This window comes from Mirounga leonina, unplaced genomic scaffold (assembly GCF_011800145.1).
Source record: "Mirounga leonina isolate KUSES-001 unplaced genomic scaffold, KU_Mleo_1.0 Mir_115, whole genome shotgun sequence".
NCBI classification, from domain to species: Eukaryota; Metazoa; Chordata; class Mammalia; order Carnivora; family Phocidae; genus Mirounga; species Mirounga leonina.
The window spans coordinates 44989772-45061860 of NW_023270268.1; the positions used below are offsets into that span (position 1 = coordinate 44989772).

The window sequence follows — 72089 nt, forward strand, 5'->3', positions numbered from 1 at the left end:
TTCTGAGGAACCTCCATACTGTTTTCCAGAGTGGCTGCTCCAGCTGTCAAAATGCTTATTGGCATTGACTGATTCCCGTGCTTGAAAAAAATTTTTTTTAAAAACATATCCAGGGGTGCCCTGGTGGCTCAGTCAGTTAAGTGTCTGCCTTTGGTCAGGTCATGATCCCAGGGTCCTGGGATCGAGTCCCACGTCGGGCTCCCGAATCAGTGGGGAGCCTGCTTCTTCCTCTCCTTCTGCCTCTCCCCCTGCTTGTGCTCTCTCTCTCTCTCAAATAAATAAAAAATCTTTGAAAAAAATATCCATACATAAATACAGATAAGGGACTAGAAAGAAATAGAGCACAATATTAAAGATGACTGTCTCCCTGTGGTGGGATTATGAGTACTTTTAAAATCTTTATACTTTTCTGTAATCTCCCAAATTTTCTACAATGAGTTGATATTACTTTTGTTAGCAGAAAAGGCCACCAGTGAAATGTACTTTAAAATATTTGGCTCATATATTGCAAAAAGTTTGTGTAGGCTGATATACCGGACATGATTTTTACATCTTGATCCAGGCAGGGCTTTGCTGAACACTTTGCTGCCAACTTTACCTGGAGCAAAGTGTTGTAATTTCTTTGCTTATCAGTTACATTGAAGTGCATATATGTCTTCTTAAAATATGATTATTTTATCTGTCAGAAATGTGTACATAAAATCTAAAATATGCATAAACAAAATAAAAATAAAAGTCATAATCCTGAGATCAGAAATAAAGAGGGACAAAGATTTGTAGTACTCCTTTAAGCTTTAAGTACATCAGTAATTTCTTTAACATTTACATCTGGAAAAACCTACACATTTGAAGTGTTTTCTTCTCCCTCAATTTATGTAGTATTAGTATATGACAACTTTATGGCCATAAGAGTTTAATTTTTTTGAAGAGGTTGTTATTGTGAAAAAAAGAAAAAAACACCCATGAATTAGCAGAGTGGATTATTCAATACTGAGATTGCCTAAAACAGCCATATGGAAAAGCAGACATTGATATAAAATCTATGGCATACCCCAATCCACTTTTTGTATATATACTCAAAATAAGATATATCATTATTGTTATTTTTAACAACCCAATCCTTTAAATAAATAAAACTGCTTTGAGATATGACCCTAATAGATTAATACATATAGATATGTTCTTCACTTGGAAACATTTTTATCTTTAATACATTTTTAAAGAAGGAACATCAATTTCTTTATTACATGTAATTATTTTTAAAGTTAAGATAATTTTAAAAGGTGAAAGCTTTATCTGATCTGAAGAGAAACCAGAGTATAAAAGTGAAGATAATTTTAAATAACATTCTGTCACTAAACATGAAGCCACACGATAAAGGATGTCATTTCTTTACCCCGCCAGTCTCCAATTAATCAAGGCCTCATTCAGTATCCACTCTGGGTTTAGCTTCCCAATATAATTCTTACTGATGTACAAAAAACAGATTCAGTTAAGGCTTTGTTGTGATTGTTATGTGTTGTACAAATGTGCTATTTTTTTAAGAGCTATACAGATACATATTAGTTCAATTAGTTTAATATTTGTCTCACTTGATAGAAACTAAAGCTTCATTCATCAGTGAAAAGGAAGAGGGGAGTAGGCAAAAATAAAATTGAAACACTTGGCATTGATCAAGACCTGAGTCTAGGAACCTCTGTCCATTCCCTAGGGAGAGGCCTGACGTTTGTGAGGTGGGCAGGAGGGGTGGACATGGCGTAGATGGCCCCTTCTTGTGATCCTGCGCTCCTGGGTGAGGCTGCAGCTCATCCGGAAGAGCTCCTGCTCACTGTGGTGCTGTTGGCTTCATGGCTTCCTGAGCCTCCTTCTCTTCCCGATTTCCCAAGAGCCAGCAGGGGATTTCCTTGACCTTCACTTCCAGAGCCTTTCGGATGGTTTTGGAAGCATCTCATCCTCCCTGCTTTCTGTTTTCCTGATAGAACTCTGATAATGGACACCTAGGAATGACCACGCTCATTCTCTGGTGTCCCGAAAGTGAGTTGTTTAGTTTTCCAACTTGGAATGTAAGCTACTGGTGACTCAGGATGTGTTCTAAACGTGTAACAAAGCGTATTTCTTGGTATTTCCTGGTCATTACACTTCTCTTGAAATCTCTCAGACCGCCTCCCAAAATAACAAAAAATGAAGGCACCATCATTTGTTAAGTGTTTTCATTTATTATAGCTGATATTGTTTTTATTGTATCTTTCTTTATACCGGAGTTGTGACAAAGGGCCATTAGTTTTACAGAAAGTGAGGAAAGGTAGGAAGGTTGCTTTAATTTTTCCCAAACCTGGCTGGAGGGAAAATGCGCACATCCTTCAAGTTTATGAAACAGCCGTCGAATCTTTATTAACTTGGCCAGCAGCAGCAGGTCATCCCCATTCAGGTACCGGAGAACCGGAATCTCCTCAGGGTTAGGGAGCTTTTCGGCAAAGAGAAAGAGAAGGGAAGCTCAGGGTCCACCTGGCAGCGGGGAGGCGGGAGGAGGTGCGCGGGCGGCGCTAATTTGGAGCTGGATCCCCTGAGTCTCGTTAGCTACAAACGGGGGGCGGCGGTGTTAACCTCATCGGAAGGAGGAATGAGCTAGAATGCTGCGCAGATTTGAGAGACCAGAGCAGGCCTGACCCCGTCGAATTTGGATACTCTCAAAGGCTTACAGGTTGTTCACGTAATGTCTCAGCATACACAGAGGGGAGCACCAAGATGCCGCGAGCACGGCCCCTTCGCGGGGCGATTCCCCGCGGGGAGAGCGTGGTCAGGGCTGCGCTGGAGGCTAGGAGGGCCCCGAGCGGGCAGCCTTCCTCAGAGAAGGCGTCGGCACCTCAGCTGAGCTTTCAAGTAGGAGCCGGACGGCTGAAGCTCCTTTCCTTCTGAGATGTGCCGCTACCTCCAGGAAGCCGGTCCGCATTAACCTCTCCCTGAGCCTCCCTTGGCCTCTGCTCTTCCCCTTCCCCACAGCCTTTGGTGCTGCAGGCTGACGTCTCCTTGCCGCCGCAGGAAGGGGACTGGCTCTGTCAGGACAGTCTCGCCTGTGTGTGTGTGTCTCCCGTGTGTGGATTCGGGACCAGCTGAGGAGGGGCGTTTAGCCTCAGTGGGGCGGGCTAAATGCAAGCTGAACCACTACCTGCTGCGAGCAGAGTGACCACCTACCTGCAAGAGACGCGCCACGCACGGCATTCCCTCAGGCGTCGGCGTCGGAAGGTAGGGGGAGAGGGAAGGGGAGGGAGGGAGGGGGAGGGGAGGGAGGGAGGGAGGGGGAGGGGAGGGAGTATGAGACGGAGGAGTAACAAAGAATGGACCAGCATTTGTAACTTCCCTTCAATCCCGAATTCCATAGAATCACAGAAAACTTTTTAAGAGAGTAAATCAATAATGGTTCTAGGAAATAGAAAAGATTTAGATCAACAGGAATAAGCTTACAGAATTCCTGAATATCAAAAAACAGATGGGACATATCCATAGAGAGATAAATGACCAAATGTAACCACGAACCCAAACACACACATGCTGAGATCAAAGTTAACAGAAGTGAGAAGGAGGAGGGGCCCTGAGGTAAATATTAGAAGGATCAGTTGATCAGCTGGGAGGCAGCCCTTACGTGGGTGGGGGTGTTCCCGTTTTCAACCCCGTGCCCCGAGGCTGCACAGGCTGGAGCTGGAAGTCTGGCACTGAGGCTAGCCTTCTAGCCCTCAACAGCGCATACCGCTTTCCCACAGTCCCCACAAACAAACTTCAGTAAGCAGAACATGCAGGAAAGCAGGGATTCTCAAATACAAAATGAACACGCAACCAGGAATCACCAAATATCTGAGGAAATTTGAGGCTGTGAGAGAGAGGCCAGATTTACCTATCAGAGATACCAATACTCAAGGAGACAGTAGCCAGAGGAAGACTCTGGGATATATATGGTAAATATCTTCTGAGGGATTGGAGAGAATTATTGTTGTCAAAGAGAAGCAATAACTAGAGGACTTGGAAATTCTATGCATATAGAAAAAAAGAGGTGTTAATTTTAGAGTGATCATTAAAATAAAACGTATTAAAAGATTAAGTCTATAAGGTTGGGGAAAGCAACAAAATCCAGTTATATACTGTTTGCAAGAGACACATCTAACTTAAAACTGTATAAAAACATAGAAAATCAAAGGATGCAAAAAATGTACCAAGCAAATGCTAACTAAAAAGAAAGCAGGTGTAGCAATTTAACATCATACAGAATAGCATTTGAGGCAAAGGTCACTAGTAGGGACATTGGGAATAATACATATTGATAATATTATAATCTATTTGTCAAAATAAAAACAAAGAACTTCACTGATTACACTGAGCCCTGTAATGGGCAGAGCTGAAGAGCTAATACGTGCGTGAGGTGGAAGATCAGCCCGGCCCAAGGCAGAAGGCACAAGGTGCCAAGAAGATAGTCAACATCTTGAATTTCCCAACGACAGAGCCTTAAGATGACTCTTAAGATGACCTGGGGAAGGCCAGAAGCAGGGAGACTCAGGAAGCTCTTATAATGATTTAAATAAGAGATGGACTTGGCCCAAGAGGCAGACAAGAAGGATGGTATGGGAGGACATGAGAAGGTTTGAGACCAAGGGTTTGAGACCGGAGCTGTATGGGAGGTAGGGTTTAGAGGACCTGCAGGGAACAGATGTGAGGCTGTGATGTGGAGAGGGGGAGTACTGCTCCAAAGTGGCCTGAGCACCGAAGGAACACAGTTGTCATTGTCCAAGGTGGAGAGGACTGAGGGAGGGGCAAGCTCTAAGACCTAATTGCAGGGGCTAAGTTTTTAATGCCCTCTTAGACATGCAAACAGAGATGCAGGGTTGGAATCTGGGATGTGCAAGCTAAAAGTTCATGGGAGAGAAAATGAAAGGGTTATCAAGATGGAGGTGGTATTTAAGGACAGGAGACTCCATGAGACTACCTAGGGAGTGAGACTCCATGAGACCATCTAGGGAGATGAAGAAGAGCCCCAGGGAGAGGCCTGGAGCCCCTCAATATGTAGAAAATGGGGAGGTGAAGAGAGTCAGCAAAGAAAAATGAGAAGGAACAGTCCCCGAGGTGGAAGGAAAATCAAGGGAGAGCAGTGTCCTGGAAGCAAGGCAAGAAATGCTTCCAGGAGGAGGAAGTGAATAATTGGCCCGTGTCACTGGGAGGCCGCTCTATGTGGCATAAATTAACTATAGTGCATATGAAACGTTATGGAGCAATTAAAAATAAAGTAGACAAATATGCTTGGAAATGTAGACATGGAAAAACCCCTAATACTCCTTAAGTGGAAAACAAAAACAAAGAGAATCCCCCCAACAATACAAGCAATAGGATTCAACTTTTATTTTAAAAGAGATGTGTAGGAATAATTTTTAAATACACTGAATAGAGGAATACTAAATTTGGGGTGGTGATTACTTTTGGGAAAGGGGTTAGAATAGATGAAAGGATGAAAGTGGAATCTCGATTTTTTACTCTTTCTATATTATTTGAATCTTTAAATATGAAAATGTATTTAACATATCACTTTTGTAATTTTTAAAAACCTAACATAAGGGTGAACATGAGGACAATGAGAAATGGAAAAACTTTTAACATCAATTTTTTTTTTTGCATCACAATGACTCTTTCTGATTAAAATTCTTTTCTAAGGAGTGAGGGGGGAGAGAGAGAGAACATTTTTTACGTTTTTGCTAAGAATGCATTCACCATGAATGTAATGTACCAAAAGAAGCCTATCTTATAGATTTCTAACAAAGAAGTTTGTCTGGAGCCTGAACCACTGACCGCAGTAGCCAGATTGACCAAAAGTGGCTGGAATAATACTGAGCACATTGTAGACCCTCACTCTCTGTTGGCAGACTCCGAAGTATCCCTTTTGTTTGGTCTTTATGAGATATTCCTGCCTGTGCTGAATATTGAGGTTATATTTCCACTTATTTAAAAGTGTAGAATTTTTCGAGGTTGACAATGCCTTTGAAATCTGGAGCAATCTCTTCCTTTAATAATTGATGAAACAAAGGGTTTCAGAGTTTAAGGGACTTGTTCAGAGCCACATACTAGATAAGCTACATAGACCTCTATTTATCTCTATCTCTCTCTCTATATATATATTTCAACATTATTGACATATAATTGACAAACTCTATATGGAGCTATCGTTTACTGAGTACTTGGTACCAAGCACCATGCTAAGTACTTTGCATTCGCATTGACTCTTCACAGCAATCTATTTGGTGGGAATCATTATCCTCATCTTATAGAAGAGGGAACTGAAGTTCAAGTTCACCCACTTAGCTAAGTGGCAAAGTTGAGGTATGAAACTATGTCCCTGTAACCTGAAGGCCATGTTCTTAACCACTGCCAGTTACTGAGAATGTATTCTAGGCCATGCCCTGGGTGGGGTAGAGGAATCAATAAGGCAGAGATTTTGTCCTTCTGGAGCTCACCATCTGGTAGGAAAGGCAACCCCAAGGGCAAGTAAGGCAGCATGGTCCAGCAAGCGCAGGGACAGAAGTGAGTACATGGATACCCTAGGGAAAGCCATGCCGGACCCTGATTGGGCAAAGGGCTAGGAGGTCTGGGAAGTGTCTCCAAGGAGATGGGACTTATACTTGGTCTTGAACATGGTTAGAACCTGGGTCTCCTGACTCAGCCCAGGGCTTTCTGCTATAGCATGAAGGAAAAACAAACACAATACAAAATCCTAAAACCAAACCCCCAAAGTAGCACTACTTGGGCACAGAGTAAACACAGTAAACGTTAGTTGGATCCACTCTGAACTAAAAGGAATTTCTGAAGAACAAACAAAAAGGTTACCTCAATTCCATATGAAATTTTCATTATGTGTTTTTTTCATTGAATTCCAAAACTCTTAGTGGACAGTAGATTACACGCAAGTATAATCTGTCAGTAATAACATTAACAAAAGTCATTTACTCTTATTATTCTAAATGCTTAGAACTGTTTTCAAAAATGTACCTACCTTCACTTTGGTCCCAACGCTGATTCTTGCCTGTTGGCCCATTGCTAGAAAAGTGATTGAAATCTTGTCTTGTTCTAGGATGCGAATTCCAATGTAATGGTTCAAAGCCAGAAAGACAGGTTTAAATGAAACAAAGGGTGAGGAAGCGACAGAACTGGACCAATTCCAAGCCCTTATTCTGTTGCCAGCTTGATCTGAGTATTGACCTCCCAAGATATTGATGTATACCCTGGGCAGAAAGGAAATTAAAAATTATAAACAGTAACATTATACTTCGACCTTAAAATTAGCCCTGTCGCTTGCTAGCCAAGGGGAGCAACAGTTAATGCTAGCCAACAGCATACGAATAGTGCAAAACCTCAGGTAATCTTGGGAATGATAATACTGTGACTGAATTTTATACTAATTTAAAGTGGTGGATCCAATCCAAGACCTACTGATAAACCAAACTGGGTCCCAAAGAGAGAACTGGGATCATAAAGGGATCTGGAAAACTGTGTGCTGGGGAGAATGAAGGGGGAGCAGGGAAGGTTTAGTCTGGACAAGAAGACATGCAGAAGAGGCGAGCAGGCTGTACCTGAAGAGGGGAGAATACCAGTGCTTAGATTTTCCCCAGGACAAAATGAAGACCAGTGGCTGTAAGTCTTGGGGAAGGCCCCATTGGCCTCAGTACAGGACAGCTGTGTTCTAACAGTACCCAGCAATTGGGAGCCAGGAGTCCTTCTAGGAGGGCTCTCATCAGGGCCAGGTGTGGGCAGGAGAGGCTCAGGGAACATCTCTGAGATGGCTCAGAGTGCCAGGGAAGAGCCTTGTGATGGAACACAAAGTGGAGCTTAGACTAATGGGGTCTCCCCAGTCTCTTGGTGTAGCTGATGCCACATTTTACTACATTACATACATATTAGGCCCAGCACAGTCTGAGCTCCAGTGGCACTAAGGACTGCCATTCTACTTAGTTATCTCCTCTTCTCTCACCTTCTTCCAACTTGGATCGCCATTGCTTTCTTGAGGAGAGGGAATAGGGTAAATACCCAGTTCCAGGTATTTAGAAAGGTGGTTGAATTTGATAATAAATTATTTTTTCAAAAACTAGATGAATTGGCCATGAGGGGCCCTAGAGTAAGATCATATCTTATTTCCCCACTGTTGATTAATGGCAGTAATCTAATACCAAAAGTGCACATGAGAAATTGAGGTGATGATCTTATTGTATGTGGGAGGAGGAAGTTTCCTTTTGTCTTGGAATGTGGATGAAAATAATACTTGGCTAAAATTATGTAGATAAATTGTTCACTTAATAAACACTATTTGAGTCCATATCACGTACAGATACATGCTGGTAGTGGCAAAGATTCAGAGCGTGCCATCAAGGAACATGGGGCCAGCAGCGGAGATGGGCTTGCTATCCAAAAGGCAGAGGCAGCTAGAAGGGGCAGTGAGGGTACGCAGAAGTCACATCAGAGGACCAGGGATCCAGCTAGTGGGTCAGGGGACTTCATAGAGAGGGCAAATGTTCTAGAAACCAATGGATATCTGGTGACAATTAATACAGTACTCGACCAGATGTAATCTAGAATTGCTATTGAACCCCGAAGGATAAATAGAAATTCTCCACTACACATAGGGTTAATGGACTGACTACTGCATTAGACCTGACAAACACAAATGTCTTAACTTTCTCAATACTGGCAGAATGTCCAGACTTTGTCAATTATGAATGGAATTTCTCAAGATGAGATTGTTATTCCTGTAAATAATTTAAAGGGGAATAGTGTCTCTTTCTGAAAAGCTCAGGAAGTTGGAAGTGCCTTTGAAGTTAGAACCCAAATTTCACTTCCTCAGGCTAAATGAAATAATGCAAAGTCACAGAATAGGTAAGTTCGTAGATCAAAATAAGATCAGGATCTGCTGAGATTTTGTTTGTATGTTATTGTTGGTTGTGGCTATAGGAATCTTGGAATAGTTATAGATATATCTCAAAACATAACACACACACACACAAAACTATAACAACACAGTGTGGCAGCTATCCATTGTAAATTATTTCCATAGATGAGGTAGTATAACATTAACAGGCATAGGCTCTAGAGAGACCACCTGGATTCCTATCACAAATCCCTTGGGTGACCATATAATTTGTTTAGAGATTTTTTTCTAATATTGAAATCACAAAGTTCATATTTTCTTACAGTTTATAGAAAGAATATCATGAGCTTTGTTTTACATAGTTACCTGGGATTTTTCCACTGAGAAGAAATGGGATGACATAAATAAAAATTTTCTCTGAGTTGAACATTACTATCTAAAGATCACTAACTTAAATAATTCTTAAATTATTTTTGTTTTTATCATTTGAAAGGAAAAAAAAAACTTCCAGCTATAAGATGAATAAATTCTAGGGATTTATGTACTGCATAGAGATTATAGTTAATAATACTGTGTGTGTGTGTGTGTGTCTGTGTATTTGAATGTTGCTAAGAGAGTATATCTTAAATGTTCTCAACACAAAAAAGAAGTGATAATTATGTGACATGATGGAGGTGTTAGCTAATGCAATGTGATAATCATTTTGTAATATGTAAGTGTATCAAATCAACACATTTTATGCCTTTAACTTACACAATGTTATATGTCAATTATATCTCAATAAAGTTGGAAAAAATAAAAGAAAAAAGTAAAATTTCACAACCCCCCCCCCCCAATGGCAGCAGGAGAAACCTAGAAGCCTACCAGACATTTCCATTGGGATGATAGCAGGAACTTCTGCCGGAAGAATCTAGCAATGCCAGGATCGCAGGGTCAGTTGGCATGTCTTCTTGGACTATACAAGTGAAACCACTTACTTTGTTGGGCACTCGGATGATGGCTAGGTTTCCAGATGGGTAGCTGAGATCAGATAAGGTCATTTGAGTTGTTCTAATGGTCCTTCTGGGAATAAATTCAATTTATGAGAGAGACTTTGAAACCATTCTGGAATGAGAGCTACTGTTATTACAAAAATAATTTTATGCTTTTTATGGGATCAAAATATTTTTACAAGATGCAAAAAGTCTCAGCAAAATACTAGCAAATGGAATCTAGCAACATATAAAAAAACATATATACTATGACAAAGTGGAGTTATCCCAGGAATGCAAGGTTGGCTTGACATCTAAAAATCAATCAATGAAATATATTGATAGAATAAAAAACAAAAAAATGATAATATACACAGAAAAAGCATTTGACAAAATCCAATACCTTTTCATGATAAACAACTCAATGAACTAGGAATAAAAGGGAAACCCCTCAAGCTGATAGTGTCTAACAAAAACCCATGGCTGACATCATACTTAATGGTGAAAGACTGAGTGATTTCCCCCTAAGATTAGGAACCAAATGAAAATGTCTACTCTCCCCACTTCTATTCAACATTGCACTGAAGGGTCTAACTAGGGAAATTTTATGAAAGAAGAAGAAACGAAAGCCATCCAGATTGGAAATGAATGCTGTGAAACCATCCTACTCTTATATATAGAAAATCCTAAGGAATCCACAAAACAATATATTAGAACTAACAAACGAGTTCCACAGGATTGTAGGTTACAGGACCGATGTACAAAAATTAAATTGTACGTCTGCATTACTAGCAGTGAACATTCTGAAAATGTAATTAAGAAAATAATTCCATTTACAATAGCATCAAAATGAGTAAAGTCTACTGAGGATAATTTACTGTTAATACTCAGTCCCTTCTAAGCTGATCAGCAAAGCCCAGAGGAAAAGTAAACACAAGATTGAGTCATTTTGAAAAGCAGCCAAAGCTTTCAGGAGAATTAAGAATTAAAGCCAGGACATGAAATGATAACTAATAATAAAATTTGGGGGGAGTTATGGAAAATTTATTGATATAATTAAGACAAAACCTACACTTTTTCTCATGGGGCCTGAACAAAAACTTCGTATACTTCCTATGCCATGAAAGTCATTTTTCTGGTTGATTATTGGGGTTTGACTAAACTTTTAGGAAACTAAAACTAAACATGAGTTTCTCCTATAAAAGTGGGACCTTCATTCACCAAAAAGCTCTCCTTATTTCATAGTTTTTTTGTTTTTTGTTTTTTTTACTTTCCTTGATGTATTAAATGGCCTTTATGTCAAAATAGCAAATGGCTTGGCCACCAGGCAGAAGTTCAAGTGATGAATAACTTAGTGTTCCATAAAATGGATATCGAATTTTTGTATTAAAAAATAATGTGCTGCTCATGGATGTGTAAACTGGTACACATTTTCTGGGGGACAAAATCTATCAAAGGTTTAAAATGTCTGTAATTTCTTAGCCAGAGTTACTACCCCTAGACATTCAATTCAAGGAAATAAGTGATAAGTATGCAACAAAGTCTGCAAAAAGTTGTTCATTTAGCTGTTGTATATAAGGCAAAAAATTGTGAAACCGCCTTTGTGGTTAGATTAAATGAATTATGGTACATCCCTATAATGAAATACCTTGTGGTTATAAAAATGGTGGCGTATTTCTATCTTTATTGTTTATGATATACTCGACGTTGCTATTTAATATTATACGAAGAGGGCAAGTTGAAAGATATGAATAACGAGTTGAATTAATTTTTAAAGAATTATATATATGCTCATAGAAAAAAGGAAAGATATATTAAAAAGATGTTAATAGCTTTTCTCTGGGTGGTAGGATTTGGGTAATATCTGTTTTTTCTTTATAGTTTTCTATATATTTTTTTCTCTTTTTCTGTGAAGAAATAAAGCTAATAAAAACAACTTGTTGAAAGGATACAATATTTGTGTTGTTCCATCTGGAAATGAAGTCAGAAACTTGCTTCCATGTTTGTAGTGCTTCTCTAAGAGCTCGTTTCTCATGATCTATGTATATAGCACAGAAAATGAAAGGACCCTTAACTGTTAATTGTTCCAGATACAACACATTAATTATGATAATAAAAGGCATTCCTTGCTTGCTAGACAGTGATACAAACCATTTCTTTTTTTTTTTTAAGATTTTATTTATTTATTTGACAGAGAGGGACACGGCGAGAGAGGGAACACAAGCAGGGGGAGTGGGAGAGGGAGAAGCAGGCTTCCCGCAGAGCAGGGAGCCCCACGCGGGGCTCGATCCCAGGACCTTGGGATCATGACCCGAGCCGAAGGCAGACGCCCAACGACTGAGCCACCCAGGTGCCCCTACAAACCATTTCTTAATTTAAATTTTTGGCCCTGCAACAGTGACAGGGAACAATCCTTAGGAATCATTAAAGATTGTTCCTAACCCCTGCAGATAACTTAATAAAAGCTTTCAGGCAGGAATCTGACATTACATATCTGTTTGAAGGGTTTTGTGTTTTTTTTTTAATTTTTACCTTATTCACATATTACTATAGAAACAAAATAGAAGGTTAAATAGCAGCCTTAGCACGATGGAAATATTCTATATGCTGATTGTAGTAGTGGTTACATAACTGCCAAAATTCATAGAGCTGTACATCTAAAAAAGATGAATTTTACTGTATATAAATTATACTTCAACAGACTGACTTTAAACTCAAGTATAAGCTGTAGCATCTGGTGTCTCTTCAAGTTTGCTCTTGAAGTTATTTGAGCAAAACACTAATGGTGTATGAGAAGATGAAGAAAGAAATACAGGGAGATAATCCTTAATATATCTCCAAGTTAAACTATTTTATATGTAATACTCAATAGGGAAATGAATTTGTGCCCAGTAACATTTTCTTCTTCTTTTTTTTAAGATTCTATTTATTTATTTGACAAAGAGAGAGAGAGAGCACAGGCAGGGGGAAGGGCACAGGGAGAGGGAGAAGCAGACTTCCCGCCGAGCAGGGTGCCCGATGCGGGGCTCGATCCCAGGACCCTGGGATCATGACCTGAGCCAAAGGCAGCCGCTTAACTGACTGAGCCACCCAGGCACCCCCAGTAACATTTCTAGTTAAATATTCTTTTTATTCCTAATCCTGTATTGTAGTAAAATAGATTTAAGAATTTCTAGGGCTAAACAATGAAACTACTGAAATACTCACATAAATGTTGCCATTTATTTTGGAAGATAACACATTTTTTTTCATTTTAAAAATTTTGAAATATGAAATACATTCAGAAAAGTGCTAAAACATGCTGTTTTGTAATGAGTAATTATAAAGTGAACACCCATTATTATCCCATCCGGGTCAAGAAATAGAACAATGCCAATACTCGAGGAGCCCCTCTGTGTGTCTATCTCAAAGTCAATACCTTTCTTTCCTAGACATAACCACTATTCTGATTTCATAGTCATTTCTTTGCACTTTTATAGTTTCTAAACAATATAGCTTCAATTTTTTCTCATTTTGAATTTTACATAAGTAGAAACATAAATAAAATATCTTTAATATTTTGTTTCTTTCTGTTAATATTATGTATGTGAGTTTCATGCATGTTCCAGTTTGTGGCTGTGGTCCACTAACTTCCATTTGTGTATAGTATTTCATGGTATAAATTTATCACTATTTATTTAATAGATATTTGGGTCATTCCCAGTTTTTGACTATTGTAAACAATGATACCACAAACATCCTTATGCATGTATGCTGGTACCCAGTTCCTCTTGGATATTATGACCATTTGAAAAAAAATGGGTTCAGGGCGCCTGGGTGGCTCAGTTGGTTAAGCGACTGCCTTCGGCTCAGGTCATGATCCTGGAGTCCCTGGATCGAGTCCCGCATCGGGCTCCCTGCTCAGCGGGGAGTCTGCTTCTCCCTCTGACCCTCCCCCCTTTCATGTGCTCTCTCTCATTCTCTCTGTCTCAAATAAATAAATAAAATCTTTAAAAAAAAAAAGGGGTTCAAAATACCCTTGAGCACTTCTCAAAGGAGAAATCTCAGTCAATAAACGAAAAGGTGCTCAACATCATTAGTAACCTGGGAAAGGAAAATGAAAACCGCAATTAGAGATCAGTACATACCTATCATACTGGCAAAGAAAATGGGACGTCTGATAGTACTAACTATTGGAAAGGATGCAGAACAACAGTCACCATTGTCTAGTGGGTCAATGTAATTTGGTCCAAAAACTTGGAAATCATTTTGGCTTCATCTAGTAAAGTGAAAGACAAGCATATCTTGGGATTCAGCCATTCTATCTCTGGGTATAATATATGAGAGAAGGGCAAATAATAAAGCTTAACTTCAGACTTGGATAAATTAAGTTTACTTGCTGAAATTTCTAGGGTAGCCAGAAAAATGATAGAAGCAGAGAGTGTAACTTCCAAGCTTGTAGAGGTAGAAGAAGAAATAGAACGACATATTTTAAATATTCCCCCAAAAGACAAGAAAGGATAAAGGAAAAGAAAAACATATAACAGGGAACAAATAGAAAATATCAACGAATGTCAGTTATTATATGTAAATAGACTAAATACTCCAGTTAATAGACAAAGAATGTCAGATTAGTTCTTTTTTTAAGGAAAAATTCCAACCATATATTGTTTACAAGAGACAAATCTAAAATATAAGGATACAAAAAGATTATAAATAAAAATGATACATGAAAATACTAAGGAATATTACCAGAGATAAAGAAGATTACTTCATAATGATAAAAGTTTAAATCCACTAGGAGGATATAACCTTACAAAATATTTTTCCCATATTAAGATAGTTTCAATATATATAAAGCAAAATTTCACAAAAGGAAAAGGAAAAATTAAAAATTCCGTGATCATAATGGGATATTTTAGCCTACCTCTCTCAAAAATTGCAAGGATTGTTTAGACCAAAAAAGTAATAAAACAATAGAATATTTGAACAACCCCTTTAATAAATTTGACCCAATGTTCATGGATTGGAAGATTAAGTATTTTAAAGATGACATTCTTCCCAAATTGATTTTAGATCCACTGCAACGGCAATTCACATTTTAACAAGACTGTATTATTTGTGTGTTGTTGGGGTAATGGAGGTCTTCACAAGTCAATTCTAAAATTTACAGGAAATGTCAAGAACTTAGAAGAGCCAAGACATTCTTTTTTTTTTTTCTTTAATATTTATTTATTTGACAGAGAGAGACACAGCGAGAGAGGGAACACAAGCAGGGGGAGTGGCAGAGGGAGAAGCAGGCTTCCCGCAGAGCAGGGAGCCCGATGCGGGGCTTGATCCCAGGACCCTGGGATCATGACCTGCGCCAAAGGCAGACAGTTAACCGACTGAGCCACCCAGGTGCCCTGAGCCGACATTCTTAAAGAAGGTGGTTGAGAGAGAGGAATATGCTCTACCAGATATTAAGATCTATCACAAAATATAGTAATTAAGACTGTGTAGTGTTGGGGCAGGATAAAGAAATCCATGATACAGAGTAAGGAGTCCAGAATCAGACTCCTGCAGCCATAAACATCTGATGTGGGACAGCAGCGCCAGTGCATGGTAATGGAAAAAAGGAGATCTTTTTCAATACATAGTGCTGGATACAATCTGGTATCCATATATGTATATTTTAAGATTTTATTTATTTATTTGAGAGAGAGAGAGAGAGAGTGCCAGCACAAAGAGGGGGAGGGGCACAGGGAGAGGGAGAAGCAGACCCCTCGCTGAGCAGGGAGCCCAATGTGGGGTTGGATCCCAGGACCCTGAGATCATGACCTGAGCCGAAGGCAGATGCTTAACCAACTGAGCTACCCAGGCGCCCCTCTATATTTTTTAAATGAAATTAGGGCCACTACCTCACATTATATGTAAAAATCAATTCCAAGTAGATTAAAGATCTAAATGTGAAATGCAGAACTACAGAGATTTCTTTAACATAGGAGAATAGCTGTATTATCTCAGGTCTGGGAAAGATTTACCAGCCAATGAAAAAAAGCAGTATCCATGAAGGATTTGATAAATTACAATTAAAATGGTGAAGGACAAACCAAGAAGTGAAAAGTGGTTGCAGCAATATGACATACAAAGGGCTCGTATCCTAAATGTATAAGAATTTTTATAAATCAACATGAAAAAAGGTCTAATGTACCACTTTTTCTCCATATTTCTTGAATCTCAGACCATCCAATTACACAAAGCACATTCTTTAGAATTTCCTTTAATGAGGGGCTATTAGTGACAAATTATCTTTGACTTTACTAGACAATGTCTTTTTGGACACATTTTCTTGAAAAATATTTTAACTGGTTATAGACTTCTAGATTGACCACTATTTTCTTTAAGCACCCTAAAGATAATTCCCATTGCCTTCTGGCTTCCATTGTTGCTGTTGGGAGGTTATCTGATGGTATAAGTCTCTTTAAATATAAACAGAATTTTTTGTTCTCTGGGCTTTTAAGATTTTTTTTCCCTCTGTGTTCCTTGGTTTTGCTCTGACATGTCTAGGATTTTTTTTTCATTTCATCTTGATTGGGATTCACTGGGCAAAATCTGTGGGCTCTTCTCATTTATCAGTTCTAGAAAATTCAGATACTGCCTCTGTCTGATTATCTTTTTCTTCTCCTTTTGGGATTTTGAATAAATGTGTTTTAGACACCTCCTTTTCATATCATATCATATACTTTATATTCTGTATTCTTATTTTTGTTCCCATGGAGAATTTCATTATTTATTTATTTATTTATTTATTTACCTTTTTTCCAGGTCATTGGTTCTCTCTTTAGTTGGGTCTAACCCGTGTTACTGTCATCTTTTAAGTTTTTAACCTCAGTTGTTATATTTTTCATTTCTGTAAGTTCCATTTTTTTCTTTACAAACTGATTATGTCACAATAGATTTCTGTTCCCTCCATATATCTTCAAGCTGATATTTTATTTTTATAAGCATAGTTTAATTTCCAGAGTCTTTGCAGGTCTTTTTTTAATTAGATATTATTCCTCTGGGTTTTCAATTGTGGTGTTGAATTTCCTTGCATTCTTGATTCTTTTTCACTATGTGCTAGTAACTGGAATCTGAAGCATAATTTGCAGGAGAAATCTGAGGGCCGGACAGGTGACTTTCCCCCAGACAGGATTTGGATTTGATTCTGTCAGTTACCTCAGTTCACTGCCACACCTTAAATTCTATATCACCCAAAAGAAAGAAATCTGGTCTCCATAATTTAATTTCTAGAAATCTATTCTGAAAAAATATACTTATATAAACATACATTTATACACAAAGATATTCAAAGCAATGTTATTTAGTATAGCAAAAAACTGTTAACCTGTATTGTCCAATAATAGGGGAATGGTGAGATAAACTACATAAAGGAGCACATAGATATTAAAATGCTGTTAATGTAAGGTATATAATATCATGGAAATATTTTTTATAATAAATTTTAAAAAGAGATAAAAATTACACATGTCATATAATTACAAGAATGTCAACCAAAGCCAAAGGGTAAAAAGTCTAGAACAGTGCCGTCTAACAGAAATTTTGGTGACCATAAGAATGTTCTGTATCAGCACTGCAATATGGTAGCCCTTAGTCACACACAGCTGTTCAGCACTAGAAATGAGACTAGTGTGACTGAAGAATTCCATTTTAAATTTTATTTTAGTTATTTTAAATTTAGATAACCATATGTAGTTGTTGCTACCCTATTGGGCAGTGTGGATCTAGAGATTATTGAAATATTAGTAATGATTTTGGGGAAGTGCTTGAGGCTTTTGGTGATTTTCTCCCCCTTCTTCCTAGTTTTTTAAGGCTTCCAAATGTTCCAATGATCACATTTTAAAATAAAAAGGCTTTAACCAAAATAGCTCACCATAAAATGTATGTAAAAGCATTTTTTTTCAAGTTTTGACAAGCTCTATTAAGAACAGCAACAATGTAAGCATGATGAGCGGTGGTGACAGGGCTAACAGCTGAAAGGGTCAGAGAGTCCAAAATGCTCTGCTGGCTCATGCCGACAACTCAGCAGTGCAGGAGGCCTCCAAGGAAGATGACACAGTCTCCAGCTACATCCCAAGGGCCACGGCCTCCAAAATAAGGGCAGTACGCAGTCCTGGTCTGATTTCTACTGGTTATGACCCTCAAAAATGACTTTTTAATTCTGACAGACGTGGTTTAGAGAGTTGTGAACTAGAATTTATCCAATGGAGACTTCTAGTAGAAGTTAAAGAGCCAAGTGTGAACCATTTCTTCCTGACAAAGAGTTACATGTGTTATGTAGCCAACCTGTTATATTCATTATGACAGCTTTTACAATTTTAGGAAGAACTGATTTTAAAGAGTCACGGGTAAAAAAATTACAAGAGAGTCACCTTTCCACATGCTATTCTAGCATCACAGCAAACAATGGAAATGTTTCTGTTTTCTAGTTGGAAATCAAGTAGTCTGTCAGCAATTAGCTCTTTTTCTGGAATATCCATGGAAAGTTGATAAGAAATTGTTTTTAAGTGCTTTGAATCTAAGGAAAAAAAACACATGAAAGTAGATATTTGTTTAAAATGTTCCAAAACCTCTCTTCTAAAATGAAATTTCAAACCCTATTACAAATGCATTGATTCATCAGACTTTTTTTTAATGGAAGAAAAATGAGGTTCTTCATTAAATTAAAGTGAGCGCCTTCTTTTGTTAAAAAATGAAAACATTCCTTTGTTACAAGAAGAAAGATGATTTTCATTAAGTGGAATTTTCTGACCTTATGTTTAGTAGGAAATAGTTGAATATCAAGGAACTTTATACTAGGGATTTAGTTTAAACCACAACAAACATTTATCTTTTCTAAGTATCTTTTCAATAGCTCCTGAGTGGTAGAGTTGCTGCCTGATGCTCAGAAAGATTAAATAATTACCCCAAATCAGCCAGCCTATAGGGAGAAAAGCAAGGAGATAAATCAAGAACTTCTGATTCTAAAAATCAGTGCTCCTTCAATTTTATCCATACTATAGCAACTCATAAGCTCTTTGCAGCTACCTGTAAAGTGCTCTATAGATGTTGCTAATTTATTTCGATCAATAACAACTGTAAGCGGAAGCCACTTAAATGAAATACCAGATTTTCTGAACCATCTTAACTGATGCATTGACTGGAATGAACATTTTATTTTTAATTATTACCATTTTTTAAGATTTTATTTATTTACTTGAGAGAGAGCAAATGTGCATGTGCGCGTGCGCGCGCGTGCGCGCACGAGAGAGAGAGAGAGAGAGAGAGAGAGAGAGAGAGAGAGAAGGAGCAGGGGGAGGGGCAGAGAGAGAGAAGCAGACACCCTGAAGAGCGGGGAGCCTGATGGGGGGCTCAATCCCAGAACTCCTGGATCATGATCTGAGCCAAAGGCAGACTCTTAATGACTGAGCCAACCAGGCACCCTTGGAATGAACATTTTAATATTATTTTTTAAATATACCAATTTCAGCTCTTGGTCAAACATCTGAGCTTTCTGATGTAGAACTGATCGATATCATCAGTGTTGAGGAACTCACCTTCTTCAGAAAAATTAGGCTGTCCATTTGTCATTATTGTAAATTGTCTGGCCATTTGTCGCTCCTGTTTTCTACAAAATTGAAAAATATGATGCAAAAGTCTGAAATGTGTTTTGAAGCTTAAAACAGAATTTTAGTACAAATTTTAACTGTTTAAATGCTGTCCCTTATTATTTTTACCTATCATTACTTGTGAATCCAGGCATTTAATCAGTACATATGGGTCTCTACTCTCTTTCGTCGACAAATTTCTCCAACATGGGAATTCTAAATTGAGCTGAGAATTTGCAGTTGGTAGATTTCTACTTTAAATTGTTAAAAAATTCACAGAGTTTCTAGGAGCTTCTGAATCTCAATAACATCTACCAGGAATTTTAATGGGTTTGCTTTGGCCAATTATTTATTTATTTATTTTTAAAGATTTTATTTATTTATTTGAGATAGGGAGAGAGAGGGCACACAGGTGGGGTGAAGGGCAGAGGGAGAAGCAGACCCCCCACTGAGCAGGGAGCCCAACGTGGGACTAGATCCCAGGACCCTGGGATCATGACTTGAGCCGAAGGCAGACGCTTAACCGACTGAGCCACCCAGGGGCCCCCAATTTTTATTTCTTTTCTGGGAACACCTCTTCAAAATTATAAATTTTGAAAAAAACAAGGTTCATCGACCAAAAACTCTCTACTTCAGTGGGCCTGAGTTTCAATATCAAAGGCTCAGTGTTACCTCTGCAGGGCTTTTTCCTTTGCTTTGAGTCTATCAACTTCACTGCCGTGGGCTGCGTGAGGGTTAATACAGATTAATTCAGCTTTGGGGCCCTGGGTTTTTTTTTTTTCCTCATAGATGTAGTCAATCAGATTTTGAAAATACCTGCAACAGGAGGCCTGAAAAACAAAGAGGTCATTTTTCATCTCACCAGTCTTCGATGAAGATACTTAGGGGGGAAAAAACCCAAAATGGCTAATGAACTTTGGATAATGATCTATGGTAACTTTTTTTGGTAACAGCTTTCTTGAGATAGAATTCACATTCCGTAATTTGCATCCATTTCAAGTGTACAAGTCAATGGTTTTTAGTGAACTCACAGAGTTGTGCAAAACCATCACCTCAGCCAACTTTTAGAATGTGAACCCTTATCCCTTAACACATCCCCCCACCCCCCATCCTCTTCTCCTCTCAGCCCCTGGAAGCAACCGACCTGTGTTCTGTCTGCATAGATTTCCTGTTCTGTACAGTTCATATAAGTGGAATCATACACTTGTGGTACTTTGTGATTGGCTTTTGCTTAGCATAACGTTTTCTAGGTTCATCTATGTTGTAGCATGTAAGCATGTATTAGTACTTCAGTTCTTTTTATGGTTGAGTAAAATTCCATTGTATGGATACACCACATTTATTTACCTGTTTATCAGCTGATGGATATTTGGGTTGTTTTCACTTTTCAGCTGTTATGAACCATGTTATTATGAACATTTGTGTACAAGTTTTTGTGTCGACAGAGGTTGTCAATTCTCTTGGGCATAAACCTAGAAAAGTGTAATTGCTGGGCTATAGGTAACCATGTATTTAACTTTTCAAGGAATTGCCAGACTGCTTCTCGAAGTGGCTACACCATATTATCTTCCAGTTTCTCTACATCCTTGCCAACATTTTTTAGTATTATCCATCCTTTTGATTATAGCTATCAGAGTGGGTATGAAACGGTATCCCATCGTGACTATGATTTATATTTCCCCACCAGCTAACATGTAACTCTTTTAAGCATTGCAGTGCAGGGGAAGATGCAGAAATACTTCATACATTGAAAAATAACATGATTTCCTCCATAAACCTGCTTTAGAACTTACTTCTTCTATTGATTCCGAGTTATCATCATCAGAGAAAATATCCATATTGGAAAGAAATGTTCTTAGATCGCACCCACAAAATTCACACTGGGGTGATATTTCCTCCTCTTCTTCCTTCAGAGAAGGGAAAACAGAAATGAATCGGTACCCACAAGGAGGCCCAGAGCCTCTGGGAGCAGTAGGATCCAGGGCTCTGGACAGGGCCAGCAAACGTCCAGTAGGGGAGCAAGGGGTGGTGGGGGATGTGCCAACCTGTCAGAATCCCTGGGGGCTGAAATAGTTGGTGGGGAACTTGCAGGGAGCTGAGATCCTATACCAGAAGGCACCAAGCCAGCAAGATCTGTATATTCCAGTAATGAGACATTATTTCTATTCAAGGGCTGGGGAGGCCTGAAGAGGCAGGGGTGGTGTTTTCAGGGCCTCTGTCTGGTTCACCAGAGCGCAGCTGAGCCCATCAGGAGCTTGTGGGTCCTTAGGATGCTTCCTCAGTGAAGAAAGAAAGTTGCACAAATGACTTTACTGTTGACATCAGAGTCCCTTGTGGGGGAGGGGGATTACAGTGTGTGACTAGATGCAGGAGACAAAGGATAACACACATGAGCCCCAGGTTGGGGCTCTGAATTCTCCTGTCTGTGCGGTGACGGTAATTCAGAAGGGGTGTGGGAGGCCAGGGGAAGCAACAGGAGACTTGGAGTTAGGGGCTCAAGGGTTGAGACACTATGGCCATGTGAGTGGCCTGAGGTCACCACTGTGACTGCAGGGGCTCCTGGGCAGGCAAGCAGCCAAGTCTCAGCATAGGCCTCCAGGAGAAACCCACCTCATGCGTAACTCGTGTGTGACTCGCAGGTCATGAACACTACCAGGCCAGCTGTATCTGCCATTCTCTGGGACCGGCAAAATGGCCACCGTGGGGCCAAAGGGTGGCTGAAGTGGCCAGTGCAGCCAGGCCTTCACCACTCTGGAGTGATGGCCACTATCTTGAGGCTACTGAAACTACCTGATAGGGGCGCCTGGGTGGCTCAGTTGTTAAGCATCTGCCTTCGGCTCAGGTCATGATCCCAGGGTCCTGGGATTGAGCCCCACATTGGGGTCCCTGCTCCGCAGGAAGCCTGCTTCTCCCTCTCCCACTCCCCCTGCTTGTGTTCCCTCTCTCGCTGTGTCTCTCTCTGTCAAATAAATAAAATCTTAAAAAAAAAAAGAAACAAACAAACTACCTGATAATCAGTACTGCACATGGCTGAAAGCGGAACCATGGGTCGAGGGGGGCGGGTAAAGACCTGCCCTGGAGAGATGGTGGTGAAACATCTAGTTTGCCTCCCAGGTGACAGGACAAAAAGAGAGTGTGGTGAGGCCAGGCCATTTCCCTACCAGGGTCTTGGTAATTAGCTCCTCAGCCCACAGTCCCTTCACCCCTTCACCTGCAGGGGAAGCAAGGCGGGGATGCTTTCGAAGACCATGAGTGGGGCCGGAATCTGCACCCAAAGAGGGCGCAGCTGGAGAGGAGAGCGGGCAGGCCAGCTACAGCTGCCCTTGTCAAAGCCCCGTGTAAGCGGGCCTGAAAGAGCTGCCCAAGATCTGGGGGCCAGCGCAGGGACAACTCCCGTGAAAGAAAGGCCACCAGGCTTTCCTCATGTTCAGGACCATCTCTGGGTGTCAGCAGAAGAAAACTCCAGACACTTCCTTGGGTACAAGCTTTTGTGGTTCAGAAAGAGGAAGGAGCTATGTTTGAATAAAGAATTTCAGCCTGAAGAGTCTAAAGGGTGACTCTAAAGTTTAGAAAAACCAGGACAAATACAAGCAGCAAATACTGACTGATGTTACATTACGTGGCATATTTAGACTTGTATAGTTTAATGCACTGCCCGAGGCGGCCCTGAGCAGCACGGGGGTGCGCCCACCCAACATCCCCAGCAACCCCGCACACACACCTGCCACAGGCCGCCTCCCACGATTGCTGGCTCTTATTTCCAGGGAGTAAGCCTGTACCTTTAGCGTACCCCGAAGGAAATAATGAAGGGGGTTCTGATCTGGGGAGTGTGCAGCTCTCTCGACATGGCCAGGCCATCTGAGTTTGGAAATAATCCTACCACCAATCAGTCCCTCACAGCTCTGGTACAGCGGGACGGTGTGCGGTCCTGTTGGAATTAGGAGGGCGGCTCTTCCCTTGCCCATCAGGCAGAGGCATTAATCGGTCACTTAAGATGATCAAGTATGGCAAACATTCACCTTTGTTTCCAGCCCTTGTGGCCACTGTCATGGGATGAATCATGTCCCCTGAAAAGATATATTGAAGTCCCAACCCCTGGTACCTGGGAATGGGGCCTTATGTAGAAGTGGGGTCTTTGCAGATGTCATCAAGTGAGGATGAGGTGATCAGATCATAATCCAACATGACTGGTGTCCTTGGAGAAGAGGGACACTGGGATACAGACCCACAGAGAATGCCGGGACAGCTGAGGCGGACATAGGAGTGGAGCAGGCACAAGCCAAGGAAGGCCAGGGTTCGATGGCCCCGCCAGAAGCGAGGAAGAGGCAAGGAAAGATGCTCCCCTAGAGGCTGGACTGGCTGACACATTGACTTTGAACTTCCAGCCTTCGGAACCGTGAGACAACAAGTTGCTGTGGTTTTAGGCCGCCCACTGGGCGGTACTTTGTTCTAGCAGCCCCAGCAGAGGGACAGAGCCACCCTAAGCGCTGTTCCAGGGAAAAGAGCTCTTTGCCTGTTTTTGTTTTTTAAAGTATGTTCATGTCTTCTGTGCAAATCATCGTGTGGCTTATTACATCATTCATTAATAAACAAAATTTCAAAATTTTAAAATAATATGAATTAAAATCACCTTGAAGTTAATGCCTAAATTGGAACTCTCTTGTTTGAATGTCAGAATGGACGGTGGCCCGATGCTAGGCAATGTTCTCAGAGATGGCTCAAACAGGGTTATGAAGTCTTCTTTAAACTACGTTTTTAGAAAGAGAGAGAATTGAAGTTTGAATAAATGATATTTACCATGAACACTGTGTACTATTGGACTGATAAACATTTCTTACCTCCAGCTCACATAAAATACTCAGTCTTTGCTCTTTTGGATTAATTACCCATTTTTCTGAAGAGAAAAGCATCAATAAAGTTTAAAACCTTCTTAACAGGGTCTTCTACTTTCTCGCCACCTACCACCCATCTCAAACGCACACACACACACACACACACACAGTTACAATGCCCTGAAACCTTTTCACCACCTCCTCACATAGATTCTTAGGGGAGGGCTTTTTGAGAGGGGGCGGGCACTGTCCCCGTTAAAGCTGGTTTCCCAATGGCAGTTTGCCTTCGTGGGCAAAGGGAAGGTCTCCAAACATCCATTTACCTCTTAACTTAGAAGCCAGATTTTCATGGTCAGGTTCTTTAATTACAGAGGATGCTTTCTTCCCTGTAAAATGAGTGTACATTCGTCATCAATCCTGACAAAGTAGGAAGGAAGTTTAATGTAAAAGAAAATATGCCCTTTGGAAAAACAAATATGCTTATTTGTGTTTGTTTTACCTCTTACTTTTTTTTGCCTTTTCCAAATAACTTTTTATCGACAGTGGGGAACAGAGGAAAGCCACCACTGATGGATCACATTTAAAAATGTTTCCCTGTTCCTTTCTGGTCCTAGACTACTACAGAGACACACACTGTACTTGATTATAAACATGGTTTGCAGACTCTTTTGTTTTCTGCTTTTTTAAAGTACTACTTTGTCTATCTTATGTCTGTTATTCTGTAAAAGACTTTTCAGGTCAAAGGGTGCTGGGGGTTCTCCTTTAAGACACTGAACTCAACCATGAGGATTATTCCCTGCCCAGATTCCACGGCAGTACTGGAAATGGGGAAGGTGACCATCAGCAACTTCGAATAAATGTCTAGAAGATTTAAACGGATAGAACTGGAACGATGAAAACCAACCAGATCAACCTACAATGGGACAGAGGTAAGGGGAGGGAGCTGGCCCATTTGCTCACAGAGCCGGGGCCAGCAAGGACTGCTGTTGGAGAAAGAAGTGGGCTTCAGAAAATGATGCACTTCCTATGTGAAGTATCTGAAAAAAATTTTAAATATGTTTTAGGCATTTTGTCCAACAGAAATACCAGCACAGGTATAAAAAAATGAATGCACCAAGGTTTTTATTAAGGCATTTAGTTGTTAAGGGGAAGAGCTCAAAACATCCAACCCAACTCTGAAATATCTAGCAATCAGTTTTATTACATAACCCACAATAACTGTATAAAAGGGAATACTATGCTGTTGTTTCAATGAATTAGATCAATCTTTCATGACATAGAAAGATGTCCATGATGCACTGCTAAGTAAAAAAGCTCAAGAAGAGAGAAAGTTGCCATTACTCAGAGGAAATGTTAATTGTTTTGTAGACTTTCAATGTACAAACTATTAGAATTAATAAGGAATTTCACCAAGGGGCAGGTCAGATACAAGATTAATATATAGAAATCAGTAATTTTCCTATGCATTGACAAAAATTAGAAAACATAACAGGAGGGGTGCCTGGGTGGCTCAGTCATTAAGCGTCTGCCTTTGGCTCAGGTCATGATCCCAGAGTCCTGGGATCGAGCCCCGCATCGGGCTCCCTGCTCCGCGGGAAGCCTGCTTCTCCCTCTCCCACTCCCCCTGCTTGTGTTCCCTCTCTCGCTGTCTCTCTGTCAGATAAATAAATAAAATCTTAAAAAAAAAAAAAAGAAAGAAAACATAACAGGAAAAAGGTGTCCAATTGTTACATCAGTACAAGACTATAAAATACCTAGGAATAAACTAGGAAGAGCTGCATGAATCCTTTATGGGGAAAAAAACCCCCACAAAACTATGGAAGAAGATCTGAAAGAAATGGAGAGGCACACGTAGGCTCACTAGGTTCCTGCTTGGTTCAGACTGAGAGGCCATCAGATGAGGTGGCCCTAACACCTTCCTTGGTAGCCTAGGTAAGCAAACCAAGATCTGTTCCAGTCAATTCCTGTAAATGCCTCAAGGTTAAGAACAGCCAACCGGGAACAGCCAACTAGGCTTCCCAAATAACTCAAGCCCATAAGCTAGCCAATCAAAAAATTTCCTTGTTCTGCTCCGGTGTCTTCTCTGTAAGAACCTCTCCCCTCGTGGGTGCCTGGGTAGCTCAGTTGGTTAAGCAACTGCCTTTGGCTCAGGTCATGATCCTGGAGTCCCGGGATCGAGTCCCACATCAGGCTCCCTGCTTGGCAGGGAGTCTGCTTCTCCCTCTGACCCTCCTCCCTCTCATGCTCTCTGTCTCTCATTGTCTCTCTCGCAAATAAATAAAATCTTAAGAAAAAAAAAACAAAAAAAGAACCTCTCCCCTCTCTCTTGTCTGGGGAGCGCTCCTAACTATCTCCTGTTGGGCACTGCTCTGTTTCAATCCATGTTTGCTCAAACTCAGAAATCTGAAAATGCCTCAGTTTGTTTTTTAACACTGCTAAGCCAGGGCAACAAATCAACTTGTCACATTCCATTGAAAAATCCCATCAGAGTTACATTGTGCAGATTAATTTGGGAATTATTAACATCTTTTTAGTATTTGGTCCATTTTTATGTTTAGATTGTGTCACTCTTCTGTGCAAACTCTCTAGTGTCTTTCCACTTCATTCCCACTGAAAAAGATCTGGTCCTCAATTGTGCCTTTGACCCTCTCCCCTCAGATTCTCCTCCCACTTACTTCGCTGCAGCCACATGTTTTGGGAGGAGGCACGCGCTAGTCCGAGTGCCTGGAATCATCTTTCCCCAGGGATCATCCTGGCTCAGTCTCTCGCATCCTTGAGGTCTTTGCTCAAGAATTTTAGCTTCTCAGTGAAGATTTCCCTCAGCACCCCATGTAACCTTGCACCCTTCCCACCCAACATCTCCTGTCCTTTCCTCTGCTTTTTCTCCTTAGCACGTCTATAGCCTAATGTACTACATATTTGCTTATTTTGTGTATTATCTATCTCACCACTCCCCACACCTTCCACACTTTAATACCAGATCACTGAGACAGGGGTTTTGTTTTGTTTTGTTTTTTTTCATTGCCATTTCCCTAAAACAGGGCTTGGACTATGATGGGTGCTTGGCATGTGGTAGGTGCTCAATAAGCATCTGATGAATAAGTGACATAATATAAAATAGAAAAGTTCAAAGGAAGGGCTATTCATAATTCCTTATACTGAGATAAATTAAAATTTTTACTTTTATATTACATATTTCTTAATGGTCGACATTTAGAAACAGCATGCATGTTGCTTAATAAAAAAATGAAGCTTTGTATCAAAACGTAAAGGCAGATTATTTCTTGATGTGAACATAAACGTTGGCATTTATCACAGGTTAGGTGCCAAAGAGTTTAAAGATTTCATCTCATTTTGATCTTCCTAACAATTCTGTGATGGAAGTATTATTCTTATTACCAGCACATGAAGAGCCTGAGACTCTGTGGGGCAAAGGTCAGTTTGTGTTGGGCTGGGATTCAAACCTGGCTCTCCCGCCACCTCCAGCCACGCTCTTTCCAGTGTGCAAGCCTATCGCCCAGCAAAAGCTAAGAAATCAAACTACTCACTCCTATGCCTTTTGCCAGAAAATTCTTGAAGCCAGCTTTCTTCTGTTTGTACTGATGTTGGGATTCCTGGATACAGAGTGTGATACATAGTCCTGAAGTTTAGACAAAGAGTTAGTTTTGAGTATACCTATAGAGTTGTTAGCAGTTCTTCCAAATATAGCACATTTTAACAGTCAAATAATGCACGTACATAGAAGATTCTGGTTTCTATTTTCTTTGAAATATTTTCTTCCATTCTTATGTCTCAGTAAAGTCAGGCAGCGTGTTTTCATCGTAGGGAAAGTACTCCTAAGTCCCCGAGGCTCCCAATATCGCATTGCCCCGCCCCGGGGAATAAAGCACTACCACTATATCTGGGCATGTGTGTTGGCGGCGGTGGTGATGGTGTGTGTGTTTAAGCATTTACTTGAATTTAAATGAGACATTTTGTTCATTTTATTTATTTAAGTAATTTCTACATCCAACATGGGGCTCGAACTCACGACTCTGAGATCAAGAGTTCTATGCTCCTCCAACTGAGCCAGCCAGGTGCCCCAATTAAATAGCTTAAAAATAATCCAAAAAATTTTTTAAGAGGTTTGAAGTTAAATGCATTGTAATCAAACAATTTGTATTCTTTCTACAAGTAGTTCAGTTACTTGAGTTATCACTGACATGATAGGAAGGCAGAAATTTATTGATTTTTACTAGTTAAAATGACTGTTACCAGTAACAAGTAAATAATATCTATTGCTTCAAGTTCCTTTGCCTCTTTGAATTTCAGTTTTTTGTAATAATTTGCTGGATCTTCTAAAATTATCAAATCTTTTCAAATAATTGAGTCAATTTTAGGTTGTCACTTTTTTTCCCCCCCATCATTCTTAGTTCTCTTATGTCTCTACCTTCCTTTTTGGATGCTTGGTTCCTTGGCATGTTGCATCAGTGGGGTGTTATAATTCTGAAATGACTGTGTCTTGTAATAAGTGATGAATAACTCTGCCAAAGCCACCTGTGCAAGTCTCTGGGGGAGTCCTGTTTATGTCACCTCCCAGAGAAACAAGTTATAGGGACCAAGGGTCTATTAAAGAGCAATCCCTACACAACATTTAATGTTTGGATTTTTTCCCCCAGTTCAATGGTTAGCAAAATCAATACATTATTCATCAAGGTCTCTTTGCCTTTCTTAAACCAACCCCAAAGATTGTTTCTGAAATTCTGTGTAAAGATGGCAGGTGACTGAGGATAACAAAATTAACATTTACTGAGAACTTACTATGTAGTAGTACCTTCACAGTAGTTGCCTTACTCACATTATTTCATTCATATTAACAAAAACTAATTAAGGCTTGTATTAATAGTCCCTTTCTCTAGGCAAGGAAACTGAGGCTCTAGGGAACTTCTGAAACATTGCATGGGGCAGATGGAGATGGGGTCCGGATCTGTTTGGCTTCAAAACCTGTGTTTCTCCACATTCATCTGCCATCTACAGCTGGCCCCATTTTCAACCAGAATAGTAATGGGGCAATTCAAAATAGAAGGTGAGCCAGGATTGGTTGCATTTTTATGACTTTTTAAGAACAGATTTCCTTAAAAACACAGTCTCACCAAATTCACCAGAGAATGCTTAGAAATATAAAGGAAGCATCTTCTTAGGGAGATTTATGAGGAGAAATTAAGAGTTTGATCAAGTAAAGAGATGTTCCCATATATTAGGAAGTTCAGGTCAAGATGGCAGTTGAGCACCCAATTCCCTTCCTTTCCAAGATCTTACTGCAGTAACAAATACAAACAAACAAATACAAAAATAGCCCTTTAAAATAAGAAAGGTGTCATCAGTAGACAAGTAATATTGAAGTCCTTAAAGAATGAAAATAAATGGCTTTCATTTGATGGAAAACCAGAGTGGAGAACACCACAGCTCCAGACAAAAGAGGTAAGTCAAATTCTTCTGGGAAGTTCCTAGCTCAGACTCAACCAAGTGCAGCGAGGAGGGAGCTGGGGACTACCATCGGCGGAGTTAAAGAAGTCAACTCAAAGCAACTGGGCAGGCAGGCAGGCCCCCTTCTTCTCCCCTGACACAGGGCAGTTGTTTTTATTTCCAGATGAAGCCCACAGAACTGCTTCCTACAAAGAGTGGGCAGCCTCTCTGAGGAGGCTTTAGGTCTGAAAGAGAAGCAGAGCACAGTATGAGGTTCCAGAGGACCTGCCCAATAGACCTGGATGAGAAAGGAGGAAGGGACATTCCATCCAGAAATGAAATGCATGAAGAACTCCAACCACAGAGTGACGTGTCCTTATCTAGTAATAGTGGAGCATCCAGCTTGCCTGCTTCCTGCAGACACTCCACAAGAGGCTGGCTCTGATATCTCCCCATCCACCCACATAGAACTCGCAGCCAACCTTCCAGGCAAGCCCTGTGAGGAACTACTCAGCTGCAGAACGACGCCATTTTGGCCACCTACTGGCCATTCATTTATAAATACAAATTGATAACCAAGGATTGCCAGTCACCTAAGGGCAATCAATAGTACGGAAGAGAAGCACCAAGATAAAGAGAACTAACCCTGAAAAAAAAGAACCTTGGTATAAGAGTACTCTCAAAAGAGAGTTAAAAGCAACCACTATTTGAAAAGCAAAAGAGAATAAGATCTGGCTCCTCGAAATGACAAAAATGAATACCAAAATAAAATTTTTGCTCAAGGGCTGCATATTATATAAACACCCCAAATCTTGAAGATATCCAAGAGGCCCAACAGCTATCTAGTAGGAGTCCTAAAGGAAAGGACAGAGACAAATGAAGGAAGTACTCACGTATCATCACTAGTGTCTGAGAATCAGAACGATTAGCAATACTGGGTACTAGAAGGCAAAGAAGCAATGTCTTCAGAGCTCTGAGGAAAAGGGTTTTAAATGTATTCTTCTATGCCAGGTTATATTATTAATTAAGTATGAGGGTAAAATGAAGAAATCTTCAGACAGGCAAAAATTCAGAAGTCTGACTACTCATGAGATCTGCATGAGAGAATTACCTGAGGAGTTTCTCCAGCCAAGAGAAAAGGAACAGAAGAAAGCAAGTAATATAGGAATCAAGAAAGTGTGACCACTGCACCCAACTCAGGAAAACTGAAGACAATTAAAAACAACTGAGAGTTGAAAAGTTCTCCTTTTAGGAGCCAAGTTTTACTGACAAAGGATTTGGGTTTTGTTTTGTTTTTTTTTGTGTGTGCACGAATCCAATCACATTATTGGGTTCTTAGCATGAAATTATATTGTTGATTGGTTTTCAATTTTTAGACTTAACCTGTACTGAGTTAATTATGATTATAAAACATAATATGAACATAACAAACCTTGGCAGAGTAAAATGACTTTATATGAATATATATTACACATTAATATAGTTTGTTATAAAATGTATATAATTTGTTGTTAATTAGAGGAGGAAGGGGTGAAAGGATAGTGTGTTAACTTTCATAATAAGAGTTAATAGGTAGTCACTAAAGTTGATAAATTTGATAGTAGAGGCTTAAATACCTTAAAGTCCTAAAGGCTAGAAAAATTAAAAATAACATAATTACCAAAAATGAAGAGGAGGGAAATAGTATGAGTTATATTCCTCATCTTTCATGGGTGGGAAGCCCATAATTATGTCAAAAATGGATAAATCAGGGAATGAAAATATGCTATTTAAAATTATATTGAAGGGGCACCTCATTGGCCAAAGTCAGTAGAGCCTGCAACTCTTGATCTCGAGGTTGTGAGTTCAAGCCCCACGTTGGGTGAAGAGATTACTTAAAAATAAAATCTTTAAAAAAATAAAAATAAAATTATATTAGAAACAAACCGTTAATAATATGTTAACTGATGAGTGGGAGTGTGGGGATGAAGGGCATGGAGATTGTGGGGATGAAGAAGGGCATGGAGATTTTTTATTTTATACCTTTGTATACTTCAATATTTTAACCATGTACACATTATTTTTTTCTTAAAAAGTTGAATTAAAAGGATAAATAAAAATATAAAAATGGGACAGAACAATCCTCCTGATGCTTAGGAATTTAAAAGTTGCTTGTAAAAGCAAAGCTTAGGTGAACAGTAATTCAAGATTGTGGACTCAGGTTTGGTGTGAGATTTCAGGGAAGATTTATAAAGATGTTCCAAAAGGTATTTCTCTGGAGTCTTCCTGTGCTTGAAGGCTAATAGCAATAACAACAATAAGAGAGAGAGAAAAAAAAGACCACAATTTCCAGTCTCCTTCACAGAAGGTGTCTATAATCACGGTCTCATTTAGCCAATAGAGACCTATGTCCTAAACATTCAGAGCCCTTGCTATTGCCCACCTGGCAGGGTGTTATTATTTCACGTTATATTAAGAGGACATGCCATCTCTGCAGGTAGATGGACAGGTACCTGCTCTCTATCTCCAAAGTGTCTAACAGTATGATTTTTTTTAAAAACCTTTTTGAATAAATTAGTTGTAAGTGCTCTGGATTATTTTACTCTACTTCCAGACATGTTTATCCAAGAGGTAAACATCATAAGCTTCCAACAATAATATGAAAACAAAACATTTCTTACCTATCTAAATTCATTCCAGACAAGTCTTTTCTAAATGTCTGAAATATTTTAGGAAAACCTGTTGAATGAAACATTAAAAAATTCAGCCACTCCTTCTAAATCAGTGGTTCCCAAAAGAACAATTTCTGCTCGCCCCCCGCCCGCCACGAGACGTTTGGCAACGTCTAAAGACATTTTTGATTATCGTAGAGTGGGGGCTAATGGCATAGTCCCCGCTAGAGGCTAGGGATGCTACAAAACAGCTATCATGCAGAGGACAGCCCCCTCCCACCCTCTGCCCAACAAAGAAGGTTCCTGAGAGAAATGTCAATACTGGGAGGTTGAGAATCCTACTCTAAATAACTGTTCTGCGTCTCTTTTTAAAGGAAGTGACTAAAGTGGTTTTAGCACAGGAACTTAAACACAAAAATGAGTTTTTCGCAGGATTGTCTTAGTAGCACAACACTGAAGGCACTAGTCTTCCAGGAGCGTGCGTGTGCGTGTGTGCGCGCGTGAAAGAGAGAGGAGAATGGGGGTGGGGAGAGAGAACACAGTCACGGCGTGAATGCACACAGGACTACTACAAATGCGCTCCGTATGGCACTACCCAAGCTTCCAGTTTCGCCAAGCGTTTCAACGAGGTCCGCAATTGCGAGCCTTCACAAAGGCTCAGCCAAGATCTCAATGCCTTTGACAGAAGGGCCGGAGGTAGACCGCGTTGTGTGTGGAGTGGAGCAAGTATTTAGAAACCAGACGCGCCAAGAGACCAAGGCTCTGGAGTCGCGGGACCAGCGGCCCCTAGGGCCCGGGAAGCCCTAGAGGAAGGGGCGGGCAGGGGCTGTACTTTTCTGGGAGGACGTGCTCCACTGTGAGCTCCAGCTCCGGGTCTCGCTCCACGACGGGCTCGACGTCTGGCTGAGCGGCGGGGTCGGGCTCAGGCTGGGGCTGACGATGCTGGCTAAGCGGGGAAGGAAGGGCTCCGAATTTTCGCCATTGCTGTCACGGACGTCCACAACCTTCCAGAAGTACTCATCGCTGAACGTCCTGTGGACCTCCACCTTCTCCTCCGCGTCGCGGGCCTCCTCCTCCTCCTCTTCCTCCTCTTCCTCCTCCTCCATCACCTCTTCCTCCTCCACCCCCTCCTCCGTCTCTACCAACACCTCCTCTTCCTCCTCCTCCTCTTCCTCCTGCCTGTCCTCCTCCTTCTCGGGCTTTCTGAAGCTGCGACGCGAGTACAAGTTGGCCATGGCTGGCGGGGAGCTGGGGGTAGGCCGCTAGCGCAGGGGCCGGCGCGGCCGCCGTTCCGGGCCTGGGAGCATGCGCGCTATTGTGCGTCTGTCTCCCCGGGCAACGGCCCGCCGCGCGCCTCCAGGCCCCTGGGATTTAAAGCGGCAGGACCGCGGGGCGGGGAGAGGAGCGGCGGGGCAGAGAGCTGCTCGGGAGCTTTCTCACCTGCTTTCCCCTGGCAGCCTGTGGCGAACTGACCTCCCTTTCCTCTCAGCTCCTTTGAAGCGTGTTTGTTTGAGTGGGGTAGGGAGAGCCACTACTAGCGACACGGTGAGGCCGCTTGGTACTGTTGATGCTGGACTTTGGTTTTTGAGTAGACACATGCTGGAACTTACGATAAAACTTTATTACAAAAACAGGCGCCGGCCTTTGGGTCGCAGTTTGCTGATTTGATTTTTTAATCGATTTGATCTCGATTAATGAGATTTGGGGTGCCCCTTAAATTTTGTGCCCGAGATGGGTGCCTCGCTCTAGACCCAGTCATGCTTGTTGCAAGGCTTGAGGCATCTGGCTACTCTATAAGTACCACCTGTGTCTTTCCGGGGGGCTTTGTTTTCAGTTCATTGTATTTTTTGGTAAAATACCTGTATACACACAAGGAGGTAGACAATATAGGTAAGGGACATCCGTTTACTTACCACCTAGACTGGAATATTCATCTTCACTGTAGAGTTCAGCTTCCTTTTAAAGGCCTCTTAAGTCTGAGAAATGTTCCTGGTGGGAGTTGTGTTTTTGCTGTTTGACTTCACCTCTAAGGTAAAGGAAGCAAACTGAGATTCTCCGTGGCTGAGGACATCTGGGTGTTGTAAAAAGGGCCTGGACTGATCCTTATATTAAGTGAACAGGGTTAGGTCTAGCAGTCTCCTTGTATGATATCTGTTCAATCGCTTGACCTCATTCAGCTTCAGTTTCCCTGGGGGTAAATTGGGAATAATAATACTTTACCCCTAAGATGTTTGTGGATATCAGTGAATGTGAAATGACAGCCTATAACTGTCCATGCATTTCAGCCAAAGACCACCCTAGGAACACACATGTAGTTAAATACCTTATCACCAATGACAACAAGGTGTCTTAGTTAGAGCATGGTAGGGTGTAGCCTTCAGTTATATGATTTGGGAGAAGGTTGAAGCAAGCAGGCTTTTGCTCTGAATTGGATGCTGTCAGAAAGTGGGGCTATTCTATGATGGAGTATTTTGTGGTGGCTCAGTGACCTTATTTTTTTATTTTTATTTTTTTTAAAGATTTATTTATTTATTTGAGAGAGCGATAGAGTACATGAGAAGGGGGAGGGTTAGAGGGAGAAGCAGGCTCCTCGCCGAGCAGGGAGCCCGATGCGGGACTCGATCCAGGGACTCCAGGATCATGACCTGAGCCGAAGGCAGTCGCTTAACCAACTGAGCCACCCAGGTGCCCCGACCTTATTTTTATGATTAGACAAAATTATGAGGTGCTTTGTTTTATTTCATTTTATCATGGTGTCAGAGTCACCTTGGTTTTACTTAGTTTGGGCTGCTGTACCAAAACACCATAAACAGGATGGTTTATAAGGAGCAGAAATTTATTGTTATGGTTCTAGAGGCTGGGAAGAACAAGGTCAGGCGGACTTGATGTCTAGTGAGAATCCGCTTCCGGGTTCATACACCTCTGTCTTTTGGCTCTGTCCTCATGTGGCAGAAAACAAGGGAACTCCTTGGGGCCTCTTTTATAAGGAGCACTAATCCCATTCATGAGAACTCTCCCCTTAAGACCTAATCACCTCCCAAAGGCCCCACTGCCAAATACCATCACCATGGAAATCAGGTTTCAGCATAGAATTTTAAGAGCACACATTTAGTCTATAGCATCTTGTCTGAGGTTATTATTCTTCCAGAATGTTTCTGTCCAGCAGGAAAACAAAATGGCCTGGCTGTCAGACCAGCTTGTAATAATCATGAGAGCTAGCTGTGAATATTCGGTCAGATCCTGGCATCAGGGACTCCCATTTATGAGCTTTCCAGCCCCGAAGACTTGTACTAACAGGGCTCTCAAGGGAGCAGGAAGTGAGAAGTTAGGTATCTGGAATCACAAGCAATATGACTGTCAAATATTTAATGAGCACTAGGAGCTAGCCCTCTCCTGGGTGCTGGGCCATGGCAGCGAAGAGGAGAGGGATTGTCCCCGCCCTCCCTGACAGCGCCTGCGCCTTGGCAGGGGTGTGGCAAGCTATGGGGCAGTGGGGCAGGACAGGGCAGGTGAAGGTACAAAACCACCCAGGCACTCCGGAAAATCAGAGAGAAAGATACTCGGAATATTGTTGGAAGAAGGAGAGTTCTCGTAGGCTAGCAAAGCAGTCGGTAGAGATGAGAGAAGGTAGTTGAGCTGCTCTGGAAGGCAGGGTAAAATGTGGGTGTTTGGAGAGGAGGTGAAAAGCAGTCAAAAATGCCAACAGGCTCAGGGCAGGAAAGGGGGCTGGCACAGGGAAGTGCGGTAGAGAGGTCGAGGTACAAATAAGATAAGTGGTATTTGAAAAAAAACAGCCCAACCCTTTTTTGGGCAATAAAAGCATTTTGATGCTGGAAGGGCCCTTGGAGGTCATGCAATTCACCAGCTGCTTGTACGTGGGGAAGTGACTTGTTCCAGAGGAGGCAAGCTTGTTTGTTCCCAGGGTCCTCAGAAAGCAGAATAGAAATGAAGATGGGGTGGGGAGGGGGGCGGGAAGGAGAGAGCAAGGGTGAAAGTCCTTGTGCTTATTCTGAGTTGCCTGCCCCTACCTCGGTTCAGTGACTGTTACAGAATTTTCTCAATTGTGTAGTGAATTCATTTTTAAGTAAGCCTTATTTAGGACCTTTGTTAAGGCCTTTTTGAAAGTCTTAGGAATCCGTTCCCTTGGATCCATTTACAAAGAAATTTATTTCCCCTAATGGAACATCATTCTCTGTTTTGGCCAATCAGAGACAAGATGGCACTGGGCCATTATTGTTCCTCTCCCCTAGTCCAGGTGCTCTCTGAAATTGGGGGCCTGGGATTGGAGAACCAGGCACCACCCTTCACTAACTGACTCTGAGCTTGTTCAGCCTCGGTCCCTCGATCTGAGATTTCCGATCTAATTCACGGGGATATCTTGAGATACAATTTGATTATTATTTTTATTATATTATACATGTTATTAAAACTTTTTCTTATTGAGAACTAATCTTTTATTTTTTAAAAGATTTATTTATCAGAGAGAGTGTGCGCAAGGTGGGGGAGGAGGATGCTGAGGGAGAGGGAAAGAAGCAGACTCCCCACTGAGCATGCAGGCCAGATGTGGAGCTCAATCCCAGGACCCTGAGATCATGACCTGAGCCAAAATCAAGAGTCGGTCACTTAAATGACCAAGCCACCTAGGTGCCCCTTGTGTTTTACTTTTCGAACCACACAGTTTTGTTTAGAAAATGTTACTTTTATAATCCGTAAAATGTTTTAGGTGCTTCCAATGCTAAGTCAATTTCAAATTTTTTTTCCTATCAAAAGTATATAGTCCTATATAATTGTTCTCTGTTGTCATCATTTGGTATATCGTTGCTCTATTTACCATTGTCTCTCTGAAGACTGACATGAATACATCCACTTTGAGAAAGGCGAGAGAGAGAATTTTTGCCCAGTGCAAACAATATTTGCATGCAGAATATTTTGGTAGCTAGCTCTCAGTTCAGAAGGAAAGCACAGGGTCCCTTCAGAATGCTTTGGCTAAGCATTGCTCTCATTCATAGTGGAGGAACAATAGCAAAGGACCACAGCCTTGATGAGGGCTGATGAAGAATGAGCCTGGCTGTGTTCGTGTCTTAGTCCATTTGGGCTGCTATGACAAAATACCACAGGCTGGGTGGCTTATTTATAAACAATAGGCCTTTATTTCTCACAGTTCTGGAGATTTGGTGGTGGCAGATTGGGTGTCTGGTGAGAGCCTGCTTCCAGGTTCATAGACCTCTGTTTTTTCCACTCTGTCCTCAGGTGATGGCAGGGTCGGGGGCTCTGTGGGGTCTTTTATAAGAACATTCACAAGGGCTCTACCCTCAGAGCCCAAGCACCGCCCAAAGGCCCGACCTCCTAATACCATCATATTGGGCTTTATTTAGTATCTCAACATGAGACTTTGGGGAGCACACAAGGATTCAGACCATAACAATTAGCTATGAGAGGAATCTTTGTAAATGTCAGACCCCCCCTTCCCACAAGCTCGTTTCACAAGATGATTTCTGAAAGCATGTTTAATGCCTCTTAATTAGCAGTGACATGCACTTTATCTTTCCCTTTAATATTTTATATCAAACGCTATCTCCCCCTGATTGCTATGCGTGCAGCAGAGACTGCCTTGGGAAAGGTGCCGTAACAAACACTTGTCTCTACGGGAAGTCCCTAAATCCTCCTTCTCTCTCCTCCCTGGTTTCATATCTTCTCACTAGTTCTTTTGAGGTCAGGCCTGGCTTTATAGCCCTTCTGCTTCCATCCATTTCAATCTGTAAGCCTGACTCTATTTATTGTTTCTTGTCTCTGGACTGTCCCTACAGTTACAGAGAAGTAAATGTTCTTTCTCCCTGCTGAAGCTATCCCTCTCCTTCCTGCCTCCTACAGGACTTCCCTTCCTTCCATCCATCCTTCCGTCCATCCATCCATCTAGTACACTCAGTAATTTGTTCGTTCAAAAACTATTTATCGCGCCTGCTGTATAGCACACACCGTTCCGGGCTCTGGGGAAGCAGCGGCATGCACAGTTTCTGCTCTCACTCATGGTGCTTAGATTGGAGGGAGACCACACCATCAACAGTGTGTCTGAAGGTCCTAAGTGCTATGGAGAAACAGAAAGTGAATGTGTGTAGGAGGGGTGCAGAGTTGTGGGCAGGGAAGACCTCTCTAGTAGGGTAATATTTGGGCAGAGGCCTGAGGTAGGTGAGGGAGCTGGTCCAGGGGATCTCGGGGAAGAGTATTCTAGGCACAGGGAGGGAGTGCGGGGGTGGGGGGGGGGCAGTGTGGCTGGAGTGGAGAAAGCAAGTGATCAATTGTGGAGGGAAGATGGGGAGCCACTGGAGGCTTTGAGCAAGGTGTGGTTACATTTAGACTCTGCTAGACTCACTAGACTATGGGAGAGTAGGATCAGGGAGAATAGAGAGGATAGAGATAAAAGGTTATGGTAATGGGCAGCATGTTGAAGTGCAGCCCAAGGGCCAAAGAAATACTGTTGGGAATATAGAGATGAATAAGGAAGCCGAGAGGGAGGAGAGATGTGACAAGTTCTTTGATAACTATAACAGAAGAAGAAACGTGTGGCCGGCTGCCAGACGGGCACAGAGGATGTCTTGGAGCTCGATGAGATTGCTCCTGGGTAGGGAAGGGAATCAGGAGACACTCAGGAAGGAGGCAACCATTACCTGGTATGACCTGGTAGATTATTTCTAACCCAGAGCTCCAGACATTTAAAAAGTAATACACGCTCACTACAGAAAATCTGGAAATGCAGAAAATAAAGATAAAAGGGGGAAAAAAAAGCCTACCCATATTTCTAGCATCCTGAAACAAACACTATTAACATTTTGAGGTATTTTCTGTGAGTCATCTTTCTCTGCATATTTATTTGTTTTACATCTCGTGAGTATATATAATTTTGTACCATGCCGAGAGGGAGGAGAGATGCAGCAGAGACTGCCTTGACATGACATCATAAATATTCTAACATTTAATTTTTCTGTCACACCAAGCAGTTTATCCCATAATTTTTGCATTCAGTTAGAGAATTATCCAACAAATATTTGATCTCAGTGCTTTAGTCTCGGAGGATATGGCCGGGAGTGAGACCTACAAGGCCCTTGGCTTCATGAAGTTTATATTCTGGAAGGAAGTTACACAAAGACGTTAAAGAAGGAAACAAATAAATAAGCAGTTCTATCTGTAAGATAGTAAATTTGCGCTATTTTAAGCCACCAAGTTTGCGGTAACTTATTATAGCGGCAACAGGAAACCAATACACGAAGCTATTTCCACCTCCAGGCTCTCGCTCTTGCTCTCGCTCTCCCCTTAGCTCTCCACGTGTCTGCTTCCTCCTCAGGCGGCTCTTACCTCAAGTGGCACTTCCTCACAGGGAACCACCCCCGGGCCTCCAACACATCATCCTCTTTTATTTTTTTTCAAATTCTCCCCTAGAGCCTTTAGAAGGAACCAGCCCTGCCAACCTGCAGACTTTAGCCCCACGCTCATTGCAGACTTCTGACCACAGGAGAAAGGAAAACTGACAAAGCAGTGGAGGGCAGGCGGAGGACTAGGTCTTCCCACTCTATCAGTTGGTGAGGGCTTCCACAGTGCAATACCACAGGCTGGCCGGCCGAGGCAACAGAAATTAATTTTCTCGTAGCTGTAGAGGTTGGAAGTCATGACCAAGGAGCCAGCAAATATGGTTTCTGGTGGGAGCCCTCTTCCTGGCTTGCAGATGGCTGCTTGGCCATTTCTTCCTTGCTGCATGAGCCCAGTGGAGTGGGGGTGGGCTCTCTGGTGTCTCTGCTTGTAAGGACACTAATCCCATTGGACCAAGGCCCCACCCTCTTACCTCATTTAACTGTGATTGCTTTCTTGGAGGCCTCATCTCCAAATATAACCACCCTCAGAATTAGGGCTTCAACATAAGGAATTTGGAGAAGGCACAATCAGTCCACAAGATCTACCTTGAAGGAAACAAAGGAGCCAAGGTTTCAGGTGAACCATTGTGCCGGAGGTGATGACCGAGGCCTGAGAAAAGACTTCTGGATCTTGGTGACTGGATTGCTGATATTTGTCAGGGACAGGGCAGAAGTGTGCTCATCCTTCAAGAGCTTTGTGTTAGTTTGGAGCCTCCAAGAGTTACACGCCAAGGGGGGAAAAGTCTGAGAAGAAAAGGGGAGAGGGAGCCTGAAGAGGCTAAAAACCACAGTTAAGGGCATGGATTCAAGGAGCAAGCTACTTGGGTTTAAATCCTGGCCTTGAAACTGACCCTCAGCTTGACCTGAGACACTAACTGCTCCATGCCTCAGTCTCCACATCTGTAAAACAGGACTAATACTTAATTTTCCTGACAAGCCCATGAGGTGGGCACTAATATTCTTTGTACTGATTTTATAGACCAGTCATAAGGGTTCAATGAGTTAATATATGTAATACCTTAGAACAGCTCCTGGCACACTGTAAATATTGCTTTATCCATTTACATTTGTTTTTTGTTTTTTTTTAAATTTATTTATTTGAGACAGAGAGAATGAGAGACAGAGAGCACGAGAGGGAAGAGGGTCAGAGGGAGAAGCAAACTCCCCGCTGAGCAGGGAGCCCGATGCGGGACTCGATCCCGGGACTCCAGGATCATGACCTGAGCCGAAGGCAGTCGCTCAACCAACTGAGCCACCCAGGCGCCCTATCCATTTACATTTGTGATTGTCCACTGTCTTGCAATTGGCCAGAATGCAGTAACAGTTTGTGGATGGGTGCAGCCATGTAGATGCCTCTTTGAAAGCTTGTCAGTGATCTGAAAAATAAGTGAGGTCAGGAAAAAAGAGACTTCAAGGTATAGATAATAAATACTCAAGTGGATTTATGGCCCGAGAAGGAAGTGGCAGGCTGATTATAAACTGTTTACATGTTCACTCTTCCCTGTCAGAGACTTCTGTTGGTGAATGGCTCAGCCAGGGTTCAGGTGCAGGCAGATTTAATAAGCTGCGGGCCCCTACTTCTCCGCTGTGTCTTGAGACCTTTATCCTCTCCTGCGCTCCTTAAATGCACCTGCCATCCTTGCCCTCAGGACCTGAGGCATGCTGTTCCTGCTTCCCGTGTACTCTTCCCCTGTGCCTCACCTGGCTAATGCTCATCTTTCATGATTTCCACAAGGCTCCCCCAGCACCCCGACTGCCCCTGTGACTCCTCTCAGGGGATGGCACAGATCACAGGCAGGTTCTGCTTGTCTGTTTGTCTGTCTGTACTTACCAGGTTGTAAGCCCCACCAGGGCAGGAAATGCCTCTATGTTGTCCTCCAGTGTGTCCAGAAGGCCTAGTAGGTTCTTAATAAAAGGAGCTGGATCACGGAAAATTAAATGGGTTTTAGGTATAAGTTAGAATCCCTCACTTCACAGGTGAGCTACTTGGGCTCAGAGAAGCTCAGTGGTTTATCTTAGGCCAGGAGTAGTTAGTGAGGATGACAACTCAAGTCATCTGGCTCCCAGGCAATGTTGTCTTCCCAACACCACAAAAGCTATTGGCTTTTGCCTGCTGGAGGGTGTGAGACCACGTGGAGCCGGGACAAGCTGGGACGGCTGAGGGGCCTTACACCTTCGAGCTGTTATGATCAACCAATTTTTAAAAATACAAACTTTTAATTAAAATAGACACATAGAAAAGTGTACAAATTGTAAGTGTACAGCTTGGCAAATTTCTCAAAGTAAACACATTAGGACAAGCTTTAATGATTAGCAATTAGCTAAAATATGCGTAATTAGTATAAACTCTATAAACTTGGTGTGAAAATAGTCACATTTTCTCTTCCCAGTTAATCACTGAAGCCCCTAAAGGAACTCACCTGCAGAGGCAGCTGTGCTGGGCTTTCCAAAGAGGATCATCCACTCTCGTTGTTAAGTGCCCCTCTCTTAGGATCATGAAGATACGGCTCTTAGCCCCCCTCAGTTCCCATCATAGCTGCCCCAGTCCAGGTCCCAGGATCCACGACCTTTCAGACCTAGAGCTCCTGTCAGCCTTATCTCCTGAGGTCGTGCACTTGAGGGAAGACCTTTCCCTTAAACATCCGGAGCCCAAAGGGTCTAAGACAACGGAGCTACTTGCGCTTCTGACCAAATGATACGGCTTCCAGGAGAGACATCCCTAGGAATTCCCAGGTGCCCTACACACGCCCTCAAGGAGTCTGGTGGCTTAAATAGGCTGCAAATTCCCACCCCCGTCCATACACTCCTTTGCAATGTAGTCTTCTCCTGCAATCAAGAAGCGAGCCCATTTGTCGGCTCCAGACGCTGGGGTTGGTCACGTGATCTGCGTTGGCCAATGGGGCATTAGCAAACGTGACGTGGGCGGAAGCCCAGAGCGCTGGTTGGGAAGCTTGGCAGCCCTTGCTGCTGGGAGCCCTGAGATCGCCGTGGGGTGAGGCTGCGCTAGCCTGCTGGAGGGTGTGCGACCACGTGGAGCCGGGACAAGCTGGGACGGCTGAGGGGCCTTACACCGCCCAGCTGCCAACCAGCCCAACATGAAGGAGAGCTCCAGCTCACCCACCAACTGGCCACAGGGATGAACCAGCTGGTCCACATCGGAAGCCCCGCACAGCTGAACTACAGAATCGTGAACGAAATAAAAATGGTGAGTTTTTTGGTTTGTTTTTGGAGTCCCTAAGTTTTACGGTGGTTTTTTGTATGGCAATAGATGACAGAGTTAAAAGTGACTTTTCTGTTGTAGCCTAGATAGTGCAGTAGCTGGAACTTCTAAAGAAATGAATAAACACACATTTGATACCCCTCAGGTAGGGTAGCATCCTAGGTACGGATTGGAGATACATACACGTGTATACACATACATAGAGGAGAGGGCTTTTTTTTTTTTTTAATGTTAGAAACAAATACCGCTGGGAAATAGGAATGAGTTAGGGGTGGGGGGAGTGAAGAAGTCCTTTAATTTTAGCTCTGTATACACCTCTGTATAGATGTTTTTGCAGTAAATATATATTTACAATACCACCTGAGTCATTTTTTTTTGAAGGGGGGAGGGGGAAGAGGGAGGAGAGAGGGAGAATCTTAAGCAGCCTTCACGCCCAGCATGGAGCCTGACAAGGGGCTTGATCTCGTGACCCTGAGATCATGACCTGAGGTGAAATCAAGAGTCCGATGCTTAACTGACTGAGCTTCCCAGGCGTTCCAGAATACAAAATATTTGAATACATTTAAAATGTGTGCAGATTCACCATGATACTGCACAAATAACTGATTTCACTTGGTGGATTATACCTAATCACTGGTTAAATAAATATCAACATCATGCTGAGGAGCTTCCATTATGTCCCCAACTTGTGGCCTGGGGGACTCAGTCCCCTTCCCTCTCAACCACAGCCCTGTGGGGTTTTCCTTCCCTCAGGAGATGGGAGGAGATCCTCCTTTGTAAGCCTAAATGTTAGAGGCTCACAGCAGCCCTGGGAAGCTCTCTGCCCCCTTTCAGTTCCTGTGTCCATTGGTGGGTACAGGGCAGTAGAGAGAAGGTGGGGGAGGAAGGGAAAGAAGAGGAAGTGGAGACGTGTTCTGTTATTTCCAGAGGAGAGGAAATAACTTCAGGTCTTTGGAGGGGTTGGGGGGAAGTGCCCAGGGGCTTGTTCCATCAACCCATTTTCTGACTCAGAAGCTCCTTCCACTGGATGACTCAGTGGGAAAGTTGTGGGAGCTTAGGTTTTGAATGCAGAACAGTGGAGAGCAGATGGGGTCTGGGATTTCCAGAAACAAAAAAAACAAAAATCAGGGGCCATGCAGGAAAAAAACCCTGGCTGAGCATAGAGGATAATGTAGGTCCCTAAAGTTCTTTACTAAGGATGGGTTTAATTTGGAAACTTTCTGAAAGTTGACATTCCCCTTGTTTAATTTTATTAGCTATCCACTCTCTGTCCCTGTCATTATAAATCCCTCTGGTGGGTAGTGATTGTTCTTGGTGGCCCAGCATTCCTTCTCTCTACTCCCCTTTCTTGTGGAGAGCCCAGTTCATGGGATTTAAATGAGGATGATCTCAAAATCTCTCTCCATGAACAGGAGTCAGCCCACAGTTTCCTAATTCTAGGAAATTCCTAATTCTATTCGGAAATCCTAGAATTCTAGAAATTCTAGAAAAAAATAGACTCTGTTCTGTCCTTTTTAATATTTTCAGATCCCCTGTTGAAATTCAGTCTTGTCTTTGGTCTCTTTTAACCTTGTGAGCATAGTCATTTTTAAGCCTATGTCTGGTAGCTCCAATATCCAGAACCCTCCAGGTATGTTTCTGTTGTTTCTTTTTCTGATCATTTTGTAGTAGTTATTATTATTCATGTAGTCTTGTCTCTAAATACATGGTTTTTTTTTTTCTTTTGATTTTTTTTTTTATATAGTTCGCACATGTTACATTAGTTTCAGGTGTACAACATAGTGATTCAACATACTTTATGTTATGCTCTGTTCACCACAAGTGTATCTGTCACCATGACACCTGGTTATTTTTTTTTTAATCTTGTGCCAGACATTGTTATTTGAAAAAATTGTAGAAGTGATTTGAGGTTTATAAAATATTATCTTTCTCTGGAGAGGAATTACATTTGCTTTAAGAAGGGACCTAGAAAGGCTCGTAATCCAGGATTACCTTAATCCAATTTCGGGTGATTACCATGATTCAAAGATAGATTGCATCCTACGAGGATTATTCTACTTACACTTCATCCTGTGCTGGAATGCAGTCTTCAGTGTCCCCGTCTCAAGTGTGGGGGTTAGCAGCACCTCTCTCCCATAGTTGGTGGACTCTGATTCTCTTTCTTTAAAAATTTCCTTAGCCCATTCAAGGCTGTCAGAAATCTTGCTCAGCCTCTCAGTCACCTCTTCCAGAATTGTCAAATGCCTGGGTAAAAAGCAAGCCCAAATGTACCATTTTGGATTTCCCTCTTCTCCATTATCTCAGCTTAGTTATCTAAACTGCCTTGTTACCTCTTCAGTGACTTTAAGTAGATGTGTCTGGCTTTTGTAGAGGTCCTCAGTGGGAAAGTTGGTCCAAATTACCAAACCCAGGTATGACTAGAAGTCCTTTATGTAAAGTGCCAACTGTCTTGGATGGGAATATATATAAAAGGTGGATTTATGGGAATGAAGCATGAAATCTCAGCCTTAGGAAAGGAAATAGGATTGAAGCTCTAGGAAGGAAGCTCTGCCCACTAAAGAAATAGGCTAGGTTGTAACAGAGAGAGAGAGAGCAATAAAATCACAGTGTATTTATTTCTCTCTCACTTAACAGTCCAGAAGAATGTAGTTGAGGTTCTTGGGGCAGCTCTGATCTAGGAGCGTCCCAGGACCCAGGTGTCCTCTATCTTGCAGCTCTATTAGAGCAATGTGGTCCTCACCCTCAGGGCCAAATAACCATATTAGCATTCCGGTTGGGGAGAGGGGAGGGAGAGAAGGAGGGAGGCCAACCAGGTTGTTTGGGATTTTTAAAAAGATATAATCTGGAAGTTGAATGCATCACTTCCATTCATGTGTTCTTGATCTAATTATTTGCATAGTCATCTCTAGAGGTAAGAGAGGATTGGATATGTAATTTCTTGCTGGAAAGCCCTGTGACCTGTTAAAAGTTGTGGTGGAATGGGGTGGGTGATGATTGTAATAGTAAAAGGGATAAGGAATGAATGGATCCTGAGGATAGCAGTCTCTATCGTGGCCCTGTTAAGAGAGGTAGAGAATGAAGTCTCATACCCAGGTGGGCTAATGGGACACGGAGGAGAGACACCAGTATGACTTCACACAAAAGTAGGGGCACCTGGTGTTCCTGTGTGCTAGGGGAAGATGAATTCGAGTCAAACTTGAGTATGCGTCAGAATTACCTAGAAGGCTTGTCAAAATACAGATTGGTGGGCATCACTCCCTGGGGTTTTGATTCTGTGGGTCCGAGGTGGTTCTGAGAATTTTTTGTTTCTAACAATTTGCTGGATGATGCTGATATTACTGGTCTGGGATCAAACATTGAGAGCACTCTGTGCCAACATGCTTGGATTGGTTTTGTAAGAATTAACAAAGATGGGTGTGTATACCAATAATAATATAATTGAGCCCTACATTTTCAGTTGTGAAGTTCTGGAATCCTTCACCATTATATTATTGAGGAGATGATTGCAGTTTAGACTAGATCAACTGCTCATTATAAAGGAGCACAACCACTCTTTTTTTGATTTCCTAATACTCTGTTTCTCTCTCCAGGCTAATTCCGATAGAATATCTTGCAAAGCCATTTAAACCTCTTCACTTGAAGCATCTCTGATAAGCAGATTTCACTGTGTGTTTACTTCACAAAGATATGTGCAGTGGGTTATTTTTATAGCTGTTTATTCATATTTTAATGAGAACTTTATTAATATAGACCTTGGTTCTTCAGGACAAAATGGAACGTGATTTATTTAGTTGCTTCCTCCCTTCTTGAATTGGCTAAGTGAGATAGTTGAAGTTCCAAATACTAATTTATGGAATGAAGTCAAAAACAAAGGCAGATCAATTTGAAAATAATTATGTTGGGGCGCCTGGGTGACTCAGTCAGTTAGGCATCCAACTGTTCATTTCGGCTCAGTTCATGATCTCAGGGTCATGAGACTGAGCCCTGCATGGGGCTCTTCTCTCTCTCCTTCTTCTTCAGTCCCTGCCCACATGCTCTCTCCCCATTTCTCTAAAAAAAAAGAGAAAGAAAGAAAAAAGAATTATGTTTCCTGAGGAAATTACCAAAAACTGGAAGGAATCTATTTATAGGCTTCATTTTTGATGATTGATATCTACAACTTAGCTGAGTCTGGATGGTTTTATTTCCGATTCCAAATTGGCACTAAGCAGGCAGGTGGGAGAAAGAGAAAGGGGAAATTTTTAACCCTGTAGTATCACAGTTGGCCCCAAGCAGGACATTAGGGGACACACCTGGGAAAATGGGAAGGAGCCCAAATATGAAGAGAACAAGAAATAAGGGACAAGTAGGAACAGAAGCAAGGCCTAGGGAAGAGGCCATCACTCAGGTCAAGTTCCAAGCAGCATGTGACTTATCCAGTGCAGTTCTTATTTTCTCAAATCATAGGGAATCCAATATGGTGGAAACGAGCTGAAGGTATAGTTTCAGAGAAAATTTGGTAAAGGTTTGATACTAATTTCAGAGCTAGGTCACTCCAATCATTCTGTCAGAAGTCCGGGCAAAAGCTCTGAATGAAGAGAAAAATAAGGTCAAGAGACTCAGGCAGGAGAAGGTCAGGGTAGGGCCACGGCTGCAACTCAGCTTTGTCTCAGAAACATACAGGGATTTCGATGTCGGATGAGAAGTAACTGTCAGTCAAAACTCCTAGTTTCTGGGCAAGCATGTCCTAGAGAGAACGTCAGCAGTTAGATGCTGGTTCAAACACATGGGTGAGACTGCCTGGCTGGACATACTGACTCTCCCTGAGGCTCAGTCAGGAAGATGCTTCCTTTAAAGCTACCCATCTGGAATGTTCTGAGAAAAGAAAGACCTCAAATCCTAAGAAGACATGAGAGGTTTTTTGTTTTGTTTTGTTTTTGTTTTTCTCCCCTCTGTAAAGTGGTGCCTCTTTTTTTTTTTTTAAAGATTTTATTTATTTATTCACGAGAGACAGAGAGAGAGAGAGAGAGAGAAGCAGAGGGAGAAACAGGCTCCCAAGGAGCAGGGAGCCCGATGTGGAACTCGATCCCAGGACCCTGGGATCATGACCTGAGCCGAAGGCAGACGCTTAACCATCTGAGCCACCCAGGTGCCCTAAAGTGGTGCCTCTTAAACACCTTTTATAGAGTCTGGGATCATTGCCTTTGTGGGAACAATGCAAAAACTTGTGTCGCTTTGCATTTCGGAATGGATGTATTTTTTTCACCAACCCGATAAAGAAACTTGAATTTGAAAGATGGCTATAGAGCATTATCAAGCAGTAATTTTTCCAAATATGTCCTTTATTTAATGTTTTTTAAAAAGTATTATTATCATTAGCAACCCCCTAGGAAACTCTCTTTTGTCCAAACCTCCCCCACTTCTAGTCACTACCCACCCCCAAGGGAAATCCCTGTCCTGTTATCTAACAGTGACGATGAATTTTGTCTCTCTTTGTCCTTTATATAAATAGAACCATACAACATACACTCGTTTGCATCTGGCTTCTTTCATGTATTGCTGTGTGTGGTTGTAAATTGTGTGTTCTTGTGGCCATACGGTATTCATTGTCTGAATATACCAGTGTATTGATTGATTATTCTGTTGATGGGTATTTGAATAGCTTCCAACTTGAGGCTATTGTGATTCATGCTGCTCTGAACTTTCTAGTCTATGACTTCTGGTGAGCCTAGGTTCACATTTTGTTGGTGCTTTATTTTTAATTGTAGAAATAGTTTACCATCACCCCCTTTGAATCAGAAACTGATTTGTTGCTGTCAGAATTTAAAGGGGGAGCAATCTGAGATTGAGAGCAAAGCTCCAGAGACTGGTGAAGATGATCAGTGTGGTTCTGGAATTCTGCATTGGCAAAGTGACTCTATCCAAATCTCATCCCTTTCCATATGTTCTCTTATTTAACCCTTCCAACAGTAGTCCCATTTCCCCCCCTCCATTTTATTTTCTTTTTTAAAAAAGATTTATTTATTTATTTGAGAGAGAGAGCACACGCGTGAGCTGAGGGTGAGGGCAGAGGGAGAGAATCTCAATCAGACTCCCTACTGAGCGCGGAGTCCAATGCGGGGCTCGATCCCATGGGATCATGACCTGAGCCAAAACTGAGAGTCGGATGCTCAACCAACTGAGCCACGCAGGTGCCCCTTTTTCCTCCATTTTAGAGATGAGAAAACTGAGGCACAGAAAGGCCAAACATCCCACTCAAAGCCACACAGGCAGCAGATAGAGGAGCCAGAATTGAACCCAAGTGGTCTGGCTCCAGAAGCTGAGATCTTTGTCACTCAGCTTTGTCACCTCTGTACCTCATCCTCTTGTCTCTATCAATAGGGCGAGTCCTTCTCCTCCATATTTAAATATGCCTCAGCTTGCCATCTTAAATGCAACCCTCCCATGACTGCACATCTCCTTCTAGCTGTTCCTCCTCTTCTGCCCTTTACCACCTTAGTTCTTAAAGGAGTTGCCTACTCGCCTCCCCTCGATTTCCTCACCTCACTCCAGCCTGACTTCAGCCCCTCCCACTCAACACATGAGATCCTGCTGAGGTCACCAGTGATCTCTCTGTTGCTAAATCCAGTGGTTGTCGTGTTGTTTCTAATATTGTTGATTACTGTCTCCTTGAAACTCTTATCTCTTGACTCAAGTAACTTTCCCAATTTTCATCTTACCTCTTTCAACTCTCCTTAGCCTCTTCTGCTGGTGAATTCTTTTCTGTGTGACTTTAAATATTGCAGTGACTCATGCTTCATCAATAGGCTCCTTCTCTTCTAATTCCACACCTTTTTCCTAAATCAGCTTATCTCCACCCAAGGCTCCATATTTACCATCTGCACCCTGAGCATCCCCTGAGTTCTAAACTTGTATATCAGACTGTCCACTCCACCTCTCTGCTCGGTGTTCCTAGGCACCTAAATATAGCTTCTCTGGAATGAACTCATGAGCTCCCTTATCCCCAACCTGCTCCTTCCACATTATCAAGTCTGTGGCACCATTATCTATCCAACTGCAGAGTCATCCTTGACATCTTCCACTTCCTAGCCCCTGAATCCAATCATTCACGAAGTTTCTTCAAAATTTCTCCTAGTTCCTTCTCAAATCTCTCTAGTGTCCCTAATTCTAGACTTAAGTTACCTTTGTCTCTGGTCTGGATTAGTTAACATCCCTTTCTGAAAGATCTACTTACATTCCTTCTTATTTTTGCATTCTTCAGATTGCAGCCAGAGTGATCATTTAAAAGTGCAAAAATGAAATCTTGCCATTTGCAATGACATGGATGGAACTAGAGGGAATTATGCTAAGTGAAATAAGTCAATCAGAGAAAGACAATTATCACATGATCTCACTCATATGTGGAATTTAAGAAACAAGGCAGAAGATCATAGGGAAAGAGAGGAAAAAATAAAACAAGATGAAACCAGAGAGGGAGACAAACCGTAAGAGACTCTTAATCATAGGAAACAAACTGAGGGTCTCTGGAGGGGAGGTGGGTTGGAGGGTTGGGGTGGCTGGGTGATGGACATTGGGGAGGGTATGTGTTGTAATGAGCACTGGGTATTATATAAGACTGATGAATCACAGACCTGTACCCCTGAAATAAATAATATATTATATGTTAATTAATTGAATTTAAATTAAAAAAATGAAAATGAAATAATTCATGTTTCTAAAAATAAAATAAAATAAAAGTGCAAATCCAATCCTATCATCCAGCTCCCCAACTTAAAACCCTCAAACAGTGGCTTCTTACTGCTTTTGGGAGAAAGGTCAAACCCTGAACACAAGTTGTAATACCTCCTGTGATCTGGCTTGTGACTCCAGCCTCCTTTCCTTGATGTCTGTACTGCGGCCACAGGCCACAGCGACCACCTTTTTGTCCCTCCCACTTGCTCAGCTTCCCCCGCCCCCCCGCATGGCCCCCTCCACTTCAGCCTGTACCACCACCCCCTCTTCTGACCCTGAACTCATCCTGTAGATGTCCACTCAGATGTCACTTTCCTGAGCCCTTAGACGAGGTCAGGACCCTCTGCTATATCTCAGAGTCTCTGCTACTTCTCCTTCACAGAGCTGTTCATGAGTGTAATCACTTCCTTATGTAAATAGTTGCTTGGTCAGTGTCCCCTGATGGAATGTGAAGCTCTACAAGGGCAGAAACTATTTCTGTGTGGCTGTCTGCCCTGTTTCCAGCACCCCACACAGTCTCTTCTCTCTAACAGGGGCTCAAATCAATGAATGAATTCATAACTTGCCATCTTTAGAATTTTCAACTCCATCTCTTCTGATTGTTCCTTACTCCTATTTTACCAATATGTTGAGACCCTTCATAAAAATCAGACTAGACTATGTGAATTTGGCCTGTGCGGCTACCATATTACTGGTATCAAAAGGAAATGGTTTGAGGGCGCCTGGGTGGCTCAGTTGGTTGAGCGACTGCCTTCGGCTCAGGTCATGATCCTGGAGTCCCTGGATCGAGTCCCGCATCAGGCTCCCTGCTCAGCAGGGAGCCTGCTTCTGCCTCTGACCCTCCCCCCTCTCATGTGCTCTCTCTCTCTCATTCTCTCTGTCTCAAATAAATAAATAAATAAAAAATCTTAAAAAAAAAAAAAAAGAAATGGTTTGATACATTCAACATCATTAGCCATCATACAAAACAAAACCATACAAAACCTACCTCACACGCATTAAGATGGCTGTAGTCAAAAAGACACGTGTTGGGAGGAACGTGGAGAAATTGGAACTCGTATATACTGCTGGTGGGAATGCAAAATGGTGCTGTCACCTTGGAAAACAGTCTGGCGGGTCCTTGATGTGATGGACATGGAGTCACCATATGGCCCAACAATTCCACTCCCAGAAATATGCCTAAGAGAACTGAAAACATGTCCACACAAAAGCTTGTACATGAATGTTCATATGAGCCTTATTCATGGAAGTAATCCAAATGTTTATAAACCGGTAAATTGATCATTAAAATGTGGTATATCCGGGGCGCCTGGGTGGCTCGGTTAAGCGTCTGCCTTTGGCTCAGGTCATGATCCCAGGGTCCTGGGATGAAGTTCCACAACAGGTTTCCTGCTCAGCAGGGAGCCTGCTTCTCCCCCTCTCTCTGCCTGCCGCTCCCCCTGCTTGTGTGCTCACTCTCTTTGTCTCTCCCTCTGTCAGATAAATAAAATCTTAAAAAAAATAAAATGTGGTATATCTATACAACGGAATATTATTTGGCAGTAAAAAGAAATGAAGTACTTACCCATCTGTGACATGGCTAAACCTTGAAAATATGCTGAGTGAAAGAAGCCAGTCACAAAGGACCCTGTATTATGTGATTCTGTTGTTATAGAATATAGAATAGGCAAAATAGGCAAATTCATAGAGACAAAAAGTAGATTAGTGGTTGTCTAGGATCAGTGGGGTTTAGGGAAATGAGTGACTGCTAATGGATATGTGGGTTTTTTTTAGGGGTGATAAAAATGATCTACAATTGCATATCTCTATGAACATACTAGAAGCTATTGAGTTGTCCCCTTTAAGTGGGTGAATTGTATGATAAGTGAATTATATCTCAGTAAAGCTGTTAAGAAAAGATGGCTTACTTTATTTAAATAAAGATTTTATTTATTTGAGAGAGAGCGAGTGAGCATGGTGGGGTGGGAATCAGAGGGAGAAGCAGAGAGGGGAGCCTGATACTGGGCTCGATCCCGGGACTCCGGGATCATGACCTGAGCCGAAGGCAGACGCTTAACTGACTGAGCCACCCAGGTGCCTCAAGATGGTTTACTTTTGAGGGTAGACTGAAAGCACATCATCCAGGCATCATCCATGACAGTGAATGTAACAAGATTATGGAACACAGGCCCTGCCATCTGCTTCTGGCTCTTCATTCCAGTACTCTCTCTGCAGATCATAGGCCCTTTGGCTTTGTTTGCTTTGTTTTGATGTGACATTTTATGTCTATCTCCTCCCTTGAATTGTGAGCTCCGAGCAACTAATAGGTCTCCCCTCTCAGGATTGTTGTGAGCATTAAGTGAGGTAACAAATGCAATGCACTTAATTTCGTGCCTGGCACCCGGTAAGTGTACACTAAATATTACCTCTTATTATTCCGACCAAAAACTAGAGCATTTTATATTGTTACAGAAAAAATAGAGCCATGGCTTATATTTTACAGTTTAAGTGGCTATTATCTGTGTACTTTTGCAAGCCCTATCACATACCACTACATTTATTTTTCCCCTTCTGGGAAGTCAAGGGCCCAGACCTCCCTCCACTTCTTCCTCACACCTTACAACAGGGTGCAATAATACAGATGAGCACGAGGGGGCAACATGCAACTGCAATTTAAAAAAAAAGGCACACTTGAAACTCAGATCAGATCTAAAACATCTAGTATAAAGGAAAGTGGAATATCTTTCTTTAATATAGTGTCCCACCTATAGGAGGGAATCTTAGGAGGGAAATATTACTATATCAGAAGGGTATTGCTGCTAGAAGGCTGACCACAGCATTACTCAAATTCTACCTACATATGGCTGCCAAAAAGAGGCTTATAACCATTTCCTCACATGGGGTACACTCTATATACTATATCTCATGAGAACACTTAGCTTTTCCTGCGAGCTGGTCCCTCTGATGGGAGGCTCTGATGGGAGGAGGAGTCTGGGAGCCTACGTTAGTACAGTGCTGCCTTTCAAAGCACTTTACTGTAGTATCTGATCTTGGGGGTTGGGGGGCGCAGTTGCGCTTCAAATCCTAGGCTCCCCTTAGGTTGCTGATGAGTTTCTGTTGAGGTATATGTTGCTCCTACTTGACCGGAGTCCTTCAAGGCCAGGAACCATACCTCACCTTCACCATTGTGTCCCCCAAAATTTGCAGGGCTTGGCATGGCCTAGTGAAGCTGGTTAAATATCTATTAGACTAAACTAGTCCATGAGCTGAGCCTGGAAAAAGAGGGAGATTCTGACCACCTTGTCCACGAGCAATGGGACTCCCCTGGGTAGGACTTTTCTTTAATTATTCTTTCTATAGTACAAAAGCAGTTCATGCTCAGAATGGAAAAAATCAAGCAAAGAGAACGTTTAATATGCTCCTAATCCCATCTACCCAAATCTGGGGAATACCACAGATTCTTTTCACTCTATGTCAGAGCATAATTTATAAACATGTCTCTTGGTGTGTATGTACACACACACACAGTGTTTACATTGATGGCAGCAGGGAACACAATTCCACTGAATGATGGTACTATCTTTAGCTAATCCCCCTCTTTGGGGGACTTACGTTGTTTCTAAATTTTCTTCTCAAGAGCAGTCTAGTGAATATCCTTGTGGCTAAATCTTTCCCCACATTCTTTATTAGTTCCTTAGGATAAATTCCCAGAAGCAGAATTTCTGGGTGATGGGTAATTTACATTGTCACCACCAGTGACGGTGCCCTTGATCAGATGAAAAGTTTTAATTAAACATCACACCAGAACTCTGTAATCTTGTCTGCATAGTGTCATCACCACTCAAAACATTTGGTGAACTCTGTGTTTGGTGATCCAGGCGATGTCTCACACAAGAAAATACATCTTAATCTATCCTCTTGCCTTTGATCTTGGACTGTTCAGGAAAATCCAGTTTATCTAGAAAGGACAAAGAAAGCTACTGTGGAGGAGATTCAGATGAATGTGCCACCAGAGTCTGGAGCTAAGATAGGGAATGCATAGTGTTAGGTGCACCAAAGGCCAGCTCTCATTGTATAGGTCCTAATAGAGTTGTTTAAGAAGTTGAAAAATTAATGTCATGGCGTTTTCCAGGTGCATTCCTCTTGATTCTTCACCAATTTGAAGGGTTTTTTTTTTTTTTTTTTTTCCTTCCCCCTTTCACCTATCATTTCTCTAAACCTTTTTGGAAATTAGAATGGAACTATTTCTTCAGCAGGTAACAATGCTGGTGGGTTGCAACCAGGAATCTCTCGTGACTGGCTTTTTTCTTAAAGGTTCCCAAGCTCCTCTTTCCTTAGATCTTAAAGATGTACACAGAGAGCTCAGTATTTAAAAATATAGGGATTTCCTCATGGGAGGCGGGGGAGGCAGCAGCTCCAACTGGGGCTTAGTATTTCGGTCTCCTCGAGGGGCTCAGGCATGGCCATTAATTGATGGGAGTCAGGGTACAGCACTCGGACTGGTTTTCACTAAATTCTAGGTTTATTTGGAGAGGTCTGGGGAGAGGGCAGATTGGCCTAGGAGGGAGGGGACCACAACTGGCTCTAGCCACCCCTTGGTGCTGCCATTTATATTCTGCACTGCACAGAAATTCACGGCGGTTCTGGGAAGCCTACCCAGTTAAGCCTTAAGGACTGATTTTCAAGGCCCTCTGCAGTATAACCTTCAGCAGGCCTTTCCAGCCTTAATATCTGTGCCTTCCAGAGACCCGCATGGATGCTTTGCCTCCTTTTGGCCCAGCTGCTGCTCTAGCCACTGCCGTGGCAGACAGCTCTCTGCACCTGCGGCCCAACAGCTCTCACTTTAGTGGCGCCGAGAATCACTCATTTGCTGCCTGGTATCTCCCCGACCCTGCAGTGTGGACACACTTGCTTCCTGGTTGCCTTCTGGATGTGTGAGGGACCTGCCATGCTGTGGGGCAAACTTCAACCAATGGGGGATGGGACTGAAGGGTGAAGATCCCCCCCCCCCCGTTCTGTCCATTAGGTGGGCAATTGTGAGGTCCTTCTGTGTGGCTCCTCAGAAGCTTCCAGCAAGATGAGGCCCCGAGGCCCACATGGTGACCAGCTGATCTCACACCCCTGCGCTGGCTTTCCCTCCTTGCCTGTTCCCCTCCTCCCCATCCCTCATCACCATTCCCTGCAGGGAAATAACAGTCACCCTCCTATTTGCTACTTTCTGGTTATGTTCCTGGCTCTTCATCTATTCATTTCTTTAATATCACTTATCTATCTTTCTTTATCACTTATTTATCTATATCACTTGGGGGCCATCTAGTATGTTCATGTTCTGGGGAGGGGCCCTAAAATATAAAAATGAATCAGACACTAGCCTTGTTCTTGAGGAGCTCGTGGTTTAAGAGAGGAGACAGGCAGCTAAAACCTGGCAGTGGGACATGGTGAGTGCTATTCCAAAGAACGAAGAAGTGGGGGCACAGGCGATAGGACAATTGATCCAGTTTGGGGTATCTGGGGAGTTTTCTTAAAGAGAAAGTAATTTGCTGGAAGTAAGTGGAGGAAGACCTTCGGGGCTGAGGGAATGGTTTGGGCAGACAGGAAGTCATGAATGCTTTTTTTTTTTTAAATAAAGATTTCATTTATTTATTAGAGAGTGCGCACAAGTGGGGGAGGGGAACAGGGAGGGGCAGTGGGGGAGGGAGAAGCAGACACCCTGCTGAGCATGGGGCTTGATCCCAGGACCCGGAGATCATGACCTGAGCCAAAGGCAGACGCTTAACCGACTGAGCCACCCAGGCACCCTGAGTCATGAATGCTTTATGTCTAGAACCTGTGGAAAGTTTCGGGAGACTGGAGCGGAGGGCGCATGAGGAATGTACCCAGAGGAATCTATCAGGATCTGGTTGCTTGCTACACCTGGAGAGGTCTGAGAAGGGGCCCGGAGTGGCTTCTTATGTGCGACCAGCCTGGTTTTGTCATTCGGTACTAGGTGACCCTCCCACTCTGGCCATACCCATCGACCAGGGTAGATGTCTACAGGGATGGACTTGGGACAGGCCTGAGGCCTAAGTCTGCTGGGGTGCTCTGAGAAGCTGAGTCTTGCCTCACCTAGCTCGTGGTAATGTGCGAGGGTTATTTGGCATCAGTTTCTTGCTCTCAAGGAGAGCCGGCATGAAGCCAGGGCCTCCCGAGGAGTGGTGAGAAGGTCTATTCTTCCTCCCCCCTGAGAAGCCCGGATCTCTGCCCCAGCGCCAGCTGTGCAGACTCTAGCTTCTGTATGTTCCTGTGTTCTCTGTGTGCAGCAGTCCTACAGTGGGGGCTGTTGGTGGCTTTCCACAGGACCCCCATCCCCTTGTGGTAACCACGCAGCTTCTGACCCAGGGCCAGGCCAGTGACTTTCGGAGCGGAACAGACTGACTGGTGACTGACCCAATCAAGCAGACCCTCCACTGAAGGTGTCAGCAGCAGTTGGTGGAGGGTAGAAATTAAAGGACACACAGAGAAGGCCCTGGGCAGAAGCAGTGAGGACAAGAGATGGAAAGCAGAGGTGTGCCTGGGGGGCTCAGTGGATTGAGCACTGCCTTTTGGTTTCGGCTCAAGTAGTGATCTCAGGGTCCTGAGATCGGGCCCTGCATCGGGCTCCACACAGTGGGGGCGGGGGTGGGGGGCCAGATTGAGATCCTCTCCCTCTGCCCGCCCCCCCACGCACTTTCTCTCTCTCAGATAAATAAGTAAATAAAATCTTAAAAAAAGCAGAGAGCGGAGAGGAGCAGGGTGCTGGTGACAGGGTGGGCAGAGGCAATGTGGCTGAGTCACAGTGATGCGGCAGTCCTGGGAGCTGTGAGATAGGGAGGGCTCCGCAGAGTGGCCTGGAGGATCTTTCCGTTTCTGCACTCCACCCCAGACTCCGGCGGCCTATGTGTCTGGCTGGCCCTGTGCTCTCAGGGCCAAAGACAGACACCTACGCTGCTATTCCCTTACACGTCCTGACCCTGAATGGCGTCAGGAGCTGCACTGTCTGGGTTTGGGTGCCGGCCCTGCCGCCTACTGCTGTGTGAACTCGGGCAGTTAATTGCCCTCTCTGTGCCTCAGTTTCCTCCTTTGTGAACCGGGCTAATATGGGTGTCCACCTAGTGGAATTGTTGTGACGACTGCATGAGTTAAAGGATAGAGGATGTAGAGAGAAGCCAGGTGCCCAGGGAGCAGTCTGGGTCTGGGCAGGACCCTCCGTTGGGTAACTGAGGAGAGTGGAATGGACCATTGACAAATGGTGTGGGTGAGGTGCAGGGACAGCAGCAAGGGATGGCGGAGTCCCCTGGGGCTAGCCCCTGCAAGAGCCCTTACCGTTCCTGGCTTGAGGGCGCGAGGAAGGGGCAGTTACCAGACACCCAGTCTCTAGAGAGGGCGGCGGGACAGGAACCGTGGGCTCTGGACAAGCGTGCAGCTGGGCCAGTCAGCCATCCAGGGAAGAAGTGGAGGGGGTACAGACGCCCAAGCCCTCTCCTCCCTCCCTCTCATCTCCTGCCCATGCCACCCAAAGACCAATCCAATTGGAGGCGAGAGCGCAAGGCAGGGAGGTGGGTGCACAATACAGAAGTCCGCCTGCCACGGCCCAGAGGGGGGGCGGGTAGGGTGAAGGGTGGGGAGACAGTGGGGTCTACCTGGCACAAATGCCCACTCACGCGGCTGCTGCCGCCGTCGTGATAATGACAGTAAATGCCTGTCACCTCAGAACTCGACTGATGTCCCTTCCTTGCAAGCCAAACTGCCCAGCACAGAGAAGAGCCAGCAGAGAGCAAAAGGGGGAGACCGGGTCTGGCGGCAGTCAGACGGCACTGTGCTATCGACAGCTGGTCCCCTCCCTAGCTGGTCAAAACTCCGCAGGCGGGGATGGAGGCCATTGGGCACGTGTCCCCCAGGGCTCTGATGGGCCATCGCTGAAGGAACCTGGGAGAAGCATTAGGCCTTTTTATTTAAACCACGAGCAATGTCTCCCACCCTTAAAGCCCAGACAGAGGGATGAAATCTCTTACAACAAATGTTTAACTGTATTTATCTATTAAAGTTTACTTTACCCACTTGAAGAGTACCTTATCCCCCACCTAGGGAAGTTAAAAAGAAAAAAAAAAGATGAAAAAGCGGAACTCATAGAGTGCACTGGGGGGTAGTGGGAGTTTTCTTCTGTCCCGTGGGGGCAGCCGGCTGCCCGAGCAGCCCCGAACAGCCCTGAGCAGCAAGGCGGCTTTGGTCTGGGCATGCTGAGTCACGGCCAGAGGGCGCCGGCCGCTGTGTCCAGGCCATCACAGAATTACGGAGCAAAACTGCTGTGTGTGTGTGAATATGGACCTTACGCAGCAGCCCGGGGAGCGGAGGTGGAAGGCGGTGCCTGGTGTGGGTCAGTGAGGAGGCCCGGCCCAGCCCAGGCTCCTCCCCGGGGCCCCTCTGTAGTCCGCTGCACCGGTGCCAGGCCCTGGGCTTCCCGCCTCTCACCGACTCAGGTCCCTGTGGTCCAGGCCAGGACATGAAGGCTGTAAGTTCAAAAAGCCAGGGGTCATTAGGAATGCCTGAATAGGAGTCCCGGTGTAGCTCTTCACAGCCTCTGTTCTTCAGCACTGAGTGAGTGTTGCACAAAGTGTGGTCAACTGCAGGCCGCCATGTGAATTTTTGTCCCTTCTGTGTTTTACCTTTATCATTGACTGAATGTTTTCCTTTTGGAAATTGACCTTTTTTTCCCCTGGTACTTTAAACAGTTTTCATTTGAAAAGGAAACTGTATCACTACCATAAATGGAGAGCGAGACTCACCTACCGTAAATCAGGTAACCATCCCTAGAAATGCAAAGGAGTTTCTGGCCTCCATCCTGGCAGGCTGAATATCAGAGCAGAAGGATTTCAAAATAACTCCATCCCTTTCAGTTGATTGGTTGTCCTGAGAAGCCTCTCTTCTGTTGGGCCCCTAAAATCTGTAATCACTGATCTGACATTGGATTGGAGCCAGAGCAGTGCTGGTAGCTGGTAAATGCTTAACAACCAGCTCTCCAAAAATAATGTAAGCACACACACACACACACACACTTAGTACACATCTTACTGATAGCAATGACCTGTAGCACACACGTTACAAAGAAAAATGTATAGTACTCTACTGTGAATTCGATATAGCCAATTGATTCCCTGGGAATTTTTTTTTCTTCCCTTTTTTTTAAAGGATTTATTTATTTATTTATTTATTTACTTACTTTACTTACTTACTTTACTTACTTACTTACAGAGAGACAGAGAGCAAGCACAGAGGGGGAGTGGGAGACAGAGGAAGAAGCAGGCTCCTTGCTGAGCAAGGAGCCCGATGTGGCACTCGATCCCAGGACCCTGGAATCATGAGCCGAGCTGAAGGTGGATGCTTAACCGACTGAGCCACCCAGGCATCCCAATATACAGTATTCTTTACTGTAAATTCTGGATAGTCCGTTGATTCCCTCAGAATGTTTTCATTGCTGTTTGCTGAGCTCACCCATCTGTACCAACCTGAGGTTGAAATTGACGAGCAAGTGTAGTTACAGCTTACGTATAGGTTGACACTAGTGAGGTCAGAGGGAAGAAACAAAGACACATGTCAGAATTTCACTAGTTTATCAGTGTCATCAATGATGTGAGTGACTTCTTTGCTAAATTATGTAATAGTTTTCAAAATACTGGAAAAGTATTTCCTCACTATTTTGTTCTGTTTGCTATGTACCGATTCCTAATATGACATACTTTCTTGTTAAAGCTGTACTACTAGCATTTTTTCCCTCACTTTTTATTTTTATTTATTTATTTTTTTAAATTTATTTATTTATTTATTTATTTATTTGCGAGAGAGAGAATGAGAGACAGAGAGCATGAGAGGGAGGAGGGTCAGAGGGAGAAGCAGACTCCCCGCCGAGCAGGGAGCCCGATGCGGGACTCGATCCCGGGACTCCAGGATCATGACCTGAGCCGAAGGCAGTCGCTTAACCGACTGAGCCACCCAGGCACCCTCCCTCACTTTTTAAAGTCTAGACAAAACAAAACAATAAATCAAACCACAATGTGGAGCGTTTGCTGATTTCTGTGGTATAAATACTCCTACCATGACCCATTTCAAGCGAGCTAATGCGCCATCACTGAGCGTGATGCAGAGTTGAGAGGGGAAGCACTACATAGCTCACCCTTTCTAGTATCTCCGCCATACAGATACGATGGACATGAATAACCTCAGCAGCCTAGATAATAGTTAAATGTAGCAAAATAATTGGGAAAGTGGGAGTACTTAATGCTTCTGTTTTTAACATAATTTATTTAATTGTAAATTTATTATAAATTTGATTTTTAATAATAGCTGTGTTTATCAACTGAATCTCCAGATTCCTCAAAAATTCACTCAAAACGTGTGTCAGTACACCAGTGATTGTAACTTTAGTGATTGCATATGCACCCCTCATGGGACCGGTGTCCAGAATAATCTCTGCTCTTCTTAGATGGACGTACTCTACCCAGCTCTACCTCAAAAGAATAGTAGAGGTTGTCTCTCTCCTTATTTCTCTAACTTCATAGTCTGCTTTCCTTCTTACTGACTCTACTCCCCAGATATTCCTCAAACATACTAGGCACGTCCACCCCAGGACCTTGGCACTTGCTATTTTCCTTGCCTAGAGTGTTCTTCCTCTAGAAGTCTGCCGTGATTCACTCCCTCACCTCCTTCAAATCATTGCTCAAATGTCTCATCTTCTCAGTGAAGCCCTTCCTGACCACCCTATTTATAACTGCAACCCTTCCCCTCTGCTATTTCCCCACTGACCTTGCTTTACTTTTATGCCTTCCCTGCTTTATTTTCCTCCATAGCATCAGTTATTTTCTATGTATTACACTGTATAAAATCCTCCTGTATATTTTGTTTATTGCCTGTTATTATCCATGAAAAGGCTAGGTTTTTTTGTATGTTTTGCTGAATCCTCTGTGTCTGAAACAGTGCCTGGCCCAGTGTACGTATCAATATATATTTGTTGAATAAATGAATGATTCAATAGTGGATGCCTAGTAAATATGTATTGAATAAACAGATGAATGAATGAATATAGCTTCAAGTCCTGGAGGCACAAAGTCACCAGGGGGAGATGTAAAAAATGTATATATATGTATACATAGGTACATATATGTATATGCATATATACATATACATGTATGTGTATATATGTATGTATATACATATATATCAGCTTTATTGAGATATAATTCATATGCCATACAATTCTCCACTTGAAATATACAATTCAATGGTTTTTAGTGTGTTCAGAGTTGTGCAACCATCACTAAGATCAATTTTACAACATTCTCATCACTCTAAAAAGAACCCCATGCCCATTAGCAGTCACTCTTCACTGGCTCCCTATATCCCCAGCACTAGGCAACCATTCATTTACTTTTTGTTTCTGTAGATTTGCATATCCTGTACAGTTCATATAAATGGAATCGTATAACATGTGACCTTTTATATCTGGCTCTTTCACTTAGCGTAACATTTTCATGGTCCATCTGTGTTATAGCATGTATTCATGCTTTATTTCTTTATACTGATGAATAATAATCCAGTATATGAATATACCATAGTTTATTCATTCGTCAGTTGATGTATATTTGAGTTTTTCTACTTTTTGCCTGTAATGAATAATGCTGCTATGAACCTTCATATACAAGTTTTTGTGTGGGCATATGTTTTCATTTCTCTTGGATATATACCTAGGAGTAGAACTGCTGTGTCATATGATACTCTATGTTTAACGTTTTGGAGAACTGCCCACCAGCAATGTATGAGATTTCTAATTTCTCCACAGTCTTACCAATGATCATCAGTATCTGTCTTTTTTATTATGCCCTTCTTAGGAGGTGTGCAATGATTCCTCTTGTGACTTTGATTTGCATTTCTTTGATGGCTGATGATGTTGAGCATCTTTTCATGTGCTTATTGGCCATTTGTGTATCTTCTTTGGAGAAATGTCTACTTAGATTCTTTGCCAATTTTTAAATTTGGGTTGTCTTTTTGTTGAGTTAGAAGAATTATTTATATATATTAAAAAGAATTATTTATATATTTTGAATACTAGATCATTATTAGATCTAACATTGTAAAAAAAATTTGTGAGCTGCGTTTCACTCTCTTGATGGTATCCTGTGAAGCACATTTTAAACTTTGATGATGTCCAGTTTGATGATGTCCAGAGTTTTATAGTTTTAGCTCTTACATTTAGGTCTCTGATCCATTTTGAGTTAATTTTAACATGTGGTGTGAGGTAGGGATCAAAAGTCATTCTTTGGCATGTAAATATCCAATCATACCAGCACCATTTGTTAAAAAAGCTATTATATCCATATTGAATTGTCTTGGCATCATTGTCTAAAAACAGGGGAAGATTTTAAAATCAGATTTGTGTGATCTAATTTGCTTCTTTGTCATTTATTTTGGTGGAAGCATTGAAAATTCTAGTCAAAGTGTATTTGGCATAAAATCCATATAAACTGGTTCAAGAATAAAGGGAATGCTCCTATTGCCTAGATTGTGATGTTTTAAAAAACATTTTAGTTTTAAAAAATTATTATTGAGGTGGGGCACCTGGGTGGCTCAGTTGGTTAAGTGTTTGCCTTCAGTTCAGGACATGATCCTGGAGTCCCAGGATTGAGCCCTGCATCTTCTCCCTCTGTCCCTCTGTCCCTCACCCAGCTTGTGTTCTCACTCTCTCTGTCTCTTTCTCAAATAAATAAAATCTTTAAAAAAATTATTGAGGTATAATTGACATATAACACTATATTTTAACTGCAAAGTATAATAATTCAATATTTGTATATATTGCAAAATGATCACCACTATGTCTAGTTAACAACTGTCACCATACGTAGTTACATATAACTATTTTTTCTTATGATGAGAACTTTTAGGATTTACTCTCTTAGTAGCTTTCAAATATGCAATACAGTAGTGTTAACTATAGTCACCATGCTGTACATTGTATTCCCATGACTTGTTTATTTTATAACTGGAAATGCATACCTTTGACCCTTTTCACCCACTTTACCCCCACCTCTGGCAACCACTGATCTTTCCTCTGTATAAATGAGCTTTTTTTTTTTTTTTTTAAGATTCTACATATAAGTGAGATCATCTAGTACTTGTCTTTCTCTGTATGACTTATTTTATTTAGCATAATGCCTTCAAGTACCATCCATGGTGTTGCAAATGGTAAGATTTTATTCCTTTTTATGGCTGTATAAATATTCCATTGTATATATATATATATACACCCCATTTCCTTTATCCATTAATCCATCAGTGGACATTTAGGTTGTTTCCACGTCTTAGCTATTGTAAATATAGGCATACCTCATTTTATTGGCTTCATTTTATTGTGTTTTGAAGATACTGCCTTTTTTACAAATTGAGGGTTTGTGGTAACCCTGCGTTGAGCAACTCTTTTGGTGACATTTTTCCAACAGCATTTGCTCATTCATGTCCCTGTGTTATGTTTGGTAATTCTTGCAATATTTAAAACTTTTTCATTATTATTATATTTGTTATGGTGATCTGTGATCAGTGATTACAACTTGCTGAAAGATCAGATAATGGTTAGCATTTTTTTTAGCAATAAACTTTTTTAATTAAGTTATGTACATTGTCTTTTTTTAAACATAACACTATTGCATATTTAATAGACTACAGTATAGTGTAAACATTTATATGCACTGGGAGACCAAAAAATTCATTCTTCTCGCTTTAATGTGATACTCACTTCATTGTGGTGGTCTGGAACGGAACCTGCAATATCTCCGGGGTATGCTTGTAATGCTGCAGTGAATGTTAGGCAGTGGTCTTGAATTATTATTTCCCGTTAAAAGAATTGAAGGTTCCTCAGAGACCTAGTTGATTCTAGGTTGAAGGCAGGAAAAGAATGAGATGAGCCTGGAACATTAAAGACTACTATTTAGGTCATATGAAAAGGACCCAGGAATCAAGCTGAATAAGCATTCACTAGGCCAAGATGAAATGGTATGAACATCAATAAGGATAATAACTGCAATAGATTGAAATACATAAAAAATGCTTAAATCCATGATACATAATGGTATTTTAAAAAATGTTACTTCATTGGTTACTTTGGAGGATGCAAAGAAATCATCTCACTGTTTTGTAAACTCATGAAGGAAAATAAGCATTTATCTTACCTTTCCCTTGTAAAATGTATCTTCAAATGGTTGAAAAGGGGAAGTTTCTTACTATAGAAGTTTTCCAGCCAATAAAGACTGAGTGATGAATTTGGAATATCATTCTGTAATCCCTAATAAGTGGATGTGGGCTATCAGCAGCTGATAACATAACCAATAGAGATTGATTGATTGATTTTGTCCTTCCTATTATGGAAGGACACAATACCCCCACCACTTATGAAGCAGCCTCATTTAAAAAAGAAAAAGTCAAATCTGACTTCGATCAAGCCTCTTGTCTTGACCACAGATTTAAAAGAAATACAAGGTGCAGAAGATTATATTAAGTGATCGTCTGGAGATGCAATGAAACTACAGGAAAGTGCTATAGGAAATCTGGGTTCTTGAATAAAGAATTTCAGAGAAAGAAAAGAGATGGAGAGAGAATCTATAGATTAAAAAAGATGTAACCATTTCATCAGTAACAATGTAGGATCTCACATGGATTCCCATTCAAACAGAATACATCAACCAGAGAAATAGGAGATCTGACTGGGTATTTGATTATATTAAGGAGTTATTGATTTTAATAGGTGTGATAACAGTATTGTCATATAAAAGTTACAATCTTTAGATACTCTATACTGAAGTACACAGAGAGATGAAATAATATAAATGAAAGATATAAATACCTGGGATTTGATTTTAAAAATCCACACGTGGAGGGTGCCTGGGTGGCTCAGTCGGTTGAACGTCTGACTTGATTTCAGCTCAGGTCATGATCTCAGGGTCCTGGGATTGAGTCCTGCATGGGGCTTGGCACTCAGCAGGGAGTGAGTCTGCTCAAAGATTCTCTCTCTCCCTCTGCCCTTCTCCCCACTCTCTCTCTAAAATAAATGAATCTTTAAAAAAATCCTCATGTGGATATAGGAGAGGGTATAGATGAAGCAAGATTGGCCAAGGGTGGATAATTGTTGGAGTTGGTGAAGGTACATCAAATTCATGACATTACTCCCTTCCTTCTTTTGAAAATTGACATAATAAAAGGTTTTAAAAAACATTATAAATCTTGACAATAATAATCATAGAATGAAAATCAGAGAGAGAAAGCATGTGTTACTCGCTGTAACGGTGGTGGGTGGGAGTCAATAAATACAGTCTAAAACTGAGAAAGGGAAAAAAGTAACTAGGGGAGTTCATTGGGAAGGCATAGGGGCTATCTCCCAGATAGCTCAGAACAGGAAAAGGAGTGTTGCTGGGCCTTGTGGGGTGAGGAGTGAGGACTGGGACCTGGAAGGGTGAGCCATGTGGCTGCTCCCTCCACCTCTTGGGGCCCCTTGCTCCCATGTCTCTGCTTCTCTTGCTGGGCTCATCTTGGCACAGCCCCAACTTCCCAGGACTGTGTGGGTGCCATGCCCACCATGGACGGTCGAGAGAGAGAGAGAGAGAGAGAGAGAGAGAGAGAATCGGGTTGGTTGCTGCTCAGCCAACGAATGGGCTGACCTTGGGTTAGGTCATATCAACTGAGGCCAGCTTTGTGAGCTTGTGGGTCTGTGAGTTATTGGGCATTCCCATAGAGTTTTCCAGAAACTAGGCAAATTCTCTAGAGGGAGTGGGTTTAATTGTGGGCAGGGTTAGCCACGACATTTGGCTGGTACAGGGATGGATTAGATAAAGGAGAGACTAGTTAGGAGATCAGACAGGACACTGTTGAACTCAACAAATATTCACTGGACATCTGTGTGCATGACCTTGGGTTAGGTGCTGGGGATGTAGGGATAAAGGAAATATGAGAGATGGAAAACCCTGTAAAGGGGATGGTGAGGTGGACAAGGCTGGACTTAGGCACTGACTGCAACTGGGGAGCCATGTGGCTGCTCCTTTCTCTTCGTACATCCTCCCAGCTTCCTCAGCCCTGCAAAATCCTACCCAGCTCTCAAGGCCCATTGCACACACTGCCTCTTCCAAGAGGCATTTCTGATCTCCTTTTGAACTCCATAGCAATTTGCATGTCCCCTGACTGTCATTTGCTTGTAATGACACAGTTTAAGTAGTTGCACCTTTTGTGATTGTAATTTGCCTTTTTGTCTTCTGCTTTCAGCCTTGAGCTAAACTGTTTAGAGTCCCTAACCTCGCCACATGTGCAGGCAGGCAGGTCAGTGGGAAGGGCCACAGTCCTGGCCTTGAATCCCATTTTCACCACTTGCAAGCTGTGTGATTTTAAGCAAGTTCCTTAGCCTCTCTAAGCTTGACTTTCTTCATTTGTTAATGAAAATGATAATATTCACCTCAGTGTGTCTATGAGAATTAAATTATATCAAGGATGTAAGGAGCATAGAAGGAAGCACAGAACAATTGATGGGGGTGTATTGAATGAGGAGGACCAAGTTAGGCCTTGAAAGATGAGGAGCATTAGCATAGCTGGACAGATAAGGGAATCCATACCCAGAGGTATGCCCTCCGGCCCCTCGGGGGTGGGAGGGGGAGGGGGGAAGGGTGGATTGTCTAGGGAGAAGGGTAGCAAGTGTGCCACACTCTGGATGGGACATCTCTTCTTGTCAGCAGAAGCCTCTGTAACTCTAGGACTCAGGTAGCCCCACGCGCTCGTCTGGTGTAATGGAAACTCTGCCTTTGAGCTGCATTGTGCGTCTTATTTGATATCACTGTCCCAGGGTCTGGAGGCAGTAACTGGAGCAGTACTTAGGGCTTGTCTCTCAGGGAACTGGAGATGGACAGTCTTCTCAGCAATGTTCAATAGCCGACCCCTCTGTTCTACTTGAATGTGATATTTTCCTGGGGCGTTTGTGACACCAAATCTTCGAGGCTTTCCCCCACCTTGGCAGCCACTCTTAGAAGTCCCATTTCTGGGCTCTGGTTCTTCATGTGGTAGTTGTGCGATGCAGGCCTGAGTCTCACTCTCCGCTATCCAGATCATCTCGCCCAGTCTTCTCATCCCCTCACACCCCTCACAACTTAAACACCGTCCATGTGATGGTGGCCCCCGAAATGATACCTCCAGCCTGGTCTCCCCTCAGAACTCCAGACCCCAGCAACCGTCTGGGTCTGCCTTCACCCATGAGACTCGCTGGATTCTCTCTTAAACCAGCTCTTTCCCTCGTCTCAGTCATCTCAGCAACTGGAACTCACCTTGTTTCTCAGGGGAGTAACCTAGGAGTGATCACCTTTGGTTCTTCCCTTTTTCTTATTCCTATTAACTACTATTCCACCCCATTTCCCCATCTCCCCCATCCAGTCCTTTAGCACTTTTGCCAACTCTAACTTTAAAACTCAGCCCAAATCTGGGGCGCCTGTGTGGCTCAGTCAGTCTGTCTGACTCTTGGTTTTGGCTCCAGTCATGATCTCAGGGCTGTGGGATTGAGCCCCACATGGGGCTCTGTGCTCAGTGGGGAGTCTGCTTGGAATTGTCTCTCTCCTTCTGCCCCTCCCCACCCCCGTATATGCTCTCTCTCTCTCTCTCAAATAAATAAATAAATAAATAAAAATTTTAAAAAATACTAAAACTCAGCCCAAATCTGTCCACTTCTATTTAGCATTCCTCTGCCCATCCTTGTCTAAGCCATAATTATGTCTCACGTGGACTAATGCAATAACATCCCAAATGTGTGCATTCTTGCCCATTGCAACCATTTGTCTTTGCTTAGCAGCTAGAGCCAGTTTTAAAAATCTAAATCAGATCATTTATGCTCCTTGTTAAAATTTTCCAATGGCTTCCCTTTGCACCTGGGAAGAAATCTAAATCCCTAGCTTTGGCCTCACAGGGCAAGGATCTAGCTCCTTACTGACCTGCCTTCAAACCGTCTCCCCTGTGACTACCATCCTCTGGCCACACTGGCTGGTTCTACTGCAGGCCTTCTGTACTTGCTGTTCTCGTCTTGCCTCTGTGCTTCCCTCCAGGTGCTTTTTTCTTGGCCTTCTGTGGCCACTCAGTCTAGTATAGGCACCTGGTCATCTCTAGCACATCACCCCTTTATGTTGTCTGCAGAACACTTCTTACTGTTTTCTTTTTTATTTTGTTATCTATTGTTCGTCCCCCCCACTTGAATGTTCATTCCTCGAGAACAAGCATGGGCCTATTTTTGTACACTGCTTTATCCCCAAGACCCAGTATAGGGCCTAGCACATACTAGGTGCTGTAGGGTCTGGAATTTGGTTTTACCCAATTTACAAGCTAGTAAGTTAGCCTTTTACTAGTCCCTGGATGCTGGAGGAGACATGAGACTCCAGGGTCAGAAACACAGGACTTTATTAGTCCCAGGACAGCAAGCAGCATAGCATCCACATGCTTGCCTCAGTTCCTTTGCCCCCAGTTCTCACGGGAGACATGATGTGGGTCAGATGGAGACTGTGCAGTGAGTTTGTGTTGCAGGTGTGGAACGCTGAACTTGGGGAATTCATGTCTTTTATAGTAAGCAGTAAGCAAGCCTGCTCTTCATCCCTGGGGAAGGCATTACTTCATCCCTCAAGGTTGCTTGCTGACAACACAACCCTGAGAAACGGCCCAGGTGAAGAGTAGTCAGGCCTTGTATCCCTGGTATACTGAACAAGGTATGCAGGAGCATGAGAGTCCCATAGAGGAGTGTCTCCTCAAGAGGTATGTCACAAATATTTGTTGAATGAATGAATGAATGAATGAATGAATGAATGATGAATGAAAGAAAGAAACCCAGTCTTTGCCTAGGTACCAGGTATTGATGCCTGCAGGTGGACTCACCTGAGGTCAACACCTGCCTGGATCCCTGCCTATCATTTACTCTTCGATTCCCTTCTACCATTGCTCTTCTCAGCCCTCATGACACCTCAGTCCTACCTCTACTACATGAGGCTGAATGATTGTTGAAATTGGTAGTTACTTCTGTTAATGCCTGAGCCAGATACCATCTGTGCTTGCTGGATGGGGCTTTCCCCCAGTGTTTGTGGCTGGGGTCTGTCTCTTCAAAACCTGCCCTGGCCTACTACCACATTGTACTGCTGTTAAATGGCCTAAGATTGGCCCTGTCTAGCCACATGACCTGAGGAATGTTAGCAATGGTGCTAATAATGGTGTTTTCTGGCACATATTGGATGTGTAAGACCAGAGATGTCTGTTGCAATCCTCCTGCCCCTCAGCCTAGAAAGTACTCCAAGGAATGGCATTCAGTTGACCTTTCCCATAAACCAGAGTCCAGACTTACGGATTTGGAAAGTTCAAACCCAAATCCTGGGTTGACAGAATTTAGTGATGCCGACTGACGAACAGAGCTCTCAGAGAATGAAGAAATATTTGAAAACCAATTAATTTAATTGGCAGAAAGGTTTAATTGTCAAGTAGTTGGAAAATTTATAATAATCTACCCAGAACATTCTCACTCTGTAAGCAAATTACATGGGAAGTTAAATTGTATTTAGAAAGCTGTCTGGCAGGCACAGAATTAGACCAAAACTACTGCACTACTAGGTGATAGGGAGGTTTAATGACATTCTGCTTTGAAAGCCTGATGCGTCTGTCTTTATGTTAGAAACATTCCTATCAGCCTGAGCCTTATTGTTTACGCTAAAGAGTTCTTGGTTCTGAGCCAATCTTTGCCTCTTGGGCTTTTCTTTTTCAATGTTTCTAGGTTGACAAGTCTCCCTTGTTGATCAATACATTCTTTTTTTTCCCCTCTGGATCTTACTTCCAATTATTTTCCATTCATTTACTGCACAACTCATTTGCAAATACATCTATTGTAAAAGATTCAAGCAACATATACATATACAGAGAAAAAAATACGTGGAAGTTCCATCCCTCCCTGTCACATCCTTTTGCCATCCCCCTCTCCTGTCCCGCATTCAACGGGACATCAGGGAAGTAAATATACTGGTGTACGCAAAGAATTGGACAGGAAGACCTCAATATGGATCAGTGATTAGGGGAGGAGTTTGTTAGTGATTTTTATTTTTTCTTTACATTTTTTGGTATCAAAAAGTATTTTTTTAAGATAATAACTCATAAAAAGATTACTTATTTATTTGACAGAGAGAGAGAGCCCACAAGCAGGGGGAGCAACAGAGGGAGAGGGAGAAGCAGGTTCCCCGCAGAGCCGGGAGCCTGATGTGGGACTTGATCCCCGGACCCTGGGACATGACCTGAGCTGAAGGCAGATGCTTAACCGACTGAGCCACCCAGGTGCCCAATAAAAAAATATTTCTTTAAAAAAGAAGGAAAAAAGAGCATGGCCTTTGGAGTCCTGCAGGTACGAGTATGAATGCTGGCCATAGTCCTTTCTACGTGGCTGTGTACCTGCTGATCTGCCTCCTTGAGCCTCAGTTACCTAATCTGTAAAAAATGAGTGTAACACCCCCTCCCTCCCTTATAGGTTGTTATGAATAAAGTATGTGAAAGCACCTGGCACATGATTGTCACTCACCAAATAAATTTTCTTCCAATGAGAAGAAAAGGCATGTTGCCCTGGGACCCCTCTTCAGATAATTTCTAATTATATATGCGAAACGTTCCAAAGCCTCAAAATCATGAAGATAGTGCGTATGCATATGTGTAGGTGTGTGCAAGAAGAAAACGAAGGAAGTATAAGAAGAAAACTGTTAGAAAGATGCACAGTTATGTGAATTTACTTAATACCACTGAACTGTACCCTTAAAAATGGTTAACATGGTAATTTTATGGTAAGTATATTTTACCACAAAAAAAGTTTAAAAAAAAAACCAACACTGCTAACACAGGAATGAGAACACCTTTCCTTTCCCACACTCTTTGAACCCTGGACTTTCTCAGGTAGAGATGCAAAGCCACATTTTGTGTTTTCTTAGTTTCCGTCACAGTGAAGGCATTTCTCCAGAGGAGCTATTTCCACCTGTGTTAATTTCCTGTTCTAGTAAATATAGATCAACATGCGGTATGGAAAGTGGTTTTTGTTTGTATGTTTGAAAAATGCTAACTAAACGATGAGACATCTTTGACCCCTAGCACCAGCTGGCTGGAACAGACGGGACGAGCGGTGCAGGCTGCGGGTGTGGGAGCACATGGAAGAGGAGGCCCCTTTTTACTTCTTTCCCTGTAGACTGCCTTTCAACTGCTTCTTCCCGCATCTTTTTATCGGAGTCTTTTTTTTTTTTTTAAGATTTTTTATTTATTTATGAGAGAGAGAGAGAGAGAGAGAGAGAACACAAGATGGG

The 72089-nt window shown here is 42.5% G+C and overlaps 1 protein-coding gene across 1 annotated transcript; it reads right to left on the reverse strand.

The window, feature by feature from the left end:
• Window positions 1–2200: 2200 nt before the first annotated feature.
• On the reverse strand, window positions 2201–33798 carry ERICH6 (glutamate rich 6). Its single transcript, XM_034988551.1, has 14 exons — window positions 33230–33798; window positions 32407–32464; window positions 27850–27941; window positions 24625–24687; window positions 24308–24363; window positions 24100–24216; window positions 21263–21376; window positions 20142–20299; window positions 19419–19489; window positions 18255–18400; window positions 11814–11899; window positions 9755–9910; window positions 7025–7253; window positions 2201–2464 (listed from the first exon to the last, which is right to left on the reverse strand). The coding sequence occupies exons 1-14, from the start codon at window positions 33630–33632 to the stop codon at window positions 2201–2203; spliced, it is 2013 nt and encodes a 670-aa protein (XP_034844442.1). The 5' UTR covers window positions 33633–33798.
• Window positions 33799–72089: the final 38291 nt, after the last annotated feature.

Coding starts and splice junctions, on each gene's coding strand:
- ERICH6 (XM_034988551.1), bottom strand. CDS start 33,632: ATGGCCAACTTGTACTCGCGTCGCAGCTTCAGAAAGCCCGAGAAGGAG. Junction 27,942..32,406: donor TCTGGAATGAATTTAGATAG/GTAAGAAATGTT, acceptor TCTAAACTTCAG/GACTATGTATCACACTCTGT. Junction 24,688..27,849: donor TTCTGGCAAAAGGCATAGGA/GTGAGTAGTTTG, acceptor CTCATTTTACAG/GGAAGAAAGCATCCTCTGTA.